This window comes from Ruditapes philippinarum, unplaced genomic scaffold, assembly GCF_026571515.1.
Source record: "Ruditapes philippinarum isolate M1 unplaced genomic scaffold, ASM2657151v2 ctg238_1_1_1_1, whole genome shotgun sequence".
In the NCBI taxonomy this organism is placed as follows: Eukaryota; Metazoa; Mollusca; class Bivalvia; order Venerida; family Veneridae; genus Ruditapes; species Ruditapes philippinarum.
In genome coordinates, this window is record NW_026852535.1 from 63,618 (window position 1) to 135,706 (window position 72,089).

Sequence of the window (72,089 nt, forward strand, 5' to 3'; positions counted from 1 at the left end):
TTTAACAAAAAGGAATGTAAATCCATAAATTTAAAGAAAAGAAAATATGAATCATTTATAAAAACACATAAAAAGGAGTATGTAATAAATGGTTTAAAATCAACTAAAAATAAGTGCTTTATAGGAGATGGTTTTGATTTAATTAAAAGAAACTATTGATGATGAATGTACCCTCCAGCAAAACTAAAACGTTTTATAGAATAAAATATTTTTGTCTCACAAAGAATATCTTTGTCTTTGATTGTGAAAAATAAATGTGAACAGTTCCATCCATACATGCAGACGAACATCAATATTTAACAGTTTCATTGTCCAGTTTGTGTATATAACATTGTCCTGCTTTGAATTTGAAAGTTTTTTTCGGCGCCCCTTTTAAATCTATAAAATTGCGCCTCGCGAGCGTCTGATACGGACTCGCAAGATAAAAAACCTTGAGCTTGGTCAGACAGCGAGGCCTTTTATAATCAGTGCCTGCCTTGCGCCGTGAGCGTTCATACACATGTTTGAATTACTAATTTATAACAAAGATGGTTGCTGCACTATACCGCCTTTAAAAAGCTTGGAACATGGCTTTACTGTAGGAAAAAAAAAGGAAAATCATAAGCATCAGTGACCTTGGGCTTAGCCCAAACAATCTTAAAAGCTATCCGAGGTTGAAGATCTCCAAACCACTCAAACGCATTAAAGACATGTATTTAACATATTTGCAATAAATGAAAATGCTTGAGAAACGAGTGAACAAACCAAGCTCTACCTGAAACATTTTTGGGGGCATCAACAGTCAAAAATCAGCCCAGTTCAATCAAATTCTAAAACTTAAAGAATAAAATTCAACTTTTTGGTAACTAAGTACATGTTTCCTTAGATATCTGAAAGCTTACATCTTATATATTATTTCATGTGAATGGAAAATACGTGTTTGGTCTTTAAAGCTGCATGCCTCCAGATGAGTCAAAATATTTCAAGAAACTTAAACTTGAGAAAAGTGTACTAAGATTTTAAGAAAAGTAAAAATATTTAAGATTTAATTTATCATTAACATGTTATTAGGAATTAAGGACTGATTTTGCAGCATTTATCATCATATAACGCTGTAAGGGCTATTTTTGCATATTTTTGACTATTTTGGTAATTTTCGTGGGTTACAAGTGTTGCATGAAATGTGCAATGTGCAATTACTTTTCTTTGTTCACTTCACAAAATTACACTTTGTAAAAATTCATAAAAATTGGCATGAATATTGAGGCATGCCGCTTCAATTATGTACATATGTTTATTAATATGATAATCATAATCCATATATGGTATTGTAAGACAATTATTTTCATACTACATGTATTAACTTGAATCTACACTGGAAAAGACTATGACTTTAGCAAATTTTCTTTGTTCCCTTCACAATAGTTCACTTTTACATACATTTTTAAAAAATTCATGAAAATCAGCATGAATCTGGAGGCATGCTGCTTTAATTATGTACATGCTTTTATTATGATAATCATAATCCGTATATGGTATTGTAAGATGATTATTTTATACCATTCACTTGACTTGCAAATTGCTATGACTTTAGCAAAAAAACACCTCAAGTAAGTTAGTCATATTTAAACCATTAATTATATTTTAATACAAGAAATGCATCACATGTTTCATAATAAATGTCACATACATTATATGAGATAATATTTGGTCCAGTGATTCTGCACATATACTTTTTTTTAGATTATTTCTTATTTACAGTTTTTCATTTAGACATTTGAACGAAAATATTGCACAAAAAATAAACATTTATATGAATAAAGCTACGATACCATATGAAATGAACGCATGTTAAAGTATATTATAAAAATGAACATTTTCTGAACACAATTTACACGTGCAAAACAATGCATGAATGAAAAATGGTGGATTTTATTCAACATAAGATAAATGCATCAACACATAAGGCAAATTTAAACGTAAAGAAAAATCCTTATCAAAGATTGTCGGTATATATCATTTCAAAACAATTGGGGGTTCATGTAAATTTAAATGGTTTTATGTAATTATGGTGTATTAAAATTTAGGTATTTCCTATTAATCAAATACTGTAACACGTGTTTCAACTCTTCTTGGTTTTGTTTCAATAAAGAATTCCATATTATTTCAAACTTTCACTTCTTCAACGCAATGACCTCCCATGGTTCCGACGAACTCACTTCATCTACGGTTACCACCTCCGGTTTTAGTCTGTCTCCGAATTTAGCTGAGTCTTTTTTATCCAATGATTTTTGAGATTTTTTCCGAACCGGAAGTACATTTATTTCTTCACAGACTGCTTCCGCTCCTTCCGGTTGACCGTCTGCCGGATCTCTCGATTGAGCTCCCCTTTTTGTATTAGTGACCGCGATTTTCTCATGGGGAACGCAAGAATACACTGGTCGGTAAAGAATAACTTCATCGTGGTCTTGGAACTCATCACCCATGTATACTTGACCTAGTTGAAACTCGGAACTTATGTATTTCCCGCCTTCAACGTAATCAGCTGCTATCTCTAGAAAATTGTAAAATTATAAGACTTACATGTATATTCAAAGTCAAAGTAAGAAGTACATATGTAATATATTTAACCTAGCAAGATAACATTTCCGTATATATAAATATATGTTAGGGCATACAACATGAAACACTGAAAATGAAAAGCGTGTAGTTATAAGAGGTTGGAATTTAGCATTTTTACTGTTAAAGTTAATGGAATGAATTTCTAATTCTAATATTTAAAACTCTTTCTGTGTAAACGTACCATACATCATTTGTGGTGAAGGCATACTAGGTATTCGGAATGGAACCGTTCCTATGGTGATTGGGAATTGCACGTGCATCATCTGACCGGAACTCTCCCCAACAACATACAACTGTAATTCAAACAATCTTTGCTTTAAATATGATACAATTTCCGGCTAGCAAATGTGAATTTTTTCAATTAAATGTAAAATTGGGACAGGGTTGTTCGATATGTAATTTGTAATGTACACAATCTTCTGCACCAAGTATTCGACTCAAAAAGACAAATTAACATTACATCCCTTCAAAATATCCTCCGTGAATACATGTACATACTTTAATCTCCGATTCCATTTATAAAATGCGTCACGGTATCCTGAGTTAGGTAGACATCTGAGGTACTGGCTGATGGCTGAGTTAAGGGTCTCTCGGGACTTGTATTGACGACCAGATAAGAACTTTTTAAGTTTCAGAAAAGGAAAACGTCGCATGGGGCTAGATCTGGACAGTATGAATGGTACGCGACAAGACGGTAACCTTCTCCGAAGCTCAGATGTATAATATTGAGCATTATCATGAAGTAGACAAACATATAACATCTCAGTAAAACCAATTATAACACTTTTTCCTTTCAAAGCCGGAAATTTACAGCTATACTATTGCAGAAGATAAATATGCAGTAAAAGACCTTCTTTGTGCTCATGGTCCGTATAGTCATCCCTCGGAAGCATTAAAATCAGCAAAATTCCTGAAAATTTCAGACTCGGTTTGATTGAATCTGTACATGAGGGATAATGAAAAAGGGCAACATCTCCTATGCCCCCAAACACCGGCTTGGGCGGTACACAATCTCCGCTATTTAATGTTCTGGAATCAACACTTGATTTGCTTGAATTAATGATCTCGAAGTAAATGACGTCATTTTGAGTTATATCAACATTGACATCAATACCCCTCATATAGCGGTACCGTCCGCTGTCGTAGGGCGCTTGATTTGAACCATTCTGACTTTTCACAACCAACCTTAGAAATTTTTATCACATGAACCACGCGCCTTAATGAAGGTAAGCTGTGTGTTATATAAATTCAGTTGAACAACGAGCATCAATAAGGGCGAGCTGCGTGTTATATCAATTCAGATGAACCACACGCAATAATGAGGGCAAACTGTGTGTTAGATAAGCTCACCTCGATTGGAAATTAGGTTGAAGCACCATTAAGTGTCAGAGCTGGCGTTATAATGAGAACGGAATTAAAACAGATTAATAATGCATCATTAATAAATCATAAGCGTTTTCAGTAGCTAAAGCCTCTTAATGAATGATTACGGAATGGCGGTGCGTAATTTACTGAGAACATTACATGTGATATAGTGACTGTACATGTATTTACCTTGAGCATATAGTGAATTTGAATGAGACCGCACACGTCAATGAGTGTCGGCGGTACCACTGGCACTTGTAGGTCATCTTGAAGCTTGTCTTGTTTTTGAACATGATTGGATCTCACAGTGTCTGTCTGGTATTCCCACACTGTGTGACTTAATGACTTCATGATACCCAATACACCTTTATCCATGTAATATTCAACATACTGGAGAAAAAATGATAATTTTTAAACTTGAATATTCTTTTACAAGAAACTCGTGCAAATAAGAAATACTCATAAAATGATTTATTTCAATAAGCGTCTTTACCATTACTCCTGATCAAGCAGACGCTTTATATTATCATCCAATGAGACGGGACGTAACAAAAATATCAAGTATCCTAAAGCGAACTTTAATCAAAAGAGTCGGAAGTAAAATGGCACTGACTTTCAGTCAGAAAGTACAAGGTCAGCAATATTCATAGACTTGTTATGACCTTGATCTTAAATTTGATCAATAATGCTAAATTGTTAATAACTATTAACCAATTAGAAGGTAGATACTATGCTCTTTATAGGTCAGCTAGAATCAACCAATCCGAAGCTGGATGAAGTATTAGCTTAGACTACGTCAAGCCAGAATCAGCCAATCAGAAGCTAGAAAAGATTTAGCTCATAAAAGGTCAAGCTAGAATCAACCAATCAAAAGATGGAAAAGATTTGGCTCATAAAAGTCAAGCTAGAATAAACCAATTAAAAGCTAGAATCAACCAATTAAAAGCAAGAAAGGAATTAGCTCGGAAAAGGTCAGTAGAATCAACTAGCCAGAAATTGGATGGAGCTTTAGCTCAGAACAGGTCAAGCTAGAATCAACCATTTAAAAGCTGGAAAGGTTTAACTTAGAATGGGTCAGAATCACAATGAAAAGTGAGTTATATTTTTTTATAATGACATTGATTGACTTTTGTTTATTTCTAATTTTATTTAGAACAGTCGCATTTTACTTGCAACACGTTACTCATATTAAAAGGACTGCACTGCAGATTTTTACATGACTAAAATTATTTTTTGTAGATAAATGCGCCATCAATGCAAATTTTTATTTTCAAATTATTACTGATCATTATATTTCTTTTGCAGATCTTTCTGTTTCAAATAACCAAGCTGATCTATATATGTAGGATATTCAAGATTTATGTTTTAAGCTTTCGGACCTCAGTGGAGTTCCTTTAAAGACGTAAAAATTGAATCTGCGAGAGATATAATAACGTGATATAATAACGTGATGTAATAACGTCATACAATAACGTGATATAATAACGTGATATAATAACGTGTCATATAAACGCCAATAAGAAGACATGTCTACTTAATCTTATAGTTCATGCAAGAAAAAAACACACTAGAATAACGATAATTGTTGTTAAAATTGAAGTTCGAATGACACACTGTAATTAGTAGAGCGTGAGTCCAATTATCTAAACAAGAAAATTGCTCTAGTTTTTCGTAATGACAAACCTCGAAGCACATTTAATAACATTCTAATTCTAACATGAAAGGGAACTTCAAATTGTTATAAGGTTAAAAAGCGTTACAAGTTTTATCAACTGTACAAATTACATTAACTAAAGAATTTAATTTGCGTGATCAAGATTTATTTGTTTTGTTCCCGATGTATAAAAACATTTCAAGCTTTCCATGTATAAAAGCATAGCAATAAAAATAATTAATTTGTTTCTTGGGGTTTGCTATGTTTTAATTGTTTGAGCAATTGAAAATATTTAATGATTAATTTTCAGAGCTAACATGTATGAAAGACTTGAATGTACTAAGAAATGTCCTTAAAATATGATGCTGTTTTGTTGAGTATTTGTTATAAGAGCACAATACCGGCGACTAACGGACAATTACGAATGTTTCCGATGTGTTCGGGTACCTCCTTACGTACAATGATATTGATTCCAGTAAAAGTTATAGGCTCTCAGTTAAAATTATATTTTAGACTAACATTAAAACATTACGAATGTAAAGTTTCACGACAAATGAAACACGCATGTGCTAATGATATTCAACTTTATGGCAAGAATTTTAGGAAAAAACATGGACGATTTAAACATAAAATCATATGTAATATTTGAAGTTTTTAATGATTTTAGAAAAAATATTACCGGAGAGAATTTTACCTTCTTAATAGATGTGTGAAATAAATGCTCCAGAAGTTATTAACTAGTCTTTAACCTTTGATATTGCAACAATATCGTATAAGCAACAGCTTTTATCCTGCCTATTCAAATAAAGGCCTAAACAACAAACCTAAATGATGACCGCAAACCCATGACACGAATGTAACTATGGTTCGCAGAATCCACAACAAGTGGAACAACGGAAATATCAAGACCTTTCAGGAAATTCCGATTTTACAAGCACGCAGTTTAACTGCAAGAAACTGCATTCTTTTGAACAACTTTAAAAGATCAAACGGTCATATTGACATGAATGGCATATAAATGCGCAGAGTAAGCTTTCATCTAGATATTACATAAATTGAGTAGACTGATTGGGAAAATGTTTTAGTGCTTACACATCAAAGCTTGTACAAAATAAATTTTCCCAATTGTCGGGACAATAACAGCGTTATTATTAGCCTGCATCGCCATTTTGGGTATTTGTTGTTTTTTTGTTGTTGTTGTTGTTGTTTTTCTTCCTAAATTCTTGCGCGCAGTTTGCAGTCTGGTACCAGTCGTTTAATCTTCATTGTCCTGTCCATGTACATTCCAATGTATTTATTTTCAAAATAGATCAGTTACTAGATCTAACACGAATTTTAAAAATTTTAAGGACAAGACCGCCGAAAGAAAGAATCAAACATTGTGAACAAAATATTAATTTAAAAATATTTAAAAATATGTCAATTTTTGAATGCGAATCAAAAACGCGCTTAAGAGCATTTTACAATACCGTTTTACAGAAATTATTGTAAAATCAATCCGTTAAAATATGATAACACAAACAATAACAACATTCGTAGCAAAAAAATAGTTCCGGTATATCAAAAGTAGTTCCACTCTTACCTGTACAAATTTACAGAGTAGATATACTGGTTCGTCATTTCCGTTTTGTATTTCTGCTTTGACCCGGATATGTTCTCCACAACAATAGGCACTTCGTTCAAGCGTCGCTTGAATGCGAACCAGTCCTCGAACGCAACAGAAGCAACATGTCCGATATTTGTCGTCTGCGTACTTCGGTGACTAAAATAGAATAAAGGTGCGTGTATGTTTTGTCATGACTAACTGCAGTGATTCAGACTGGTGTCGGCCGATAAAAAAAATCAAATGGCCGAAAATATTTAAGACATTTAAAATGTTAACAGGTAGTTTGAACGTTAAATAATGCATTTTCTGACAGAAAATACGTTATTTAAGGGAGATATGACACTTTATAGCTAGTTAAATTGTCTCAAATACGAAAGAAAAACATTCAGCCAGTGATTTTATTCGATACGTTGGTGGTGAACTTATAATGTTTAACAAATATACACTTTTACAAGAAAAAACCGGATTAATTATCAGGCGCTTTTGACAACAGCTAGTAGACAATAATTATCAAAATTGTCTTAACTGAATCCAGCCGGATTGGTGTCATTTTAGACTTTAATAATATTACTTTTGTGGAAATTGGCGAAAGCTTGCATGTTAATTGTTAGAAAATACACGAGAAAACATGCAATACCTTTGGGAAAAAAACAGCAAAACAGAAGAATTTAGTATTCAAGTAATTCAGATCTTCATAACAGAGTCAATGAAAGGTCAAGCGAATAATATAATGTTGAAGAATTGAATTCCGAGGCATAAACTTAATTTGAGCGAAATAAATACATCACTTGTTACAATCATCGTGTTTCTCTAGATGGTATATTTTTCCGGTCATTTGCTCTAATCATCGAGAAACCTCATTAGAAAATCGTACTTAATGAATCTAATGATCCAAAAAGTGGCGGCAAAAAGGGGTCGTTAGAAATCAAAACAATAACAACCATAGGTTAATGAATGTCGACAATACAATCAGAAACTCATCTTGCATGATAAAAGCAATTTGGTCATAAACGTAGTTGTCGTCACAAACTAGTCAAAATATTGATAAACGTTTATGGTATTGAAATGTAACTGTTACTATAATCATCATAATCGTCCAAGAACGCCATAGTAATAAACATCAATCCTATCTTCCTGGTCATCATCATCATCATCATCATCATCATCATTATTATTATTATCATCATCATCATCATCGTCGTCATCATCATCATCATTATTATCATTATCTGCGTCATCACCATCTTGATCATCATCAATTTGATTGACAGACATTTTAAATATCGAGCGAATACATGCAGTTCAATACTACAGTATATGACAGCGAAGTTGTTTTTGAAAGACTCAAAACATATGACCAAAGCTGTCAAAACCTCATAAAAAACCGGGAACCAACTCATCATTCCCGTCAATACACGCTGTTTCTCTTGATCGAAACATTTCTTTTTCTGCCTCGCGGACCATGTTGTCATTAATATAGCCCGGATCTTGTTATTTACTTCACGGAATTTTCCTGAATATTAGGCAATTTCTTGATTAACTTCGAACTTTCATTATCTTAACCTAATTGATTCCAAAGAATATAGCGCCCCCTATTACTCATCAATTATTAAATGGACCCTGCTATGAGGCAAAAAAATGAGACGTTCCGGATGAGATTATTTCATTATTTTACACTTTGGGGTAATTAGAAGATAATAGCTTTTGGAATTGTTTTCACGCGTCCTTCCTTCTCACTATTTATAGCTGAAGATGTCCTATATGTAAAAAATACATTTTACATTTACATAATATAGATCGATTTTTAAGACTTGCCAGTTTCTTGTTTCCGGTGAAAGAAAAATCACATCCGCCATACTGGTAGTATTGATATACAGTATCAATAAGGGGGCAGGGGACATATTCGAATGATTGACCCGGTCAATTTTTTTAATAACTCAGACATGGTGTTTTGAAGGTACTGAAAACTTCTGATATTTCTCTGTCATTGTAATTCTTTCTTGTTTGTGTGTAGGAAACGAGCAGTATTTTTGTTGTTTTTTTACCCGAAACTAAGCATTTTGGTAGCTTTGTATGTATTTGTGACTCTCCGAATGGAGGTGAAAAAGTTAAAAATCAAGCTTTGACAGTTGGCGCCAAACAAGTAAGAAATTCCGGATAAATTTTGTGAAAAATCTAAACGCATGACAGACACTTTATTGGTCATTTTTGAAAATGCCATAGCTTGCACTGCGTGTTAGTGATATTTTTAAAGGAATCGGGCGGATTCTGGAGTATGCTGCACCTTCATGAAGATTGCCCATATTGGTATATTTTAGGTGTGATTTTGGCTGGGTGGGGGTAAATATAAATTGCTGTCAGTCATTTTTTTAAGGAGCAATGCATGCAAACTATTATTTTCTTCAATGTATGTCATATATCATTGAATAATGCTGTGCAACTGGTTATCTGCCTGTGAAACAGATTTTGAAATATTTGGAATTGTGTTTCTGGCCACACTGAAATACAAAATTGTTCATTTTTAGGTCCCCTGCCCCCTAACAGAAACACTTCAGACATGGAGTATAGCCTATGCGCATGCGCGTACTTGCAAAGTAAAACGTTACAGTATTCGTAGTAAATAGTCATACGACTAGTTTTTACTAAACTTTTTTTTATTTATACCATTTACAGTTCCCGTCCAATATCTGAATATCTGACTTGCTCTGCTTAAATCTTGACACCAGTCCATCCTGGTCAAATACCGGTATAAATAGGCATCAACTTAAAGACATATAAGCTAAAACATTTCATGCATTTTTCAAAGTCAAGTCATACTTTTTAACCCTCATCACGCTAAAAATAACTTCAAAGAAAATGTCCGTCTTTGCGTGAGGGATGTTGCACGTATGCATTATCTCTCATGTACAGACTCAATCAAACCGAGTCTACAATTCTCTTGTTATTTTGTTTGTTGTGATTAATGCTTCCGAGGGACCGCTATGTTTCCAGATTTCAGTCCAAACATAACCATTCGTCATCATCGGGGTAATTTTTACTTTATGAGTAAAGGTCAAGGTCTGTCTAGTTTACTTGAAGGACTATTATAGAAGATTAATATGTACATGTTTGAAGACAATCCATTAAAAATAACAAAGTTATAGCCACTAACAACAAAAATCAGTTTTAATCAAGCAGCATTTAGACATTCAGCCTTGAAAGTCTAGGTCATTTATGAATGAAGGTCAATTTTAGTCTTGTCTACTTGAAGGTCTTTTCCAGAGAGTTGTTGTAGCCAAGTATGAAGACAATACACTAAGACCTTTAAAAGTTATGATCAAGGTTTAAGTTTGCGGACGGCAACGGCAATCACAACGGCATTCACTTAACAATACCTCTATTATTACAATCATTACTTGTTTTATTTAAGAAAAAAAATCTAGCTAATAAAATGAATTGATAAAATATGATATGATAATATATGATATGATATGATATGATGTTATATCAAGAAAATGTTTAAACATACTAGATATTTGTCTTCCATGCAGTCAATATGAGGTCCTATGATGGTAAAATACTTGATGCCTTGTGGAGGGGATGCGTACGGTATATCCATGACAACACGTAAGTAGTAACGAACATGTCCTATTTTACTTTCAAATGAGCAAGGCAACGCAGTTTCTGGTAGTTTGAACTCAAAACTGTAGGTATGCTGACCCCGTGGTAAAATCGGAGTAATAGCAATATCTTCATTTTTATCTAAAAAGTAAAAAATATATAATAAATTGAAACAAATATTAAATGAATGCCCGTTTCGTATCAAATTAAAACTTTTTAAAAACAAATTTATATAGAAACACTGTTTGCGTGTAATAAAACATTTTCTCTAATAGTATTCTGAATTGGTTTTTTCTTTCTTTTAAAAGTCGATAAATCGCTCTCAAACGTAATCATTTCCTCTTGTATGGGCCCAAAAATTACAACAACTGAGTTCTGTGCCATCTAAGTATGTATTCGTAAAAGTCATTTACAATATATTGGTTACTAATATAATACATCTTCGTTATAATGGGAAAATGAAAACAGTTAAATCTCCAATAGTTTCTTTCTGGTGATAAGGTTTTATTAACTACGTACCTTCCTCAAATAAATACTGTTTTTGCCAAACAAACCTCAGAGCACATTACCCCTTACCCGTACACATAATATTTAATCAACAAAATATAAGCGTTTTCATATGGAACGCCACAGCTGTCTTTATGGTAGTTAGACAAGTCAACATGTCATTTAACACATTAATACGATGTTATGAGAAGTTCACATGTTCTTTTAACATAATAAAGCGTTATTTTAACAATATCACATGGCACATTGACATATTCAGATGTTATTTAGACAAGTCAACATTATGTCTTGACATGTAAACACGCTGAAAAGAGAAGTTCACATGTCCCAATGACAAGTTACCACGAATTGCGTGAACAACGTTCCACAAAATGAGCATATTTGCAACCCCGTAAATTTTCATTTTTAAATTTATACACGTTACTTGAGACCCTGTCAACTCCTTAAAGAATTATACGATTACCGAGACCAATAAGCTTAAGCAGCCAAATTAAACTTCATAACAATCTACCTTCTCCTCAAAGCACCCTTTTAGCTTTTTTCTTTAACCATTATTAGCGACCCCATATTTTACACGCATTAGAATCTTTTTTTTTTCCACAAAGCACAATTTTGTTGTTTTCTTCACATTAATTATTTCCGACGCCATAAACTACATGAATTGAAAACATTATTTAGGGTCTAATATTTCCCCCAATCACACTTTTGTCGTTTTCTTTCCATTAACTATTTGAGACGCAATAAATTACATTAATTGAAAATATTTCTTTGCGACTCACCTTTCCTCAAAGCACTCTTATGTCTTTTCCCCCAATTATTATGTGTAACCCAATTAAAAACATTATTAGGCGACATACGTTTTTTCCCAAACACCCTTTTGTCGTTTTATTTCCAATTATTATTTGCGACCCCATAAATTACATGCATTACAAACATTATTAAGCGACTCACCTTTTCCCCAAAGCACCCTTTTGTCGTCTATATAATACTCGTCATCTTTTAACGTTCGAGTTTCCCCAGCTTTATTTATTTTCCATTCCGTATGTGCCTTCCCTCGAAGTGTTAATCTAATACCTGGAACAAAAACTTCATTAACAGTTCTTCGTCGAAATAACATGGTAATTAAAACTGATTGCGGAAGTTTAAATTTTCGGTAAAAAATTCGATTATGTATTAGAAAAAGCAAAACAATACAGAACAATAAGCCATTACTGGAAAAGAATCGTAATCTGAAATAATCCTCTTTTTTTAACGATAGAAATATCAAACACATAAAGAAACATAGATAGTTAACAAGAGGAAACCATTAATGAGTTGACTAGGGTTAAGATACATCTACTAAAGTTAAAAGTGATTTATTACATAGCTCAGCAATGTCCCAATAGTATAATAATAAAATATATTTAAGTCAAGTAAATTCAATTTTTGATTATTTATCATTGTCAACATTTTCCTTATATAGAAAGGAAAGAAACAATTACAACGGGATCATGGAATTTTTCAATGGAAATGTCAAGTAAATTGATATATGACGAAATCTGGATCGAGCTCCAATTTATGGAAATGTTATGTTAACATTTGTCCGTTAAAGAACTAGATTTGTAATTAATACCACAATAAATGGTGCTGAAATACATGTAACATGAAACAGAGATGACGAAAACTGACAAAAGCAGACGAGAACACACGAGAACACACGAGAGCAAATGAGAACAGGCGAACAGGCGCGAACTGATGATTTTCTAAGATAGATTTATGATATTGTCATTTTTTGCTTTATGTCATTTGATAACAAACATGTGCTCATATAAAACATGAGAAATGTTGAGCAATACCTTTCTGAAGCATTTGAAACATCTTTATATGATATCACCAGGATAGGTACCCGGATAATGTCGGCTCTGTTTCGCGACACTAGTGTTAACATTGCGGATATATACGAAGATACAACTTTTCTTTTCTATATAAATTTGATACATGAAGGTAATATTGCAATTGTTATATCCGTCTTCTTTGATCAAGAGAATATTTGTGTAAAAATTTATCATGTAAGCTATTGAACATGATAACTGACTTTTTCCGGTAAAATTTAACGATCAAGGCAAAAATATTTAATTTAATGAAAAATGATTCACATTATCTAACCGGGGAATAAGGGGTGGAGTGTCACGTAATTAGCATAGTTTATACAAGGTTAGCTTTTAAAAAAGCTAGTAGCGACTCGCTTCGTAATTTTTTTCAAGGGGTGTGTTTAAATGTAAAAATGACAGTTCTGTTAGCTGAAGAGACTTCAGCGAACATCAAAATAAAAGTGAAGTCAACACTGGCCCGGTGCCCGATGGCCAGTGTATATAAGTTCAGGCCAGTGTAAATTTAAGAAAATTTTGTTAATTATTTAGTAGAATAAATTCAAAACTGGAATTCGGGCCAGTAAATTCAAAATCTTAAACTCATTGACTGAAAGTGACATATAAAGTTCTCTCAGTTTAACCAAGATGAGTATGAGTATATATGAAGGTGCATGTAAACAGATAGAATGAAGAACCTATGTCTATGCACATTTACTATATGGCCTGTTGACCTTGACCACAAAATGTTAGATAGGTAGATTTCATAAAGATGTCTCTTTATACAAAATTAAGTTGTAATACATGTATGTTATTTAGTATTGGAATGAGAGGCACAAGTCCTAAAGTAAACACAAGTTGTCAATCAATTCAGCCAGAAAAACCGGGATCCTATTAAAAAATATAGGGATCCCGGAAATTGACCAGTCTAAGAAGATGTTTTTCAGATAAGCCGGGATCCTATTAAATCATATAGGGATCCCGGGAATTGACCAGTTCAAGAATATAGTTTTCAGAAAAGCCTGGATCGTATTAAAATGTAAATAGATCTCACGGATTGGCCAGTTCAAGTATATAGTTTTCAGAAAAGCTGGGATCGTTTTAAAACATATAGGGATCCCGGGATTTGACCAATTCAAGAAAATAGTCTTTGATTTTTCCAATTAATTAGGCATATAATTATAAGTATTGTGATTTCCGCATTTTAAGTTTGTTAATAAATAGCTCTAAATATATCTATATTCTAAGTTAAATTAATTTAACGTTCATTATATACAATATAAAAAAATAACGTTTAATGGCCTTTCATTACGACAAACATCAACACAAATATAGTTCATTAGGTTTTTCCTCCATATCTTATACGATCCCGGATCCCGGGCGTTCCGGATCCCGGCCAGTAAATACATACACTAAATACTGGAAAGGATAAAATGACCGGAAAAAAGGAAAAATAAAAAATGCACAGAACCAGATGTACACTTATGTTAATTAACCAAACGAAAACTTACTACAGAGAAAACAGGTGAAATCGCTAAATCAGAAGTCAGTGTAAATATGATTTATTGAAAAGAATTCATAAAGTCAAACATTTTAATCATCATTATATCTTTGCGCTCAAAACAAAACTTGCTGATTTTTAAAAATGGCGTGAAAATTGAAGGTTTTTTGACGCTATGTAAGATTAAATTTGATTGGCTAAATAATTTTGGATCCTAGCCCTGATAGATAAATTTTGTAGAAAGCTGGAAGCCAAGCTTCGATTAAATTTTTGGATAGCTTCGGAGTTTTAGGTTGTTTCTCAGTAAAATCCTACCGTAATACCGGCTCGCCGTGGCGAGCCGGCATAATGGTTTAACATGTTAAGATTTGTTTTTGTAAGTAATTAATTCATTTCAAAATTTAAAGTTCGTGCATATCCAGCACTTTTCTCTTATTTGCCAGGAATAATCCGAACCAACCTTATATTCAATGTAGTTTTATAGTTACGAAAATGAATTCCAAACGACCTTAAATCATGGAAAAGAGCCTGGGATTATTCATGTATATGGTGTGATCACATGATTAATAATATACTAGTATTCTTGTAAGTTCGGGCTGTCGACCTACCTTTCACCTTGATATTCTCTGTTGTTATGACAATCACGCGCCCAGATACCAATTCTCCCGCGTAATATATCTCCTTGTCTAACTCAATGTCGAACTTCTGCACGTAGTCCATCGTCATCAACCATGCTCTGTAAACATAGCAACAAACTTATTTTGATTATGACAAACGATAGCTGTTTGGGGGGGTCTTAGAAAGAAAGAAAGAAAGAAAGAAAGAAAGAAAGAAAGAAAGAAAAAAAAGAAAGAAAGAAATAGCGTAATAGATGATAAAACGTACAAAAAAACCTAAACAGTTGAACCTGCCATGAAGAATACCTGCTACTCCTAGAAGATTAAAACTGTAATAGTAATTCCAACGTTTATAGACCATTAGTAAATGTATGTACTACCAAATACCGTTTTATGGGATTTTGAGACGATCTGTGTTGAAGGAATGCTTGAAGAAATTAAATCGTCTGTATAAAGCAAGACCATTATCTCCTTCCTCAAGGGATGGTAATTACAGACAAACTTGACCATACAAAACACACAGCTCAGACTTTACAATAGTTATGTTTTAAGAAGATAAAAAACATACCACACTACCTTACACGTATTTTGCAACAACTCTTTGAATTCATGTAGCCAATAGAGTATAAAGTATATACATATTTAATAATATTAACGGATTAAAACTCTTGTTTATTAAAAGGGTCTCCTCTTTCATTCGATTTGTTTTTTTTTATCTTTTACGACATCCAACTAATCGGAGAAAAGGACAATTACCTCTATGCTCTTCCCATTACAACAGATTCATTAACGTAAGTTACGTAACTAAATACCGTTCTAAAGGAGTGATTTTAACCTGAATACATCTCTTTGTAAAATAGAAGGATATTGTCATATGGATAGACTGACAAACAGCGTTAATTAGAAACTTCTTATGCCAAGGTATCAAATCTCTAAAAGCTTGGTCGTAAGTGAACTAATATATCATATTGCAATATGTCATATCCGCGCATAAAAAAATTTCCTCTTTGCATATTAATGATACTGTAGAAATATAGTTCTGAAAGGTTTTTATTGCATTTATGACATTGATATTTCGTGCCAGATGGGTTACTTAAAATATCGTTTTTTTATCTAGTGTTGTTTCTCCTTCTTAATGCTCTCTCTAATATTACAGTAGTGATTAGCAGTTTAAATCAGGCCAGCCGGCACATCCGGGTTATATAACGTGAGGGACTCATTATTTTAGAATTTTGATATTTATATGTTTGAAAGGTGAAGCGCAGTCACTGGCATTATAAACCTTTAATATTGAAGTTTTATGCCGATATAAAGTGGTATTAAATCAACAACAGTAAACTCGCATGTTTCTGTAATAAACGCATTTTATAGCATCGTAAATTCAATTCTATCATAGATATATTTTATAATCAAAAATATAAAGATTCAGCCCGTATTTTTTTAACAGTTTCAAGTTACAAATCGTGAACTTACAAGACATTTACATTTATTCATGTAACAATTATTATATAAAACAAATCACACCACGCTTGTAAAATAACACGCAATAGAAATAATTATCTCTCGACTCTCCTATATTTAAGAATAGGTTCGTTGGCGTTAAATGACATTGTACCATTTTCTATATCTTTGTACCAAATGTAGAACTCTAATAAAACTCTCTATCTAAATATTACACCGACCAAGGCATTGCCTTATCATACAATTGTGCACGACCTCTGTCAATAGATCAAGAATACACGATAACTGATCATATTCCAACACCTGAGGACAAAGTAACAAAACGTAATTTCTGATAATATTGAACAAATAACTGTCCGGCAAGTACCGGTGAAAAGAATGGGCATTAGCCCGTTAGTTTACGGAAGTCATGTTAAATACAAAGAACCTGCGGCCGAAAATGGTATCAAAATATCATTATCTGACAAACACATCCCTTTACAATATTCAACATCTAAACGATCTGCTTATTACTTGTTACCACCTCGTCTATAATAGAATAAAAAAAAACCTAAAGAAAGCCACAAAATTGCAACACTGAAAATGTTACAGGATCGGTTTGATTGAGCCTGTTCATGGACTGTAGTAGTTAAATGCCATCAAGCGCCAACTGTTTGTAAAAAGTCGTAATCAGGCCATGAACAGGCTAGATCAAATCAGGCCTGCAACATTTTCAATTGTGCCGTTTTGGGCGTTCTTTAGGGATTCCGTTTTTCTCTAATAGTTTTGAGAAGAATTTTCTCTAACGAATGTCAACTTATCATGATAGGTGCATTAACACATACAAACTCTAGGTTTTATATATTACACCAGAGAATCGTTGATTTTTTTTCTGACAGTGAATATTAATGTTATCAAGGGACCGGACTGTATATTTTGATTAATTCCGGGATATATATCTCGTCATTCCATCACTGCATGATTAGAATTATACTCTAAATCAAGCACCACTCCTCTAAGGACAGGACAAACATGTATAACCAGAGGACAGTGTAGAATAAGAATAAAAATAAACAGACATGTAGTGTATAAAAAGTTTATTTTTCCGCTGAAATCTGAGAACATTGATCAACACGGGATAGCAACGTGCACACCAAGCCCTCGGCAATATCCGGCAATACTTGACTCGTGGAAAGGTACACAGTGGGGCTCTGAACGAGAACAGCAGTTTACATACTTGAACATATAAAATGAAACACCAACAAAGGACAGCCGCAGCACCCAACAAAACCCAGCAAAACAGGATGACCGGCCTGGACAATGACAAAGAAGAATAGTACTATTGATTAAGTAATATCTCGTAAAAAATTCGTCATTAGAGAAAAATTAAAACCTTGCAAAAGCCAAATACAAGCGGCAACAGCAATATTCAACACTTAGATATGCAAATAATTAAATTTAAAATAGGAAAAAGTCTAGCAAAATGTCTTTTCTATTCATATTTTATATTATTAGTTAATTCGTCAGTAAATTGTTTGTAGAAACTAACAAGTTGTTTTTCCCCAAGAAATTCATAAACTTAGTCAAGTATAACAGTTTAACTTGAAGATGTTGAATGATGCAAGTTATTTATAGATATAAAGAAGTTGCAATTTTAGCAATTAATAAATCAATAGTGTTGTGACTCATAACATTACAAATTCCAAGAAAAAATTGATCACCGAAGTTATGATAATTATTCTACAGAAAATATTTTCTTAAAGTTTAAAGAAGATATGAACACATGTTTAAAAATTCAAAATGTCACCAGTTCATGTTGAATTCTGCTTAAGCCGGTGCTAGGGGGCGTAAACGGTAGCTTACAAATACCACTACCGTCCATGAACAGGCTCAATCAAAACCGAGCCTGCAACATTTTCAATTTTGCCGTTTTGGGCTTTTCTTTAGGTATTCTGTTTTTCTCTATTTTACTTCAATATAACTAAGTACTGATTAATTGTTCTTCCAGGCATAATAGCATTGAGGATGTTTTTCATGTTTTATTAATGTATTTTTGCAAGTAAATTCAGCAACATCAGAGAGCTGGCATGAATTTTCTGGGTCATAAATAACTCGTTATTCTCCTTGAGAGATTATTCCTGATGAGATGACCAGGAAAAATCGATACAAATTGCAATACTGCATTAGCTGCTTTTCTCTTTATTAATGAATGACGTTTCAAATCTTCTGTAATTTTCTGAACATAATTTTATGATATTTAAGTTACTTGTATATACAATGCATGTTCTCTTAACATTGCTACAATAATAAATATACACAGATGAATCTAATTTTTGCAAAGACATGTTTAAGTACACAGAAATTCTTAAAATTCTTTAAAAAAGTTTTATACGAAAGCACATAATAGCCATGTCCTTATTTATTATCTCGTGACCACAATATAAAAAAGATCTTGCCTAATTTTTCAATCATTTCCTTCTGTACAAACTTGATAACTCTCTGCTACTTCAGCGCTACACTATCATATAAACAAGTAAAAGTTTAGTAAAACTTTATAAACTCTTTAAAGTTTTACATATGTATTATAGAGCTAAATGAATTGGCTCTTTGGCCATCACATTATTCAAAAGATTAATGACACACCTATGTACCAGATAGCATAAGACTCGTACATACATCTATGCGGGAAGGCCACATACTATACACCTCGGCTTATCAATTTTAGATTATGGTAGGCAAGGTCATTAATTGACCATATGTGGTCATTAATTGACCATACGTAGAGGTTATTAAATAAATTGAATAATTTGTACCAAACAATATCAATAATATTCATAGATTTTGTTTTTGCTGTCACTCTTTCTAACAGTTATTTTTCTCTTTAATTTTACTTGTGTTTTTAATTTTGTAGGTCATTGAAGTAAACAAAATGAAATCTTTCTTTCTTTCTTTTGAAGAAGTCATGTCATAGACAACTTTCTTATTCCGGAACGAACCAGATTTAAAATTCCTTATTCGTGACAGACCAATGGCGAACATTTCGTGTAGGCTTAACTATAAACATAGACAGCGATAATTACATCCATTGTCGCGAATTACCATTATTTCAGTTTCAGTTTTCATTCTGCAAAATGGCATATATAATGCCTTTGGCTAATTCAGTATACATGTAATTAGTGATTTAATTTGCTCTGACATGACATGTGTTTCCCTGGTTACCTAGATATATTTTTTTCGCAAATAAAAAATGGTAATCAGATTCAACTACATTTTCATGACAAACTTTACAAATACAATCTTTGCAAATGTCTTTTTTGTATCATTGTTCGAAACGAACCATAAATGTCTCGTATGACAATATCAATATTTTCACTACATAAGAGCGAACTAAGATGGTGAACAAGTTGCTTAATAAAACACTTTGATATATAACTTATATATAAATTCTAGCTGATGAAAAAGGCAAAGTTCATTACTGTCTTATTAAATATCTTACGTCATAAATATGATATAAACTAAAGACTAAAGTATTAAATAATACTCGAGTATTTAGAATTTAACATGTAATTTTAGATGTTTTGTCACGTTACTGTCACACTTATTACATGTCACATTTTTTCACTTTGTTTATAGTTAGTACAATACCAAATTTGGTGGCTTTTTTTTAATACTCCATATCATTTTTACGGTCAACTTTGTTTTTGAGCATCTAATCATTGTTCGTTTAATTTTACAAGAAATATTACACGATGAATTTCCTGCTGTCTTACTTAACTTATGTACGATCTCTGCCTATTTGCCGTTTGGGAAATCAAAATTTAATTTTTCTAAATAATTACAAAAACTTCAATCAATTCTATTCGTTTTATCTATCCGGTTTTACTATCCATCTATATGAGAAAAAATATCAATTAATTTCTAATTACCATAATGTGATATCCTTAAAACAATTCATGGTATAAAATTTAAGAAGATTTTTTTTTTTAAAAAAAACGTGTTACAGATGTACCGGCTATCTACTAGTATTCATGTGTCTTCTTCTCAACACACGACTCCTGTACTCGTTGAGACTGGATATTGTATAAGGTAACTAAAATAGTTAAACAAAATATCCATCTTGAAAGGTAATTAGCTGGTCAGGGTTATAATAAGCTAAACATGTGGTCAATTATCTGAAAAGGGTTTTAATCAGCTGATCAGTGTTTCAATAAAGATATCATACATTGACAATAAAAATGATAAAATACATAATACTGATTATTCTCCATCCTACTTCAATTTGACAATTGGGGATTGGTGTCTTCTTCGCGTAGTTATTCTTAAATGTTTTTACAACGGAACCGTTGAAATATTCCAAAGTTAACGTATTAAATAGTAAATGAAAACCTGATAATATTTTAAGCTTAATATGTGTATGAAAATGTTAAGGAAATACTTCCGATGCATGCTTAAAAATGTGTTTTGTAGCTGTAGTCTTGGTAACACTGATCAAAGATAACGGCAGGGTTTAAAAAAAATATCTTAAGAAAGATTGTCAAACAATCTCAAAACGATTTTAAAAACATACGCTTGTACATTGTATTTGTAATGATTTATCTTGTACTTGTAATGATTTATCTTGTATTTGTAATGGTTTAGCTTGTATTTGTAATGATTTATCTTGTACTTGTAATGATTTATCTTGTATTTGTTAGTTTTTATCTTGTATTTGTAATGATTTATCTTGTACTTGTAATGATTTATATTGTATTTGTAATGATTTATATTGTATTTGTAATGGTTTATCTTGTATTTGTAATGTTTTAGCTTGTATTTGTAATGATTTATCTTGTACTTGTAATGATTTATCTTGTATTTGTAATGTTTTAGCTTGTATTTGTAACGTTTTATCTTGAATTGTCAAGCAGCTTTATGGATATTAAATGTTTTAATTATCCGTAAAATGTTATATTTTGTTGTATAAATTTGGCTACATTGTATATACATTTTGCAGTAATACGCTCTTTAAACTTGGTATTTATAACGTTTTACGCTATTGGATAAAAAAAGAAAAAGGGAATAAAGTTATAACTATGTTCACAAGATCAAACAAACACATTTTTGTAATTGAAAAGAGTTATAGTAACTTAAGATGTTGTTTAAGTTAAACTTTGATGTACGTATGACCATCATGCTTTGCTACAAAATTCTGATTAGTTAGACGAGTTTGTTTTAATGATAAATAAACTATTTACAGATTAAAGTGAATTGGTTCATAATGGCAGGTCTGCAATAGCACGAATAACTATTTTGATGGTATTAAGTATCATATGTGATAACAAACCAGGAAATAATAATACATGTATCTGATAAGTCTTGTTAAGTGTGAGATACATTATCAAATATAACATGTCTGGGTTTCTATATATAGCAGATAATAAACTGTTCTAGAACAAAAATATCATTATTTATGATATAATGTTTACTTCTAATCACTCAGAACACTTTCGACATTTTTTTTCAAGAAATGATTTATTAGAAATAAACAGATAATATATTTCTATTGTTATATTCAGTATTTGAAAATGTGCCCATTGTTATTAATACAATGAAGTAATTATATACAATGAATAATTTACACGAAATAAAAGTACACATCAATCACTCCAGCTAAATATACCGATGCATGGAATAATTTATATCTATAACTACTTTAGATCGTTTGTAAACAATATTCATCACCTAAGCATTAATTTTACGATAATTAAACCTGCTGCTAACTACTAAATAAATCCATTATTAAAGACATTTTCTACAGTTTTATGAAAAATTAATCGTTTCATAGAATTTTCTAAATTTTTTGTATGATGAGTAAAATCTAATGACGAATTTAAAATTAAAAAGAAAAATATATGTTGACGTGTTGGATTTCGTGTAAAATGGCAGTTTCCATGGTAACCCTATATCTAAAAACTGTCAAAATAGCCTAACTGTGTTATAACGAATAGAAAATGTATAAGATAGCTTAAAACACACAACGAGCATTGTTTTATGCAAAGATAACCTAATCTAATAATTCTAATGATGTATGAAACAAATGATAATCTGAACATATTTCTTTAAAAAATGAGTTTTCCATGTTCCTCAACCGAACAAAAAATGAGAAAAATGAACATGAACATGAACATGAATTCTAAGAATAATTAGAGATATTGAAAAAAGTGTTTCATAGGATTTTCTAATTTTTTTGTATGTTGTGTAAAATTTAATGACAAATTCAAAAAGAAAAAGAAAAATATATGTTGGCGTGCTGGATTTTTTGAAAAATGGCAGTTTCCATGGTAACCGTATATCTCAAAATTGTCAAAATAGCCAAACTGTGTTATAAGAATGTATAAAATAGCTTATTACACTCACAATAAACATAATTTTATACAAAGCTTGCTTTATCTTAGGGTTCTGTATAAAACAAAGCGATAATTTGAACATATTCTTTAAAAAAATGAGTTTTCATGCTTTTTAACTAAACAAAAAAATGAGAAAAAATAAACATGAATTCTGTAAAAAATTAAAGCTATCAAGAAATTTCTTTTATAGAATTTTCTACATTATTGATATATCAAGTAACATTTGATGGTGGATTCAAAAATAGACATAAAATAATATACTTGTTGGCGTTGTTAGTTTTTTGTAAACGGCAGTTTCCATGGGTTACCCGCATATGCAACAGTCAAAATTTACCCGCGCTTTTTTAAGAAATATTTCAGTGTTATACTAAATGTAGTTGTCAAATATACAACAAAAACATGTTTGCATAAAAATTTCTTTTTCTTTTGATGTTATATTAAGTAGAATGATACTGAATATTTTTTTAAAAAACATATCTAGGCAATATTATTTTTTTTCACTCGACTAACATACCCGAACAGCAAGCAAGTATTCAGAAATTTAACAAGAAAAATGAAATTCGGAACATTTCTTGGGATATTAATTTTGTTTTTTTATTCGCAAACACTTTTAAAAATAATATCATTTAAATTTCTTTGCCAGTTTTTTTTTTTTTTCATTTATTCTATTTTCAAAAAACATATAAACACAATCTATTCACATTTACATAGAAACTCCACACAGAAAAAAAGTAAAAACAAAACTTCAAAAAATTCAGAAAGAAAAAAGAATAAATCTACTTAAAAAAACTATCATTCTTACACTAAACAAAACACACCACACACACAACACACACACAACAACACAAGACAGGGGAAATAAAAGACAAGTGAATCAGTTTCATTTAATTTTATACGTCTTATGGTTTATACGTTTAATTTACATAATATTATTTTTTAGTCATCAGTATTGTTTGTTAAAGTGTTAGATAATTTACTCCATTTTTGTTTGTACGATTCAATTTTTAATCATTTGACAGTGCAATTGCTTCTTCAATCTGTATCCTTAACAGCAAAAAAGTTTTTAAAAAATATCAAAAGTGGGGCTTTCTTCCTTGATATTTCATTTTTTAAAATGTAAATATTTCATTAGAATAATGATATAATTTACTACATTACTATTTATATTGGTTGTAAGCTCTCCAAAAAACACTGTTTCTTTACTGTATGAAAAATGAAGATTAATGGATAAGAGAAAGGAATGCAAGTTTGACCATAAATTTTGCACAATATTACATTCCCCAAAAAAGATGATGAAGTGTTTCTAAACTACTGCAGCAAAAATCACACAAATTTGAATTGCATAGATTATATTTTGAAAAGCATAGTGTTTGTTGCAGTAAGTCTATGGATGAACTTAATACTGAAAATTTCTTAATGTCACATCTATAGTACATTGTAGCTGTATAGTATATTATCTTAAATCCAATTCAATTCTATATCTATTTCTTTTTCCCATTGCTCTTCATTTTTATTTTTTTTCCTTCTCATCATTTTCAAGTTGGATATTATATAAAAGTTTATTTATGTTTTTGGATTTTTGAATTTTATTGAGAAGCGTATCTTGTTCTTCCATATAAGTTGTGTTATTTTTTAGTTTCTCAAGGTATTGTTTTGGTATATTGTTTATAGCATTAAAGTATCTTAAATAATCAGTTTTCCCTATTCCCGTAAAATTTCTTTAAAAATTTCATCATATTTATAAAAAGGCTTTTTCTCCTATTAATCATAAAAATTTTTTCTATTATAAAGTATGCCTTTATCATGCATGATTTATAAAAAACCATTTTGGGTTGTCAATTTTTAATGCTGGGAATTTTTCCATACTAGGGGTCTTTAACATTATTTTTGGTTTTTATTTTGCTCTTTGCGGGAATTGAAACCAAGACGTCATATTTTGTGGTTTAAAAATTAGCAGTTTTTAAAGTATCTTATTTTGTTTTAAATAATCAGAACTCTCTTTTTCTTTGTTTATATCCCTTTTTTACCCAGCTTGCTTTTACAAAAATTTAAAGATAATTGAATGTCTATCTTTTTTAAAGCCCAAAACCATTTTTTATATTAATTTTAAAATTTTTTGCTTTTTAAAATTTTTTCGGGTTTTTTCCTCCCCATAAAAAAGTGAAACATCGCTTGGTTTTTTTCCCCCTTTCTTTCTTTTTCTTTGGATGGGTTTGTTTTAAAAACTAAAAAAAGGGATATATTAATTTTGGCAATGCCAAAAGTTTTTATCACTATTACGTGTTTTCCATTAACGTATAAAGCTTTCTGTGTTGCCAAACTGCTTTAAGGGGCAATTGAAAAAATCTTGAAGTTTAGGTTCTAAATTTTATGTTTGTATTATTTTGTAAATCCTGATTCGAAAATAAAAAGCCTAATTTTTTTCCCCCTTGAATCAGATAGTTCCACTTAAAAAATTTTTTCTATTTTACAATATTCTATGTTAGTATCTTTTTAAAATGACCCGAACTCGTAATATTGGTTGATTTCTTTGAAATTAAGGTTTAAACCGGAAATTTTACTAAATTCTGATATCACATAGACAAGGTTTTTCGAAAGACTTAACTGAAACATCGTTTACGAAAGTTGCATCATCATAGAGACCAAAGAAGGATTGTTTTATTTCTTTGTCCTCAACTTTTTATTCCTTTTATTTCACTATCTTTTTCTATGTTAATTGGATAAAATTTCTTAAAACAGGACGATAAATTTAATGAGGGATGAAAAAAGGACATCCTTTTTCAAACACCCCTTTCTATGGTAAAAGGTTCTGAGAAATGACCATTATTTCAATAATATTTTAAAAATTCAGTGAAAAAAAATTTTGACCCATTGTTTTAAAATCTTTACCAAAATTGAACTTTTAAAAGAGTTTTTAAAAAGATAAACTGTTTATTTAAAACTATAAAATGTTTTTTTCTTTAACGGCAAAAGAATAAAAAACCCCTGGTTTTTTTTTTTCCTTTTTAAAAGATATTCAATTATTTCAAAAAACCCCATCCTTACGTTTTCCCCAAAATGAAAATTTTTTTCATGAAAACCTGTTTGGGGTTGAAACTAATTTGTTGAAAAATTTTTTTTGATGCGATTAAAAATATTTTTGGGGGGAAAATTTAAAATCCTTTCTTAAGAAAAATTTAAATTTGGTCTCCAGTTTGATAATATCTGAAGATTTTTTCTGGCTTTGGGTATAAGGGATATAATTCCTTGTCTTTGAAGAGTTACGTAGTTTTGATATTTGAAAAGAGTAATTAATTGAATCAAGGGGAAAATATGTTTTTGATGCTATTTCCAAAAACTTGTCTTATTAAACTCGAACCGGTTTTAAACCATCAGATCCTGGACTTTTTGTGTTTTTCATTTTCTGATAAAACTATTTTACATTCATACTCCATTTAATATTCCCTTTTCACATATGCACTTTTCTTCGTTCATTTTAATCGAATTTAATGTCTGTATTAAAAAATTTAGATTTGATTTTTGCTGGGGCTCTGTATTTGTTAAATTTTCAAAAAAATTGATTTTTCTTTCTTTTAATATTTGTTTTGCGTCTTAATTTCATTATTTTCTATTTTTAACTTGTGTAAAAATTTTTTTTCTCCGCATTGCCTTCTTTCTAAGTTAGAAAAGTATTTATACTATTTTTTTTCATTTTTGTTCTATTGTGAATTAGCACGTGCTCTCTAAAATCAAGCCAAATTTACACGGTATTCATAATTTGTTCAAGTTCTTGCTTTTTAGATTTATCATTTTCTTTATGTAATTATAATTTTCATTGTTTTGTTCATTATTGCTAGTATTAGTATTTTTTCTTCTAATTGTTTTATTTCTTTCAATCAAATTTAAACTTCATTTTCTTTTTCTTTTTTTTTTCTTTTTGACTTGCATATATCGAATTGTTTATCATTTCTTATTGCTCCCTTTTAAATAACCTCCCATAGAGTATTTTTGGATTCATGCTATTATTATTTTCTGCTATTGAGATTATGGGTTGCTTTTATTTGACTTTGGTACTTTTCATCTAGTAATAAAAGAAATTGGGTTTTCAATTTTTAAAATAGCCAGGCCCTTTTGTCTTTTGCATTATCTTTTTAAAATTGTTAAATTTAAAAAAGGAGTGATCTTTTTTTCCCCCGTGTGAAATTTTTATTTTTTAAAATGAGTTACATAGCACGTCAGATACAAAAAAAATATCAATGGGGCAATATTTTAACGGGGTTTTCCATTAAAATGCCATTTTTAAATTGTCTCTTTTTTAGGGTTTTTTTATGCGCCAAAATATCACATAAGCTAATGTTTCTAAATACTTTTTATTTTATCTCGACATTTTCTACTTGTTTTAGGTTTTCCATTTTTTTTATCGATTTTTTGTATTTTTTCCAAATTTTATTTAAAATCGCCAAACCCATTATAAAATTTTTTTCATCGTTTTTAAAAAAAAAATCTTCGAGGCATTTGAAAAAAGCCCTGTTAAAAATCATCATTTTGGGCCCAAAAATGTTTTAACCCTGGTAAAAGCTTTTTTTTATTTTTTGTTAAATTCAAGTTTCTATTAAATCTTCCCCTATTAAATTTGTTTTTTTTTATTCAGAATTTTTAAAATTTACAATTTTTTTTTAAAGAAAAAGCCAAAAACCTTCTTTGTTTTTATTTAAATTTCCCCTTTAAGAAAGACATACCTTTTTTCCCTTCATTTTTTTTTTGAATTTTGATTGATTTTGTTAATGAGTTTTTTTGTAACCATAAAAAATAGAATAAGGTTGTAAATCAAGCCATTTTAAAAATTTTTTCGTTTTCCCATTTTTTTCCCAACCCCCCTAACATTAATTTTAGTATTGTAATTTCCATATTGAAAAAACAGGCCCTTACAAGTATGAGTAAAACCCCCATAAAAACCCTTAAAAATTTAAAAATGAGTCACTTAGGAAAATTCACATTAAAAAAAAAGAAAAAAAAATGACAACTATGATTTCATTTAACAAAGGAGTGTAGATTTTTGATCCAATGTATTTTTTATATTTTCAGTATGAATTTACGTTTCCCTGTAGACTTTATATAACAAATAACAAAATTTTTATGTTAAGTATAGCGATTAGATTTCAGATTGTGATTTATGAATGTTTGATCTTTGCATATTTTTTCATAAATACATATTTGCATGCATGCACCACACGTACGCACGCCACACACGGCGGCACACCCATCCTATAACAAATCCCCCATAAATTACATACTACAGCATGCAATGCATACATGCAAATATACCATACATACATACATAACAAATATTTAAAATTACAAATCATATAAAAAAAAATGCTTCTTAAAGCAATTTGAACATTAAACCTCTTTCAAAATTTTCTAAAAAAGTACTTGTTTAATTATTTTGGGAATTCAGTATTATGTTGTTTATCTTTTCAAATTTTTCAATGACAAATAAAATAATAAAAATAAAAAAAAAAAAACAATCAAGAATTGTTCTTATACTTTAAAATCTAACGTAGATTTTCCTCTTTTATCTTTGTTTATTTATATTTTTACTGTGATATGGGGACTAAAAAGTAATAAGAAACAACACTTATTTGGAAGTCTAATAATCCTTAGTTTTAAAAAAATCTGTAAGATTTAGATAAAAACCACAAACAGAAAAAGTATCACTCTCCTTCTAAAGTGTGTCCCTTTTAAGGATAAAAAAGTTCGAAAACCTCAAAGACATACAAAAGGAAAAAATCATTTTGTCATTTTATTAAAAAAAACATTTAAGGTATGTCTAAAACAAAAAAAGGAAAGAAAAACAAACAAAAAAAACAAATAAAAAAACAGTTCTGAAAACGGGGTGAAAAAACTTTTTTGGGGGGGGAAAAAAAAGTTTCCTTTTTTATGGAAAGACCCTTAAAACAACATCCATAGTTTTTGGGAAAATAGGGGTGAAAAGGAAAATTAATTATTTAAAACACTAAGTAAGCCGATAACTTTTTTTACAAAGGTTTTTTTCTCAATTGAAAAAATAAACACCATTTTTTTAATTCATACAAAGCCCAAAAATATCTAAAAAACTATTGAAAAAAAAAATTAAATTTAATTTCCTGAAAAAGTTTCCAAAATTTGGGGGAAAAAAAATTAAACACAATACATTGGGTGTTTTCTTTTTAATATACTTTATAAGTGTTCTATGTATATAGGAAACAAATAGTTTCTTGTAATTTAAAAAAAAAATTTTCCTAAACATACTGAAAAACAAATGACATTTAACATTTTCATTTATTGCAAACTGTTACCATGTATAAACAAAATTTGTAAAACAATTAAAATATATATTATTCTATACATATACATACATACACACATATACACAGACATACCACATACATATATATTACATATATACATACACATATATATATATATACATATATATAACATATATATAACATACACATACATATAGAAGTTTAAAGATGGCAGTTATAACAATTGGTTTCAGTTCTTATATATTCGTATTCTTTTTATGATTCTAGCAAACATGTTTAATGACTTTTATTTAACAATCTATTAAACAGTATAACTCCAAAAACTATAGTAACTTAAAAAAGTTTCATGTATATGTGAAAAAAGATCTAAATAGTAGGCCTGAAGATTATATAAAACCACGTAAAAACATGTGAGAAAAGGTCCCAGTTTTAACTCATGTTATAATTCTTCTAACATTAAAAAAATGAAAAAAAAAAAAAAACAAGACACAAAAAAAAAAAAACAACAACTAATCTTTGGGAAAAAAAAACTATCAAAAAATGTACAAAAATTATGAAATTGTGTATTTACTATATTTTAAATTACAATAAAAAGTGTCTTTATAAAAAATGATATTTCTCCACACTTTTTTACACACCAAAAATCATGAAGTTGTGTATTAACTGTTAGAAGTGGCCTGCTGTAAATGATTTTTCCACACGGGACTTGATTTTTCTGATAATGTATTTCTTATATGTTTCACTTTTATTTATATTGTTTTCATCTATTCGACGTTATTCCACGAAATATTAAGCCACTTATGATATTCTTGATAGGGCACAAGATCACATTTCCACTGCTGCTTTTTATAGAAAATTTTTCCCATTTTTTTGACCAGGCATTTATAAACCTTTGTTGGATCACTCTTTTTGATTACACATCAAAACATGCATATTAACACGCGTTAAATCTTCACTTACAAATATATTGCTTCCTTTTAAATACTTCCTATTTCTCAGTAGTTTATCTCTTTTCATTCTTGATACAAATCTCACAATAATTTGTCTATGACTAATAACTTCTTCATTTTTTCCGTTTTCTTCAATTTTTCGGCCATAGTTTCACTGCTTTCCTTTTTTCTTTTTTGTTTCATCTTTTTTCATATCATTCATTTTGCTTCCAATGCCTTCATTTATACGTGTATGATTTTCATGTACAGTCCTTTCTATACTTTTCCCAGCATAATTTATTGATTCACTTTCATCATCTACTGAAATTATTTCTATGCCTATTTGATTAAAAGGGTTGGTTTCCCAATTTCGATGTGCTATATCTTATGTCACTTACCATAAGATTTAAGCCAGGAATTTTTGCCTTTTTAATTTCTCAACCACTTTTTGTGCTGTTTGTTTAGCTGTTTCACCATTTGTTTCTGGGATACCATTTATTCGTACATTAAAAATTTATTACGGCTATAATTCGAGCATGTTCGTTTTGTTGTTCTGCATGGGACCTTTGCTAACTCTCTCAATCATAATTAATCTTATCTGTTTGAAAACACTTCCTTTGGCTTCAATTTTCTTTTCAGAATTCAGCCAATTTGGGATTTTAAGATAAGGCATTTCTTTCAAATAATCAAACATTTGTGATTCCATAACTTCTAATTTCTTTTCAATGGAACGAACATATTTCAGGGAAAGCATCTTAAAGGATGACATTTTTTATCAAAATTTTTAAAAAAAATTGGCCCCTTTTGTTAAAAAACATTTTTCCCAATTTTTTGGGGTTTAAAAATTTCTTAAATTTACTGCAAAAAATCACCTTTTTTTACTTTCAGCCCTTTTTTCAAATTTAAAACTAAGATTCTTTTGAATGTAAATTTTTCTTCTGTTTTTTTAGTAAAATTTTTTCTTTGTATCTAAAGGGCACTTTTTACTAAATGTTGCCCTTTATCTGGGGGCTTTCTCTTTTACTTTTGAATTTTTTTTTTCCCCTTTCAAAAAAACAAATTTAAAGGTAAGACAAACTCCTGTGGTATTTGTATTTTCACATGGTCAGGGGGGTTTATAAAAATTTTTATTTTCCTTTGTTCAAAAGGCAACCCAAACCGGTTTTTCTCAAATTTTTTATAAAATTTCAATTTTCAATATTGCTTTTTCCCGCTACATTTTGTTTAAATTATGGACCATACTTTTTAAAAAAACTATGTTAAAATCATTTTTATTTTTTTTTTTGAAAAACAGCAAAAGACTTAAATTTGGGGTTTTCCCACAAAATTTTTTTAAATCCTCCTCAATTTTCTTTTTAAGAAGTCCCAAAAAAAAACACAAATAAAAACCAAAATTTTTTCAAGAGAGACAAAAAACACCACACATTTAAAAGGGGCAAACCCTTTAATGTGAGTTCTTTGCCAGTTGGGGCTTTCCAGTAATCAAGTCGGGGACGCACTTTCCTCACTTACACAAAAATGGGTTTGGGTTTTAAAAGCGCGCAGAATTATCACAATGCTGTTCGACTAATGCTTGGAGAAATTTCCCTTTTTGTTTAGGTTGTCTAAACGCCCCTCTTATTCTTTTTAACCCTCCCTTTTGAACATTTTGAAATATCTTTTTCTTAAATTTTTTTACTCATTTTTCCTTAATTTTCCGAAATTTAAACACTTATTCCAATACTTTTTTCAATTGGGCCTTCAATTTTTAAAAAGTAAAATTTTCCGTGATTATCTTTCTTCGATACACATAGTTACGTCCAGCAATTATCACCCTGTAATGCTTTAATACTTCCCTAGGTTCCAATTACATATTTTGAAGTTCCCTAGGATCTATGTACTTACTTTGAACTTCCCTAAGATACAATTACAAATTTCAGACTTCCCTAGGTTCCAACTACATACTCCAGACTTCCCTTAAATACAATTACATACTTTGAACTTCTCTTGGATCCATTTCCATACTCCTGGCGTCCCTTAGATCCAGTGACATATTTTGAGCATCCCTCACTAGGACTCAGTTACATATTCAAGAAGAATAATTACTCATACCTTATTTCATTTCAATACATTCAAATATGTTTATACTTCAATCATGTGATTGGCAAAAGATTGCTAAATGATAAATTAGCAGATTGTCAATAAATTACAGTACACTACTTTTAGATAAAAAATGTTTTTTACAATTTCCAATTAAAGTACCATATTCAAGTTACTTGATGTGCCACAAATATCATCAGAAACTGCTATTAAATTAACCTCAGAGATTCGTTATGACATAAAAAGTCAGTTGTATACTATAAGCTATAACTCAATATATTTTTAGATTTAAAGTTATGTTCGAATTTAAGCATTCAAAATACAAGCAAAATGATGTTAAACTAAATGGCATACACTAATATTCACATAACATTCGAGTAATATACATTTAATATAAAATAGAGAAAAAGCAGAAACCATTGAACATGTTTCAGGCTCGGTTTGATTTAGCCTGTTTGTTCATGAACGGTAGTGCTAACTGCAAGCTACCGTTCACGTCCCATAGCTTCGGCTTAACCAGAATTCAACATTGAAGGAAAACGTGTATTATTTTGGAATTTTGTTGATGGAAATTTGCATATATTATGTAAAACTTAAGATACATTTCCTCAATGCCAAAGAAAAATTTAATTATCAAACGATTTGACACTTAACTCCCTAGCACCGGTTTAAATGCAACTCAACGTGCAATAAAGTCTAGAAATCAAGATTTTAATACTACAAATGTAGTAACATGCTCGGGTGTGTTCATATGTCATTTACCATTGAACCTTAATGTGATAGTTTCATACCGCCATTCCACTAACAACGACGTTTGGTTCCCAAATGTAAGAATTTTGTGCGCCAAATTTGCAAACTAAAAATAACGGGAAATAAAGAGGAGAAAGTAAAAGGTTATGAATCATTGTTGTCTAAAGTCAGACGTAATATCCTTGAACTCTTTTAGAATAGTGACATCAGCAAATATCCACACTATCTTCAGACCAGATCAGTTAATTAAGCAAGGTAATATGATGAAAACAGAATATTTACAATACCTTCATAATATGCTTTGTCACAAAAACATGTATAAGCTAACACCACTTTTCAACAAAACACATAAACATACATGACTTAGCAGTTTTATTCACGATTCTAATGTTTCTTAATAAATCAATGATTGGCGTTATATGTACATTTATATGACCACTGTGTAATACAACGTTTTTTTTTAGAATTACAATAAAAGTCCGGAAACAAAGTGATCCCTCAAATCACAACAAAATTACATGAAATTTGAAGACTCGGTTTGATTGAGTCTGTACATGAGGGATAATGAATAAGAGCAACATCCATCACGCCCCCCTAGCACCGGCTTTAGCGGTATTCAATTCTTAAGAGCGGTACTCAATTCTCAACACTTAATAGTTCTGGCATCTATGATCCCGAAGGACCAGAAAAATATAACAACACTGAAGTGAAGTACGGGCAATTGTGTACAGCTGCCACACAGCGCTTGACACTTGCTGTTGTGAAGTATAAAAATCTGGTAACAAAGTTATCCCTCGGAAGCATTAATCACAACAAAATAACATGAAAATTGCAGGCTCGGTTTAATTGATTCTGTACATGAGGGATAATAAATAAGTGCAACAACCCTCACCTCCCTAGCACCGGCTTGAGCGGTACTCAATTTTCAACTGATAAAACTGATAAAATAATAATAATTTTATTAAAGTTGTTTAAATAATAATGATAACTTTAATAAAACTTGATAAAGCTTTTATAAACATACCCTGTACGTTTACATGTTTACAGACGAATAGTCAGGCATGTCTTAACGATTTTTTTTTCAATTATCTACATTTTCATCAAATGATTATATTATGCTGCTTAGAAGTTTTTCGAGACAATACTGAGGAAATGAACCGACTTAAATTACAATGACGTAATTGCTAGGAATCTTGCTGCATGGTTTTACATTTAATTTGAGAAAGAGAAACCCTATAATTTCAATTCAAACAAATCACTAGTATCTTCTATTCAATTTTCAGTGCAAAGAGACATTTTAATTGTCAACGAATTTTACTGCAAAGTGTTTTCATTTTTAAATCAAGTTGTTTGTAAAATTCATAGATGTGAAGTCATCCATTTTTAAAACTTTGTCATTTTTTGGAAAAAAATGATTGCTATGTATCAATATAAACATATACAAAACTTTATTTCTAAATTGCCAACCGGTACATTTTCAGTTTTGATACACTAAACTCGTATCAGTTTAGATCGAATATTGCAAAATACTGTCGAACCTCGTACACTCGAACTCGCAGGGCCCGGGCAAATTTGATCGAGAGACCGGTCGTTCGAGTCAAACGAGGCGAAAGTATTATAATTTACGTGCATGCAAACAGATTGCACGGGTCAAATTCTTCTTGTACATTATAAAATCTCACATATTTCAAAAATAGCCCACGTGATATAAAACTAATTCATATGCATATATAACATCAAAACATATAAAACAATTTTTTTTATAATGCTGATAAATTATAAATGATCTAAATAAATCAATGTTACTAGTCTTTCAAAGCCAACATATCTAATTTCAGCTGAAAGTAAAAATATAAACCGATTTAGAATTTTTCATCATTTTTTTGCTTATCAAATTAGCTGACCGGTATTGATTAACGCTAGGCAAAAGGTAGAGAAATTACTAAACCTTGGGCAAATTACTTTCCAATAAATTAATCATTATAGCATAATTGATGTGTGCCTGTTTCAAACTATTTTCGCAAATTATCACTCAATATTCTAGCTGACAGTCTATAGCTGACAGTCTTATTTCCCTCAGGGTACAATTAAAGCCTCCATATGCCCTCGAGTCATAGGTTTGCCTCCAGCTCAAAGAAAATTGTTCTTTTCTTGTTCAAAGTAGTAACTATGTTAATTATAAATCAGATTTACAGAAAGTTTTATATATTTTAACAGCAGATTGACTTTGATTTATCTATTCTACGCCTTATATTATAGCTCTCTGAAGTCGTGTCATCCAATTTAGAATTAAGTTTAAATGATTAACCGAGGTAACTAGTCATTAATTTATCACAAATTACTTAAATTGACGATGGGAATATCTACGCCGTCTGAATTCAGTACTTTTATGATTAAATGTTGAATTCAGCTTAAGCCGGTGCTAGGAGGCGTGAGCGATAACTTGCAATAAGCCCTACCCTCAATCAAACCGAGCCTACAACATTTTTATTTTTGATGTTTTATTGTTCTCTAGGAAATTCAGCTTCAAAACAAAAGCCCTTCTCCTAATACACCACCTTTATCATGTTACTTTTATTTTTATTCATGTACAATATTTTGAAAGACATTCCCAATACATATGAATATAAAATATAAAAGTAAAAAGAAATATACTTTTTTCTTTCTTTATTGTTTTAAAATAATTTCTGTTACCAGATTGTTCTAGAAACAGGTCGCTTTTTCGAACGATAGGGTTGTTTTACAATAACATATATACACGTTCTTGATTTATCTAATATTTAAAACCAATTAAAAATTTAAAAATATATTTATAATACAGTCTCCACACTAAATAGTGTTCATATTTGACAAGAATAATCGATGATTTTTTATATAATCACATAGTCGTAGAAATATCGATACACAAATTGTTTTAAATTATAATGTTACATATGATATACGCTGTAGATATATAAATGTTGAATTCTTCATACATTACGTTATATTTACTTTACAGTGACTGTGAAGTAAGTCAATACAATCATGCATGGTACTTCTGACTTAAAACGATGTCAGCTATATGTTTTCTTCTTCTTTTGTTCTTCTTTTTTTCTTGAGGGGGCAAGTAATATACATGTATAAAAACGTCTTCTTTCAATTGACAACTTTTATATTATGTTTTAACAATGTTCTTATTATGATCTTATTATTAAATATGCAGTATATTAGATAAAAATGTAAAAAAGGGGGGAAGTATTTCGACACACTATATAGCAATGTAATAATGACTGTGTTTGCTGTATAACAATTCCATAATTTGTCATAATATGTCGAAAATATTTATATAAATTAAATAAATTATATATACATATTTACGATAAATGAGATATACTTAGTAATAAAAGACAGTGTGCACTTATTTATAGGAATTTTCTGTATACTTATTTATATGCTCTATAGTGACATGTTTGGTATAAAGATTTGCAGAAATGTGTATTAATTAACATACCACGATCTCTATAGGAATCTTCAGTATAATATACAAAAACTATTATTTTGAACTTATACATTGCTTGAATAAAACTCTCTTTTGTCAAATAAATTCATATATGATATAAAAGTGTCAGTTTTACTCTCTTGTAAAGGCAAACTAGAATAAAATTGTCTGCGAATTTACTAGCCACTATCGATCAGGTGGTTTATGAATGGTTCTAAAACATACAAGTTCTCTCCCAATAATATAATCATTGCAACATAAATATTGTCTGGCATAATCTACAATTATCCAATATTTTTACTAAATATTGCCCCAAAATATAAAAGTATCAATCAAATGTTTTCCTAAAAATAATAACTAACAATGTCAAGAGTCGGCAAAGATTCCATTTTTAACCTTTGTTTTAATGGTTAATTTTTACCTTTGTTGTTACGGTAAACCTATCTCTTGTAATGGTTTGTCTTTGTTTTAATAGTTAACCTTTGTGTTATCGTTTGCCTTTGTTGTTATGGTTTACCTTTGTTTTCATAGCTAACCATTGTTGTAAAGATTAACCTTTGCATTAATGGTTAACCTTTGTTGTAATATTTTACCCTTGTTGTAATGGTTTATATTTATTGTAAAGGTTGATCTTTGTACTAATGATTGACCTTTGTTGTAATGGTTGACCTATGTTTGTAACGGTGTACCCTTGTTGTAATATTTTAACCGTGTTGAAATCGTTTATATTTGAAGTAATAAAGGTTAACCTATGTATAAATTGATAACCTTTTGGTGCAATGATTAGTTTTTGATTGATTGGTTTACCTTGTTGTAAAGGTTTACCTTTGTTGTTATGATTTACCTTTGTTGTAAAAGTTAGCTTTGGTAATATTGGTTAACCTTTGTTGTCAAGGTTTTCCTTTGTTATAATGGTTAACCTTTTTTTGTAAATATTTTGTACACCTTTTGTTGTAAAGGTTCATTGTTGCTGTACATGTAATGGTCTCCTTTCTTGTGGCGGTTTACCTGTGTCATAGCGGTTTGTCCTCGTTGTATAATTGCCCTTATAATAATGGTTAACCCTTCTTGAAATGTTCTACCCTCGGTAGAATGATTTATCCTTGTTGACAGAGACAAAAGGATAAATGACAGACTTGTCAACATATATTTCAAATCCCGACTCAACATATAGCAGTCTAAATATCAAAGTTCTACTGACATTACTTATATGCTGTTAAAATATCGCAAAATTGTTTCCATACTGAGTCATTTGAACTTGAAGCATGTTAAAAGCTATAACTACAATCAGACAGATTTACACGAAACAGTAAAACTGGAATCACACTTTTAGAGGGATGTTTTAATAAAATATTTACAAGAGCAATACGGTGGTCGATGATGTTTGGAAATTTAGATCCAAACATATACATTAAAGTATCTCCACTCAGATCCAAGAGCCTAAAAAACATAAAGTTTGAATTTCTTACATAGATCAGCCCGGACATTTAAAATATAAAAATATGCAATAAGTTAATTCTTTGTTATTCATAGTCCATTTTCAGTTCAAAGCGCTGCAACACTTTTCAGTTTTGGGCCGTTTCACAATTACAATAATTATTCTGTATAAGAACGGAGTAAGCGATTGATCTGAACTTTTGCATACAAGTTACTGGCCTATACCTTCATCAAATAGACACATTAATCCCGCAAAATTATTTCCAATCCGGAGTTCAATTGTCTTAATACCTCGGGACCTTCTGCATTCACTGTGGTAAAACCCTCGTTTGAATAACCTTTACGATGACAACCTTACCTAGACAAGTTACTGGTCTATACCTTCATCAAATAGAGCATTAACCCCGCAAAATTATTTCCAGTCCGGAGTTCAATTGTTTTATGACCTCAGAACATCATGTTCACAGTCTTCTACATTAACTGCGGTAAAACCCTCGTTTGAATTACCTTTACGATGACAACCTTACCTTACATATTTTTTTTCAGTCTCGAATTGCAGAACTAAAATCAAATCATTACGATAATCATATCTTTTATACTCATTTCCTTTTTCCTTTTCACATCATTTGCACAAGTCATGTTATATAACATGCTTATCACATATCAGCTGTAAATTGATTTAAAGCCAACGACAATAAAAGCTACAAGTCTGAGCCAATAAAATACCAATTTCAGCAAACTCACCATTAGAATTGTTATAAACATCCAACAAAATATTTCAGACAAAACTCATGAGCACTTAATCACTGCATCACTAACAAAGTAGGAAACGCTAATAACACAGAAAGCATAATTTTGTTGAATGATGATTATGGTGCAACAGTAATCAATATGAAAATATTTGGCCAGCAATATTTTTACTCATCATACAGCTTTTAGGATCAATATTACTGTTCCCATCTAACATAATCATAATTATGAGAATTAGCCTTAATATTAAATCCCTTACTTCTCGGTGTTAACTTTCTAAGCCTACATAAAATTAGTTATAAGCACCCTCACTTACATATTTTTAAGAAAATAATTGAACATTAGCGTTGAGAAACAGTTATCAATATACATTGTTCAACGATTTACATACATATATCTTGGGATTTGAAACATGACACACAACAAATCTCTGACAATGTTGTTGTTTTTTTTTCTACAGATACATCACATACTCATGAGTTATATATAATGGTTAGTTTTACCAGCGATGATAAATCTGTCTGCGGTTCCATTGACCACCATCGATCAGAAGTTGTATGAATGGTTTTACAGTGCGGAATTTCTCCCAAATAACCTCATTATCACAACACAAACATCGTATGGATATATCTATCAATATTCTAATTTTCTTACTGTATATTTACCCGATTATACAAAAATGACCAAAACATGCCCTTACAAAAATGTCATAATAGCTGGCAAAGTTATATGCCGGTAGAGGTTTTTATAATATAGTGCAAAAATGTCTTGAGTTTGTCGTTATTGTTGATTTGTTTTGTTTTGTTGTTGTTTGTGGTGGTGTTATTCTTATTGTTGTTGTTAATGTGGCTATTTTTCAGAAGACTGATGATAGTATGTAACAACAAGGCATTTATTTTTGGTTTTTGAAAATTAAATCGCACAGAATCAACAAGAACGACTACATATTAAATCATTTTAGTGGTAAAGGAGCTGAGGTGTTTAGTCTTTAGAAATCGAAAGTTCTTATAAGTTGCCTTTATTGCTGTCTGTTTTTGATTGTTGATTTTTCATTTCGCCCCATATGTTAAAGACAATTTATGTCTCTGAAATCAATATATTTTTTAATTCTTTAGAAATGTCAAACATGTGTTAAATAAAGCTGTAATAATGGATTAAGAGCATGTTAGATGCTAAACAACTGAAGAAAGTAGCTTAAACGTGCAGTACCGTATAGTGAAAGTAGCAAAATGTAAGCAAAGTGCTATTCTGATTCTATATGAAATACTAAATCACTATAATTATACCAATTGCTAAAAGAGAAAAAGAGGCAAAAGTTAATCCATCTATATGGCCAATGAATAACTTTTTTGAATCAGTAACAATATACCAAGAATAAAAAGGTTTTGAGAAATAGGCATAAATATTTGAATATCGCTTAGACCGGTGCTGGGGTGGGACGAGAAATATTTTAACGTTACATTTTCTGTCATGAACAGAATCAATAAATTCGTCTTTAATTATTTATTTTGATTTTTATTGCTCTAAGAAGATTTCCCCCTTTTAACATTTCTGACATATTTTGTATCTGCATTATTAATAACATTACTATCAATCATTCTTATCTAATTTAGCAGAGTTACAAAGCTTTAAGTGACATTGTAAGATTTTTTGAAATAGAATTAAAGTACATGTAGATTAAAACGAATTCTTTTAAATTAAATTATGCATCGAAACTTAACAGTACATAAAGTAATTTTCATTTTTATTTTTCTGTACCAGAACTTTATTTGATTTGTGCATTTATTGGATAGAAATAGTTGACCTTTCTTAACTGTAGAACATTTTGTTATTAATGTGAGTACTTTAATATGAACATCTTAAACAAGCAGGCAAGCGATCGGGGGTTATAGAGCTTCACCAGGCTTCAAGCACGAACAAATTACCCTGGCTGTGTACGGATGAAATAGACCAAGAGCATTCAAAACATTTATCTATTAAACCGTTTATTGACATCACGCGTTAAACACAATGACAACCCTAATCCACCCCGTACACACAAATAAGCAATTAAAATGCCAAGGTGAACAATCACACATGATTGTCTACACCATTTTATGGTGCACATCATCATTTTCAGTTCCTGTTTAATTGTACAGGTTCATTTGAAGCCATAGCGTTTGCTATTTTCATCACAATATAATAATTACCATGTTTAAAATACGAATAACATGTTCAAATCAATAAAAAAGATATAAAAGTTGCATGCAAGAGTGAAACATTAAATCTCCAACTCACCCGTGAAAGTATATTTAACATCCAATATCGAAATGCAGACAATTATCACAATCACTAAATATACTTCTCTAACATTGTCGGAAACGTTTTGTTGATTATATTGAAAACCGTAATCAATATGAAAATATTTGGCTGGCAACATATTTACTCTTCACGATAACAGCTTTTCATAGATCAATAATATCGGAGTCGTCCATTAGACGTATACCCTTGAATATTCATATTACAGCATCAGTCAGTAGTTAAACAAGTCCTTGTTTACAGAACATATTCATCATTCGAATATCATGGCGCGAGAATGTTTCTCTGAGTATCACTGATTATCATTTAGTTTTCATTATGTTCTTGTTTAACTTATTAAACCTTGCACATTATTAATTAATTAATTAATTATTTTTAACGGTTAAATATAAAACATATCTATTATATATAGTATGTCCTTAAAAATATTCATTTTGTTATATATTGTGACACTTGCAATTTTAACGCCAAATAATTTATACGGTTAGATCTAGAGTGTCCTAGAATGTCCTTTTACAATATTCACTTTGTTATATCTTCTGACATTTGCAATAAAATTGCATATCTACTAATTACACTACTAATTGTGTTTCATTTAATGACAAATGCAAATTATTGCCAGTTGATTTCAACGGTTTAATATATTGCATATCTACAAGTAATATTTTTTGTGTATGATACAGGAAAATTATTGCCAACTAATTTCCATGGTTAAATATAGTGCATATCTATGTGAATTTACAGTTTACATTGTTTTTTTATAGAATGCTACATGCAATGTCTACAATTTTCATTGTGTATTCCATGACACTTGCAAATCAAATTATTGTAGAGAAATCGCCAGATTTATTTTTTGTTAGTAAATGAATATATTGCATATTCATTATAGAATATTAATCAAATTAGATTTCTACTGACTATGCATTTTTTTTTAAAAATATTTGATTTTTCTAACCAGTTAGCACAGTGTCATAATTGATGTCAATATTTTATACCCCATGTTTAATCAAGATATTGCCCACATCAATTAGAGATATGGAATCAGAGATTTAATGGTGTATAAATGCTGGAACTGGGAGCAATAAATGCTGTACATCAAATGTTTATTACAAGTTCATTCTAATTATGTTTATGTGAGGGAATGGAAACTGCAACTCAGCAAATATTCAAATATAAAGCTTTACAAAAAAGGCAATAAAATATGACCATTGAGAATATGTTATTCCTTCGCACATATATTTAAGCAAGAAAATCATTGAATTTTATACTAAAAATCCATCAAGAAATTAATCAAAAAAGAAAAAAATGAAGTAATGAAGAAAAAGAAAGGAAAGAAGCGTAGCTATATTTTGCAAATTAGGTTACTAGTATCCATTTTACCATTAATGATATAGTTAGACGTCACTTAATGATAAAGTTTGACGTCATTTAGTGGTATAGATTATATAATACCCTTGCCACTTTTGCGACTCCCGTAAAAGCGGTAATGCACGGACATTCATATATTTTAATGAGACGTCAAACATAAAGTAGAAATATGCTTTCTTTAGCGTTATAATATACTTAAAGCGCGTCAATGAAAAAATGATTATATTTGACTGTAAACATTTCTTATTCCAGATATGATAAATAGAGCATTATGTTTGTGCAGCTTTATTGCTGACGTTATTGAATTTTTTGAATAAAATAATATATTAGGTATCCTCTATCTAGACGTCATTTAATGATGTAGTATGGACGTTATTAAATGATATGGATCGAGGTCACTTATTGCTTGATAAGTAGAAGTACGGATCTTTTTTATCTCAACCACGTTTAACACTTCTCTAGAAGTACGTACATAACATACAAAATGTCATCTAATTAAGAAACTAATTATTCATCTCAAACAATTATTAGAAATAACAAGGTGTCTATGTATTTCCATTGTAAATTTACAATAACATACATATACTACATATAAACGTATCGTTCATTTTGTAGTTAATTTTAATGATGACATGTAGAAATTAACAGACAACGAGATGGTCCTTATTGCTTCAACGTAGATCTTTTTTCCCCAAAGCTATCTTAAACAGTCGAGAAAAGTCTTTGTATAATATATAATTCTTTTGTAGACTATTGCCTACTTATAATACAGGTTTCTGCTAAATACTTTACTTATATCTTATGCTATCTTAGTTTCGATTTCATGAGATCCTAATCTACATAAGTACAAACCTGTTAGATATATTATATTACACCGAAGTCACGTTGTAAATAATGCTGTATACTAAGTGCACGAGTAAACCTGTAGCCGAAACCGTGCTTTAGCAGACGACATATAAATCACTACGATCATTGATATTATCTATTGGGTCTCGTCAGTTTAACCTAATGACCTGGTGACAGTTACTATATAAATGGTCCCCAAGAGTGTAAGGTCTTATTAAACTATATGTGTTTATTAATAAGTCTGCTCGAGAAACAATATTAACTTGGTCATATGAGCAAATTATTTGCGGTGTTCACGTGGAAATATGTTGTATCTAATAACAAATAATATAACAGTAGATAAAAACGTTCCTAATGCTGACAGAACTTGTGGATCAACCATTTAACTAAAGGATACCCGTTGAGACAAGTTGATGATCCTATAAGTTAACTACTGATGTGCCATCGTGCACATAGCAATGTGCGTAAGACTTAAAATGACATTAATATATGAATGACATTCTGAGGTCCATGTCACAATATCTTACCTTGGCGTTTAATTTGGTAGCCGGGAGTCAATCAGTAACAAATGGAGAAATCGGGGGTATCCGCATAAAGACGATGTGTTAATTAACATAAGTTGTCTTAATTCTACTAGTTTGGTAAATATCCGTGTTAATGATTCACACAATCCACATAATTATCATTTATTAAAATAACCAGCGCAAAAAGCGACAGGAAAGTCACACACGAATAGCAACTGTACCAAAAACAGTCATTTATATCCAAGCTATGGTCAATTGATATTAGAATCAAAACTAAATCTACTTCCCTAACGATGTTAGAAACGCTTAAAACATAGTTTTGTTGATCGTGGTGAAACAGTAATCAATATGAAAATATTTGGCTTGCAGCATATATATCCATCACGATAACAGCTTTTCATAAATCAATAATATCGGAAGAAAACGTTTACCATTAGCCGCATATCCTTGAATATTCCTATTGCGTTACAGCATCAATAGTCTAAACATGTCCTAGTTAACAGAAAAATATTAATCATAACTTGTTTAACCATTGGCGTTTTATCTAGCGAGAATTTTCCTCGAGCACTGTGATATTTACATTGTTCTTTATTGCAATATAACCAATAAAATAATGCAGTGATGATATCTGAAAGTCAAGGGAAATTGTATGATATATTCAACATCATTATTAACACTCCTTTGTAAAAAAGGACTCGTTTTGTATTTAAGAATAAAAATAGAGAAATAACGGCTTATATCTGCTTAATAGAAGTATTGTGAATGAAACTCTTCTACCTGAGAAAAAACGTGCTAGGCCAAGAGTCAAACGAGACTTAAAATGACCAAATAAAATTCAATCTGGCAAAGATAACAGTGAAATCCGGATACACGATAATTATCAAAGTTATCTTTCAACAACCCTTTCCTTGTGAATGGCCTAATATTTTAACAACGTATTCCATTATTACGCAATTAAATTAGTGCCAACAGCTTTGTACAATATTATATTAATGAGTAAGAAATACAGATGTTCCTTTAGGCCAGTTCTAATTTGTAATGCATGCGATATACATGTGGTATTATGATATCAAACGGCATAATAAATGTGAATGACACGTGTATTTTTAAGTGTACTAATGATCATTCCATTACAAACATATCAAACAACAAATGAAAATATCAAATGTAAATTGCTTTTTAAGAGAACGTATTATCATATATTGTAGAATAATTCATCATCGGATGCATATACTATTTGTTAGATGAACTAAATGAACTTATTGCAAATGAAAAGATAGAAAAGAAAAAAATGTAAAAGTATCATTATCGAGCAATAGTCATATATTACTTAAAAACCTGTCCTTTTTACCCGTCAAGTAAGTTCGTTATCGTTACAAGGTGATTTATTCGTTACATATTCAGTATTGATGTCAATTTGTAAATACCATCAGATCGAATAAGTTTTATCGTTACAAAGTCATTTTATAATCAGACAAAAAGGAAAAGCATATTAGATATAGACTACTTTAGGCATAAAAACAACGCCACTCAAAATAACCTTTTTCAATTTTAAAAACTGATTTGCATAAATTCCTTTGTTGATAGAAAAAAATAACCCTCAGCAAGTGCAAAAGTGCTCTATCTTAATATCACAGATATCGTTAAACGCCGCCTTAGGGAATTTAAGATTAGTGTATTATACCAAACAGAATATACTTGGCGTTAAAACTTGTTAAAGAAATTCTTCAGCGTAATAATCTGCCACGATCTTTTTTTAAATACAATTCTGGTCAAAATAGCATTTGCATTCGGCTTTTTAGCTATCCATGTTTAAAGACACATTAAATTGCCTAATAAGTGTTGTTAAAATATGTTTGAATTATTAAAATTATTAAAAGGTTATCACAAAGGTTTAGAAACAAACAAAAATATTCACTTCACTCTGCATGATAGCAAATTTAAAACAGACACATTTGAATTGTGACAATCATGCAAACGTCTCTACAAAAAAATGAGAGACTAAAATGTGTAGAATTCTATTACAATAAGTAAAAACATTGTATACAATTAACAATACAATTCTCCAAAGCTTCAATGAATCATTTTCATTATACACATTATATACATATTTGACTTTCAATTTTATAATTTTATATCAGTTATCAAATTATGACCATAAAAATCAAATGGCAGCATTTCACCAATTCAACAGCATGACACAAATTCAGCTGGCTTAAAGTTAAACGCACAAAAAGGCACTTATTTCCATTTTTTTGTATTTCAAATAATAGTTGATTTATTACATTATTTAAGTCACGCATTGGATCAGCTGTCTTGATGTAAAAAAGTTTGCTTGTTGCGGGGAATACATGTATATATATGACAAGTCATAAATACTGTTTCAAAAAAGCACTTTGACAAAAAAATATGTCCTTTGCGCACTGTTTGAAGAAATTTATAGGTTATTTTCTTAAAATCAAATGTCATTTTGGTTTGAACTTCTTCCTACACTAAACCACATTTAACTTAAAGTTCAATAAGAGAAAAAGATTTTAAATTAAAATAATTAGTGAGGATTCTATTTCTTCTGCTAATAAAATAAATAAATATTAAAACATACACCGTCATACCAAAGAAAATAATTAAGGCTTCATATACTTTTTAATAAGGTCTCGAAATATGAACTTTGAATTATTGAAATTGACATATGAAATGCCCTTAAAAGCGTAAAGCTAAAGCTACTATTGAAATCTAGTGTACGAGTATGTAAAGTTTATTAATGTTCGCATATGTTCTTGTACATATTTTACATTTATGGTGGATAATTAAAATATATTCTTTTTTACACTTAAATCATGAGATGTGATTTTTGAGTACAAACCACATGTGTGTTTTGACAATGTGTGTGAAAACATGTAGAAAACACTGTGTGAAATAAAGATTTTTTAAAGATAAATTTATTGATTATTGTGTCGTTAACCTGTACATCTTTAAGATTTTTTACAAAAAAAAATATGTACTTTACTAAAGAACAAGAAAGAGAATAATATTTGAACAGATTGATGAGCATCGCTGCCATTAAATAAGCCGTGTCACAACAAAATCAACATAGTGCGTTTGCGACCAGCATGGAACCAGACCAGCCTGCGCATCCGCGCAGTCTGATTAGGATACATGCTGTTCGCTTACAAACCGTATAACAAGTAGAGAAACTGATAGCGAACAGCATGGATCCTGATCAGACTGCGCGGATGCGCAGGCTGGTCTGGATCCATGCTGGTCGCAAACCCATTATATTGGTTTCGTCGTGACGCGGCTCATTTAATGGCAGCGATGCTCATCAATTTAAATTTGCCTCCTACATCTTTGGCTTAATTTAACATTATTGCTCGAGTAGGAACGGTGGGAGTCAATCACATTGTGTAGGAAAAGTTAGTTTAATTGGAACAGGATGATGAATGATTTTTTTATTCTGAAAGATAAACAAATTGTCATCATTTTTTACAAAATTACAATGACTAAAATTTGCCTAACAAATGTAGAAGATACATTGTGGGAAATCAATAAAAAAATGAAAGTTTTTTTTGATGATTTTGTGGCTTTTATTTTCATCAGCTGCACGGCGGACAGAATGTATACAGAAAACATAATTGTAGTCATTTGCACTTATCAATGTGCCATATTATTCTTATTCATATACCAACGACCGCTTATGCAAATATGACATTTTCCTAATTTTGATATTTTGAAATATTAATGCTATTTGATTCGTGCTTATTCATTGTAAATATCACTTGATGGAATGTATGCAATCGTTATGCATTGAGTACGTGTCCCGCTGAATTAGTTTATTAGAAGGTATCTTTCAATCGTAATAAATAGCAGTAAACAGCTTACAGCTATGTCGGCATTGCTTACAGGCTTGGCTCTTTGACTTTATTCTTAAGAAAGATTAAATTTGAAAGTAAATTTCATGTCAGCAAGTGTACCTTCCTGTTTGGTATGTTAGTATTACTTTCTAAGTGACATTATGCTCATTTTTTCATGGTCAAGTTGAACTGAAAGTACTATATATTTCAAAAGTGTGGCTGCTATAATGGTGATTGTGTTCCAACTGTTGATATTGGACTATGTTTAGGATAAAAAAAAAAAATACCTTAAATATAAAAAGCCTGTCACACCTTTGTTATAAATTGAACATGTCAGGTAAATTCCCATGAATATTTACAGATGTAACTTATCGTTTATGCAAAGTAATTTATAAATTTGAAAGGAATCATTGCAAAATGTAAACTTATTTTGACCTTCACCTATTCTGTCACTGTTTACCATTTGATGGGCATAAAATCACTTTAGATTCAAGTGTTTAAGTTTGTTGAGAGCAATGTTTCCAGTTATATCAAGTTCACCATGAAGACAATGATATTAACGGTAAGGAGGTGAGGGTTGATGTTAAATAATAGATAGTCTCAATATATTAGAATGCGAGTTGTGTTTATTGTTTGTCTTGTGATTGTTCTCCATGTGCCTTTCTAATTCAGAATGTTGTTGTCAAAGAAAACACAGAGATGTCAAAATGCCTGCTACAACATATGATGTTCCAAATTAAATCAAAACAAATTAAATCATTATTTCTTTACTTGTTGGATTTGAAACAATTTTGTACAAGACGTAGTCAAATTTATCAATCAAATCGTTGCTTCAATATCTGAGAGGAAATGAATTAAGATCAATGAAATAAAGATTTAAAAAGTTATTATTTCCGCTTTAATGACACATTCCGTTTGGCGAATGTCTTAAGTACATTTAAGGTGCCAACAAAAATTCTACAAATTATACAGTTTCTGGTGAACTTGGTGTTTATCCGTTCTTTTAATGTATAATTACTTAAACAATACAACAATTTTAAAGAATCACGAGCTTCAATAATAATGTCGACAGTTGTAAAGTGCATGAAAATAAAAAAGTCAGTTTTGTTTCTTCATGTTTAGTTCATACTTAAGTATCTAAACATGCCATCTACTCCATTTTTTCGAAAACACTTAATTCTCCCATTACTCTGAATTAGTCTATAATGGAAGGCCTGTTATACAATGTATAATTATGTTGATAGTATGTAGCTTTAGACATAGCAACAAATCACCTAAGAATTATAAATGGATGTTGTTGACAAGTGTCAGAAATATGATCCGATATTACATATATTTATATAGCAGACGATAAAATATTCTAGAATAAAATATCATTATTAGTCATATAAATGTTCATACTAAATTATTTAGAGAATTTTCATCATGTTTTCAAGCATTATTTTATAATAAAAAAATATCCAAATGATACATTTTTATTGTTTTTATTAATATTTGAAATACTTATGGAAAATGTGCGCATTGAAGACAATCCTCTTTTAAATAATTTATGGTGATATTAATGTCAATAGAAAGAAAGACTCATTAAATGTAAAACTAAAAACTTTAGAAAAACTTTGGACATAAGCATTGTTTGTAAACATTTTCTATAGAGCGATAACTATCTTGATGTCACAGATGCTGGGAATTTTAGATAATGTTTTGTAAAATTCAAAATTTGTACTCATGAATTAGAAATTGAGATCGATAGATACAAACAAAACTCTAGTAATTGATACATTATGTAAATATTGTGGTTCTTGATAGAGGACGAAATGCATTTTCTGTTACTTTCTTCAAAATACGATAATGAAAAACATTCATTAATCAAGAAAATATTATTTTAATATAAGAACTTTTCATCTTTATTCAATAGTAATAAACTTATTTTTTCTATTAAGTAAAGATAATGCTTCAGTAATCATCTCTTATTGAAAATCTCTTATTATAAATGTAATGTCTTATGGTATAAAAATGCTGTGTCGTAAAATCATAGAAGTATACGTATTTTATCATGTGTCTTTTGTTAAAATTGTTGTAAAATAGATGTTTTTCCTTTATTCATTGTTATCGTTTCAAATGCCTAGTTTCTTAATTATGTCCCTATAAAATATTAAACAGATAAAGTTGAAAGTATCAATATCACATTTTGATTGAGCATGTTCAGGAAAAGATAATCATGACGGTCAATGGACATTTAAATTCCTCTTATAATAAGTACACTAGCACCGGCTGGAAAATGTATTGTTATTAATGATTAAACATTAATCTCGCCGAATTGCTAGAAAATTTATAGATAGGCCTACTGTGGGGAAGAAACTGTAATTCCTAAGTAATTAAGACATCCCTCTGGAACTACATATTCTGCGTAGATAACTCTTATAGAGTTTAATGAACTTATTTATAAAGTTCGGACTGACAAAACTCTCCCTCAAGTCGCCTTGACGACTTATAATGTATATGTATAAATGGAAATTGCCTGTCAGCGACTCCATTAAATATTGATGTGATCAAATGAAACATAAATTGCTTAAGCTGGTCACGTGGCAATGCCAGATATAGACAAGTGCTTGTCCGGTGTGCGTTTGCCTATTTCAATATTTGAATAGCAATAAAAATTGCATGCTATAAAAGATAAACGCACCAATGTCATGTACACTGATATGTTGATAATAAAGTACATGTAATGTGAAAACATGATAACATAAGGACTTGCTTGTTTTTTCTGATGGAAATCAATGGCTGTGTATGTAATATATAGTAATTTAGTATTTTTATATCGATATTTACATATACTTATACTTCTTTAAATATATAGTTCAAGCTTTTTTTCAAAACTTTATGTCTTAGAAAAAAGACACATCATTTTAAAGATAAACATGCTTAAAACGATAGAGGTAACCTTCACATTCATCAACTTAAATCACATTACAGTTATCAGACGCTTACATAAATCTAAGCGTTTTTGTCGACAAGTTCAGAACAACTTAATTTCAGCTCCACGCTCTTTCACTCTTTCAAGCCCACATGAAATGGTTTTGCAATTGCGTTTTCCTCTTATTTTACGCCTGTCACTAAATCGAAACAAAACAAAACAACAACAACAACAAAATTACCAACATCAATAACGTGTGCTAATCTATAATTTACATTTTTTCTCCAATTATAAAATGAAAAGGTTTTTTCTCTCCTTTTTTTCTTCAAATACTGAATTTTGTTTGTAAACTTGCGTATTGTATATCTGTCATATTGCACGTAATTATATACGTAATGAATTTAAAACCAAATATAAATCCCGTTCAAAGTAAGCTTAGATAAATTCTTAACAAGGTAAAAATAAAAAAATAAACAGGGACAGACTATATTTTACATACATCATATATTAGTGAAATATTGTATGGAACGAGTGAAACATACGTTTTTATACCACTATTTAACGATAATTAACTCAAATTTAGGACTGAATTTATTCCCGACGCCATCTTTGGTATCAACGCGAAACACCACGAGTTGAATAGCATTCGGACGAGCACCTGCAACAACGATGTTTCGCACCGAGCGCTGACGTTGTTGAACGTGCCTCAGTATTTTAGCACCAATGTTTGTCGTTCTGTTATAAATAAACGAATTCGATAGCCATAAATGTCAGGGTCGTAGGCTCATTTTTAAACATGAGAAAAGTCATTATTTTTATTAGTAAAGTTGAAATTTACGAAATATTGTAATATGTACAGGAAATTAGAAAGTCGAGTTTGTTAATCTAAAATCAGTTCTAGAGTTAACTTACAAATACTTACTTTATCTGTTAACAACAAATTCAAATTAAAATGAATTAAAATTTCAAGCGGATTGAATTCGGAAACAACATCATCGGAGTTCGGTTCGAAGACCTTCTATCCAGCAATGACATAAAGTCGGTTTTGGTAAAAAAACAACTTTAAATGAGCAATAAAATATTCAGTAAAAGTTGTTGCTGTATTTGAGAGGCCATCAGTGTTGAAGGTTACTGTTTGCAGAATACATTTAAATTTCTCAACAAATTGAAGTTAATGCAAATTATTAAAGTTTAAGACCTGTAAAATCGGTCTATAAAAAGTGTCATGCGCATGCTCCGCTTCAAATTATTATTTAATTAATTCGATTTTACATTTCGTTGATAAGTAATAGTTATACTGTTATGTAGAAATATCATGGCATAACTGTCTCATCGCTTTAACATAACTATTACTTATCTCTGGCAACGTGTTTTATCTCTTTGACTGGCTCAAAGGTTCTTATATTGAGAACGTGCCCGCCGTTAAGCTGTCGCGTGATTTGCTACATTAAAATAATAATGCTTTGCATTAAAGTAATATGTTTAAGTACATGCGTGTGATTTCACATTATTATTAGTACATTCTACTGAAGGTCAGAGTCAGCTTATAATAAGCTATTATGTCAATTTTTAACAAAAGCTCCTCTTAAACCCCAAATTTGCACGAACGATCCTACAGCAATATGATATATAGTAAATTTAATCAAGCAGACCAATAACAATGTTTTTTTTTTCTTCAAAAAATGGATAATTTTTCGTAGCCAATCGGGTAAGGTTAATTAATTTATTACGTTGGTACAGCAAAAACTCTGAAAACTATATTGTTCAAACGTTTTATAGTGGGCATGTTTTTATATTTATTTGGTAATTTACGTGGACAGAAAGAGCCCTTTGCAATGTGTAAATTTACTTAATTACTTTCCTTGATCACTTGAAAATATTTTACTTTTGAACAATTTTTCAAAATTTTCATGAAAATTAGCATAAATATGGAATAAAGTAGTAATACTTCATTAAAGAATTTGTTGCAATTTTGAAATTCTGTATGTTAAAGCTTTCATATTAGCCCCCTATGTATTTTTTATCTTCCCTTTGCAAAAAGACATGGTTTTTAATCCAATATGATTAGATTAGTACATTGATAATAATAATAATAGTAGTAATAATAATAATAATAATACAATGTAGTAATAATAGTAATAGTAATAATAATAATAATGATAAGTAATAATAATGATGATGATAATGATAATAATAGTTCTACAAAAACTGGTTCTATTTCATTTATTTATTTATTTATTTTTATTTATTTATTTATTTATTTATTTATTTATTTATTTATTTATTTATTTATTTATTTATTTATTGTTATTTATATTATTCATTTTGTACCAACACCATAATTATGTAAATATAATCACATAGACCTTAACCAGATTACTCATTTAAAAGTATCTTTGCCAGTCATTTCTTTTAATAAATGCGTAACAAAATTACTTTTTACTACATTGTATATATTAAAGGAACTCCACTGAGGTCAGAAAGACTAAAAATATAAAATTTGAAATTTTTGCATAGATCAAATGAAGTACTTAAAATGGAAAAATCTAAGAAGGATTATAAAGAAAGTTGATTAAAAATCAATTTTTTATGTGATTCTTTGCCCAATCTGATTTTTGGTATTTTTGCAAAGAATTTACTGGAAAACGGGGTGAGAGAATGGTCTGAAAATTTGTACACAAGTTATTTGTTCAGACCTTCATCAAATGGTTTACAAAAATGTTTCTAGTCCATTCCATCATTCCAAAACACCTCAGTGGAGTCCCTTTAAACATTTTAGTCACTGTCGCAGCTAAAAGACCTCTCGTAGGCTTCTTTTCAAAGACACATACTTTTAAAACACAGAATTTCTTTTTTCTATTTATGTCTTTTCTATTTAAGGTTCCCATATCGCCTTTACACGTGTATAAACTGACTCGACTGGAATATACATCACGAATTTATTAAACGAAATAAATCGGGCGTCTGTCTGCTTTTAAATCAGCTCGTGACAAGAAAAAGAACGCGATTGCGTGACTAAGTGAATTGAACGGCATGCACTTTCTTTAAGAAATTAAATAGCTCAAAGGTATGTCTGGAACTAATAAACAATGTGTCTGTGGGATTATTTAAGTATAAAAGACGGTTTTAAGGGCGTAAATTACTTTTACATTTGACGTGTTTCGCATGGATCACAACTGATCAAAGATAAAAAAAAAGTTCAATATTGTCTTAAGAATTTGAGATAAATGAAAGTCACGTGATTTATGTGAAGCTACAAATAGCATCCTAACGTTGTTCAGACTGTCAGATAAATATGTTGCCAATTCTAGAAAATCCTTTGACATTTCCTTTGATGTGGATTTCTACTGTAGACAGTTTAGATAAATCATTGTTGGACGATATTTATTTATTTATTTTTTGTGCGGCAATCTGCTTTAGTTATATTTTGAGATTCTAGAGTTACAGAAAATGACCAAATCACCAACTCTGATTTACTGCTGCGCAGTACATATATAGTCCTCAAAAATGTAAGCCAAAATCACTAACAATGTGCAGATTTTCATGATTACATCTTATGAACGTTAAAGTGATTGGTATATTGTAAAGAAGATTTTAAGAGTACACATTCCATTGGTTAAATATATTAATTAGCTTGTGCATTTACAAGTTTGTATGCCAGTACGCATGTTGCCTTGCAAATTGCAACTTACGAATCAACCTTGTGGTCCGAATAGTTGCTTTGCTCGTTAATATTAACAGTTCGATTCTGCGTGCCAACAAGACTTTTAATTGTCTAAACTGTGAATTTATCATGGTCAATCGTAGAATTCTTTGAACGCTACTATTGCAGTGTGTGAAAGCTAAGGGGAAAACAGTGTATTCACGTAGGTCAGTCCAAGTACCCAAAGCAGACCAACTGCAGAAATTCTTACACATCCATTCATTATACGTTATACTGATTAAACATATATGAACAAATTGAGATTTTTACTTATTTCTATATCTACTTTATTTAATTATAAGTCAAAAATAAAATATTTTGCTTGTAAGAGTGAAAATAGATGATTCCAGTCGGTACTCAATAGTTTCGTACTCTTTCGTACTCATAATTACTATCGCTCAGTAGGTCAAAACAAGAACATATTGGGTAAATAGAGCAAAACAAGAATATGTGAGGACATTATCTATAAGGGTAAAAAGTTATATTTAATGAAATATTTTATAACAATTATTAACAGTAATATATTAAAGTTTCCATAATCTTTTGGTCGATATACAAGTATTGCAACATAGAATGTCTCTGTTATTTAACACTCACGAATATTGTATGAAAACAGAATAAAATGTTCCGGAACAAAATGTTATGCTGTTATTTTAAGTTATTTTAAGTGGGGTTTTAACCATTTAGCATTTATTGTGTGCATGCAGCATTCACTTTTAACGAAATTTACTGACATATTTCTTTAATACATGCATTTTGATTTTTTTTCCAGACTTAAAAAAATACATTTTGCTGCAGAAATAAAGATTTATACACATTATGAGCAAAATTGACATGGCATGTTGACCATATTAAACTCACGCTTGTATTTGCGCAATGTTAAATAAACTTTTTACCACCATCAATGTATTCAGTATTTATCAAAAATATTTCACGGCAATCATACAACTCACATTTTAAATTGTGTGTTACTAGTATTTAGATACGTATTATGTTATACACTTTGTTTTTCCCCATGTCCACTTTGTCTATACAACTCTACACATGGAACGGAACATTAAAAAAAACTTAGTTGTTATCATCTGTGAAACAAGAAGAAAGACTGGTCGCACAATTTTCCCCCATAATATATTCAGAAAGCTATTTTTCAAGCATAAAAGAAGTGTTTGTAGTAATCTTTAGAGACTCAATAGACCTTTAAAAATCTCATTTACAAAATAAGAGATTTATACTTTCATTTCTCTTCCAATTCTCGCTATAATATATTGATACATAATAGATGTTATGTTATTTCCTCACGATCGTTATACTGTATTAATGATACCATTAGCAACCTTTAAAGTGGCCTTCTGATCTCATGTTTGTCTTGAAAAAAGAGACTGTGTTGTCCTTTAAAGAGGCCTTCTGCTTTCATGTTTGGTTGAAAAAAAAACAGACTGTGTTGTTCTTTTAGGTGGCCTTCTGCTTTATTTTTTGGTTGAAAAAAAGAGACCGTGCTGTTTCAAACTAAGTATTTCAGTAATTTTATCTTGAAAAAGTGCATGATATCACTGTTTATTAGGCCTTCATCGAAACGGCGCCACGAGAGCTATTTATAGCGCGTCAATGACGTTCGGTTCTAAAAATAGAAGATCGGGAAACGAATCGTTTATATATAGCGGACCGGTTTATTAGAGGTATCAAGGGCTTTCCTAAATTTTCCTTATTGTTTAATGTATATTTCTTTTCCATCTTAATTCTGTGATTTGACAATTATATGAAACGATTTATTTAGGAATAATATATTTAACCTTTAGAAAAGCTGAAGGCCGCTTTAAATGTACGGAAATATAACTATTGTGAAGGATTGTGATTCTATATATTTCCAATGAAATAATTTTGAACAATTTTTGTTTCCAATGAAATAATTTTGAACAATTTTATGTCTTTCTGTTAAATCTAATCATAGTTAAAATGAGATATTAGCTATCATATACATTTTAATTCAAATTAACCTCCTCAAAATAGACATATTCGGCGAAGATTTATTTCGACAAAAGACTCGCATGTGTTTGATTGTGGTTGTTGCATATTAACCGAATGTCAATTACGCAAAATAGCAATAATGAAAAAAGAAACGGTAAGAAGGTACTGTGTGTCTCATGGAAATTTTAAATTTAAAAAAGGCACATTATGCTTTAAAAAGGAATGATTTTTTCCCGTTTATAGAAATGGCAACATGAGTTTTGTAACATTTAAATAATGGTTTTAGAGCATGTTAAATGCTTATCACCTGAAGAAAGTAGCACTGAATCTGAAATTATTTGTCATGAAAGTATCAAAATGAAAACAGCGTAGTATTTTGACTTCCATACAAAATACTAAATCACTTTAACTATAATAAATTCCAAAAAGACAACAGAAGCAGAAAATGGTTCAAGTAATTGGCCAATCGGTAATTATTTGGAACTGTAGCATGACACCAAAAATGAAAAATCTTTTGAGAAATAAAAATTCATTTTAGAGCATTTTGGGGGCATAATGGGGCCTTAATTATTCAACTTACTTGTGTTTACTCTCAGGGTCCACCTGAAATCCCTCAAAGCCGATCACAACATCGTTGGCGTTATTTTCTTGTATTGCCGACATCGGTTCTGAAGTGTGCCAGACTTCACATCCATCCGCCGGTGGTCGGGCAATTGTAGGAGAATTAGGATGTCTTTCCATCGCCCGATTCTGTTTGGGCGACAGATCCATCGCGAACTCACTATCCGCAAAACAATTTCTTATCGAAGCTGATTCTTCAACGGGGGATCTTTTACGAGGTAATTCCGGTAATGATTGTTTTGCTGATAACGGTTGTTTTGCTGGTAATGGTTGTTTTGTAATCGTCGACAAAGGTTGCTGGTTAATTTCTAACAGGGGCACTCCGTTTGTTTCATGCGAAGGTTTCTCGATGATAACTCGCAATGGTATATCGGTAGGTACCCGGGGTTGTTTCTTTTCATCAATAACTTCCAGTGGTTTCTCGGCACCAACTTGCAGTGCTCCGTCGTCGGTTGTTCGTAAAGTTTTGCCGTTAGCGGTTGGCGGAGACGGTTCGCTATTATCGGGCAATGGAATATCTTCAACCGCGTGCATTGGCTGCTCAGCAACTGTTTCAAGATGTAACATTTGTCCTGTTTTCTGGTGTCAATCTCAAATCTGCATAATGAAAAAGAACACATCAATTCAGTTAAAGATGCGACTAATGTTATCAATGTAAATGTGACACATAGCAATAGTAAACAGATGGAATCAGTCCACAGTTATTTGCCTTTCGTTGACCACAATAAGGAAGTAAATCCGCATAAAAGAGTGCCTGTGTTTAATGCCAGATATAAATGAATAATTGAATGAAAGAGATAAAAAAAGGCCATTTCCTGACAGAATTCATTTCAAATAGTTGGTAAATGCCAATTTTGATCCAGATTTTATGCGAGTAAGTATTTTTTTAGTGTTTTTCTACATGACAGAATTTACATGGTTCCGGCTAATTACTGAAAACTGTCAGACTGATGTATTTTGAACTGAAATGCTGTGAAAAAATGATGAATGACCCCTAGTTTGCTATAGCTAGAATTATTTATCTTGGATGGTACTGTAAGCACAAGTGACTTTGATTTGATTGGAGAGTTAGTAAAATTGCCACAGGGTTTAATGTTTATATAGAACATATAGTGAAATTAATTGTGGTCTGAGGCCAGATATAATATAATTGTTTAATAGAACGGTGAAAAGGTAATATTGGCACTAAGACACGAGAGCAAAGGTATAATCTATAAATGATATACATGTAAAAATAAATATAATCATAGTGAAAGAAACCACTGATTAAATCAATACGTTTAAAATGACATCAAAATATATGTTAAGAATGACATTATGGCATTCAAGTACCTAAATGAAACAGTTCAAATACGAAGCAAGTTTTATTACATTCATTTTTCGGTGTTATTTAATTAATACCAAATGTAACAGTTTATTTTAGTTGCAAGCAAGTATCAAATGAAAAGTTCATTTTCTTTGCAACCATATAACTGTTATAGTTCAGTTCCGATTAGTACAAAAGTTTATTTTCCTTACAGTCATGTAACAAATGTTAAAGTTCGTTTTCGGTGCAATCACGGAACATAGGTAAATGCAACCAAATACTAAATTCAAATGTTCATTTTCGGTGCATGTAAGTATTAAAATAAATTCAAATGTCCATTTTCGGTTCAATCAAGTGTTTTTTTAAAGGCAGTAAAATTTCGTTTTCGTTGCTCAAATACCAAATTCAAATTTTTTTTTGGTGCAATCAAATATAAAATAATGTAAAATTTCATTTTCGGTGCAATCAAGTAACACATTTTTGATTCTCATAATAGCTCATTTTCGGTGCAATAAAGTATCAAGTATTTTTTCATTTCAGTGCCACAAAGTAACATAAGTAATCAAGTGACAAATTGCAAATTTCATTTTTGGTGCCTCGTAACAGCCCATTTTCGGTACAATCAAGAGACAATTTCGATGAAGCCAAGTACCAAATTAAAAGTTCATTTTCCGGTGCTATCACGTAAATGTAAAAGTTCATTTTCCGATGCAGTCACGTACCAAATGTAAAAAGGTCAATTTCACTGTGAAGGAACGATTTCGTTATATAATTATTTATGTAAATATGTGGAAATAACTGCTATAATTAATGTCTGAATGGTATATTATAAATAATATACAACGGAACCATGGTGAATAGAAAAATGACAGATATCTAACGCCAAGTAGAGTTGAATAAAATCTGGCCATTTCTATTCTTCGAAAAATTTGATCGGCATTTTCCGAGATTCATTAACATTTGAATGTGCATTGTATTTTCTCGCAAATGACATTTCAAAGATCAGATTATGAATGATAAAACAAAAACCAGTCACCCGAAGAAAATAAAAACACGTAAAATGTGTTTGAAAAAGGTTTATTTGTTATAAAAAGTAGAGAAATCTAACGTATCTTATAAAAATGTCTATAAAATAAAATAACCAAAAACAGATTTAAGAAACAGTTTATTAAAAAATAATATACAATTTACTTACTTTTAAAATAAATAATATCCGTTTTATATAGCTCAGAAAATGAAATTATCAGAGTCTTCAAAGGCTGATATTCAGCAGTCATTTGTATATAACAAATAATGTTTGACATTAAGATTCTCTTTAATGAGTATTGACACATCCGGCGTTCCATAGTACATTAAATTTAATGTCATATTTGCGATTAATTCCTTTTATCTTTTTGGGGAGGGAAGGTTTTATGCAAATGTGAAATTACGAAATGAATACGGCATTTGCAAATTACTAATAATTGTTGCAATATGCAAATGACGGCATATCCATTTGTTTTGGTTTTCCTGAATGAATCAGTCAATGAATGAAACAAAACATTGTTTTGAATGATAAGACGGGATTTGTCTTATGAATTCGCCAGTACACACATTTTCCTCATGATCAATACAATGTAATGGTTATTGCTATGGAAGTTGACATCTTAAACTTTCTCCTTTATGTTTAGACAGATAAATTATCGTCAGAAAACTTATTGCAGACGACTCTTGTCAATGTTTCAGGCTTCATTTGGTTTCTCGAGTTTTCCATCTGATTATATTTTAATGTTGTTTCTGTTTGTTGTTTCTGTTGTTATTGTAATTTTCACGTGAATATAGCGTGCTTATACCAATAACTAGCATATGCTTAAAAGCACATAAATTTATCTTATTTCATAGGTCAAAAAGAAAACTCCAATTGATTTTGTTCTGAAATACCATAATAATAGTTTTATATGACTGACTATACCAATAACTTTTTTCTAGTTTTACAGTTGGACCGAAATTTATTTAGCGAAATAGGTTGTTACTTCTCTGTGTTATTTATTTGTCAATAAAATAGTCATATGAAATAATAAGGGACATGACGTACGTGATATCAAGAATACAAATACATGTATATATAAATAATAATAATAAATAATATTTAAATATATATTGTTTATATAGTACAGTGTGTGAAACTCTCAAAAAGTTATATGGACTTACCTCGAATTCAACTTCCGAAAACACTTCACATATTCCTCACGTATATTGACACACTTATTATCCTCGGCTATTTACATAACTCCCTGTAAACATGTGAATTATCCAGACATCTACTCCAGTAACTACAGTATTACTGTCCATAGAAATTTCATAAAAACCACCTGTTTCAGAAAACGTATACAGCACGTTTCCATAGAAACAATGACACCGCGATATTTTAATTTCGCCGGTATAATAGACTCTTCGGGAATTATCGATCAAAGCAGAAGAACTCAAAGAACAACAAAATCACAAAAGCCGATATAAGGCGCGAACTTTTAATTATCATCTTGAAGCCTTAGTTGATCTGATTTTAACAGGATCATTTGAGACTGTTAATTCGTTAATTCTTATTTTGTTTAAATTGGCGAATGTTTGACAATTGGTTTGGAACTGGTTCCCAGACCTAACAGACTTAATCAAGGCGACGGCATGAATAATGAATTAGGCCAGTGAACAACAATTTAATTTCTATCTACTTTTGGTCACATTCTAAGTTGGTTCAAGCTGGAAGAACAAATTCAATTAACACCAGTTCGATAAATAATTTGACACATTTCTCAACTTGTTATTTCTACTTGCTTCTTTTCTTTCAATTATAAGTGTTTTTTTCTCTTTCGTTTTCACGTAGCCAAGACAAAAACAAATTAACCATGCATATCTTTTTATTTAAACGTATAAGAAAAAAGGGAGACATAAAGCCCAAGCAAATTTTGATAATAAAAAAATGAAACTTACATATGAGGTTCTGTTACTCACTGAAGAAGTAGATCAATGATCAATGTTTCCATGAACAACATCAAAATCAATTTTTAAAAAAAAATGGCAGTAAAGGTGCAAGTCCTAAAGACATGTGGGGTAACTTTATGAATAAAAAGTAATAAAAAATAATTTTATCAAACTCCTGTAGCACTTTTTAAAGCTAGCGTTATAATTCGAAATTTCAGTCCTTTAGCTTCCAGGTGAAAGCAGGAAATAAATAATTTAAACAGAACAAAACAAAAAACAATTAAATAAAAAACTAACAAACAAACGATAAATAAGCTAGAACACCGAATAAAAAGTGTTTATTAATTTGACTCCTGACGCACGGCAAAACGCAGAGGGAAAAAAGGCATTCGGTCGATACTGAACTATATAATTAAAACTATTACAATACTGATAAGTTCGTAGAACTACGTCATGTTTCGTCTTACATTACCTAAACTTCCACATGACAATGAGCAACAAAAAACCCATGTCATTCGGAACACCTTGGCGTTATCTATTTGAATTTTTTCAGAAAGGGCCGAAAAATAACGAAACACGAGAAATGGCGACGAGGGTGGAATGGAATTTATAACGACATTGATTGGTGGAATCTGGAAACGAAACAACAAAACAAAACAACAAGTAAACTAGAGACTGATTTGAATTATTCGAAGAGGAGCATTACATTAAAATATAATTGAATATTCATGAACACGAAGAATACATTATAACCATGTTCTTTCAAAAGTTCTGTCAATGAATGACTTCACTGTTATAAATTCAAATAAAGCCTGCATCAATCTATGAATTTAAAACAATAACATATGTGCGTCACGAAAAAAAAATATTTCACCAATTCTGTATCTATAGTACATGTATATTTTTTCTGGCATTTTCTTCAGCTGTAGTCAGCTAAAACCGATTTGATTTATTCACGTAATTTTCATGTTCACTTCCTTTTTTCTATAATTTACAGCTCGTTTTTGTTTACGTGACAAATGTTGTGAAAGAAAGCGGCAGGTGTTTATACTGTTTATGCTAAGGTTAATTAGGTTGGTATTAGTATTCGAAAGATTTTAGATGAACCGGAAAATATTCTTTAAAATTATTCATTTTCTCAATTTAGGTGAAACTATTTCTTTCGCACAAATTTAGGCATTGAATTAATAACAGGCACTGAAAGAGTGTAAATTTAGAGAGTAAATATTTAAGATGTACGTCAGATATTCTTTAAAATCATTCATTTCCTCAATTTAGGTGGAACTATTTCTTTCGCACACATTTATGGATTGATGTAATAATAGGTACCGAAAATGTTTAAATGAAGAGAGAATACGTGTTATTTACGAAGACAAACTAGATGAAAATTAAATGTTCTACAATGCCAACAGCTACATGGGAGAGATTGCTCCATTGTTTTACCATATTGCACTGGCCTAATGGATCTTTCTTATATATTAAAGGCCCATTATGCCTCAGCAATGCTATCATCTTTTTTTTTCTTTTTTTGAAATATTTTGTATCTTGTTGCAGTTTCTAAAAAATACTCATTTGCCATAGTGATGAATTACCTTTGCTTCTTTTGCTCTTTTTGGCAACTGGTACAATTATAGTGAATTAGAATTTTGTATGGAAGTCAAAATACTAAATTGTTTACATTTTGCTATTTTTACGGCACATTACCGCACAAGTGCTACTTTCTTCACTTGTTTAACATCTAACATAGTTCACTCTAATAAATGCATTATCCATTTTTAAAGAATTTCAAATAAAAAGGATTTCTGAGGTATAATGTGCCTTTATCTTTTTTGTATACATATTTAATTAAATTTTACCAGAGAAGTTTTCTATGTCTCTGATTTTATATTACAATATCCACTTGGAGATACATCATAAGCTCGTGTAAGTTCGTGTAAGTTCGGCATATTTCGTATATTTCCGTGATATATGAAGACAACGTATATCTTGTCAGCGCACAGCTTTTAATAATTACAGGAATGGCGAAGTTGGCAAAATTCACACAAAGTAGTAACTGCATGGAATAAATGTATTTGCTTGAACAAAATACTCCACTAAATCAATTTTGAGAGGTGAAAAAATGTCACCCAAAAAGCGTGAATTTGTAGCGCCTATACATATATTTCAATTCTATCTAGTTTAAACAGAATGTAAGTAATGAACTTTTCCATGTAAATAGTACAAAACGTATTTCTTTTAGAAGTATTGGTTTTTCTACACAAGATGTCTTCTGTAACATCACAGATTTTACTGTAAGTGTAATAATGTGAAACAATTTATTTTAATTATTATTTATTGGAATTTATCTCAGAACAATATTTAGAGTCACAACTTCGTTACTGGCATCAAATTATGGCGCTTACACGCTTACATCTAAATTTGATTCCATCTGCCAGCAAAGGATTTGCTGTTGCGTAAAAAATAATTGGTTTTCATTTAGCAGCCCACATATAACTACAGACTACAATATAGCCTAGTCACACGAGGAAAGATTCAATTGAAATTCAGTCATATATAGATCAGTAGGCCTATTTTTATTGTGTGTCTGCCCTTTACCAACAGTTGTTTGCGTATTTTGATTTGTTAAAATCAGATCCCAGTTTTCAGAAGTTAAGTAAATGCAGAAACCTAATTTTAGATTTTCTTATTTTTTTCTTTTTCCCCACTTTCATTCATTTATTTATTCATTTTATTAGTTTATATTATTCGGTGGGGTTATAAGTAGCACCAACACAGTATAGGTCATATGACGACTTTAACGCTTTAGTGGCGGAGGAAGACGTGGCCTTCCGTGCATTATTTCAGGCTCGAACGGGCACTCGATTAGAACACCAACGTTCTGTAACCTAACCGGATGTCTACTTTGTTACTTTTATTGACAGTAGTTTTTAAATTCTCAATATGAATCCTCTAGATATTAAGCGAAAATGTAACAATGCGAATAAGGTAAAAATTTAATACCCGAAAACACAATAATATGACAATAAGAGGCGAAAACACAACACATTTGATCCGTCATATTTTTGCTGATTTTGTAGTCCTATCGCTTTTTGTATTGAGAAAGTGAAGACAAAAAGGTACGACAAAGTTGCAAAAGAGCAAAATACGACATGGTGTAAACCAGCCACTATAGAATTACGTCATGTCGTATTTTCGCTTGTAGTTGGCTGCGCTGTTCTTGACCAATCAACATTGCTCTGAGGGCCGTTCTTTATAGGCTTGTACAATGGACGACTATCTAATTATATAGTATATACGCAGAAAAACGCGTATAAAATACAACGAAATAATATACAAATCGGTATGATAAGTTTTTTTATGGTAAGGCTCGACGTCTTTATCTCAAACAAAATGTGTTTTTTTTCACTTAATCAATCTTTGCTTTATTGCCCATTAGCCTGACAGCCCCCGCTGTATCATATATAGCTATATTTTACCAATTTGAAAGATACAAACTTCTTAAATCACATTTACGCTTTGAACTGAAGAGAGCATCGGAAATCATGTCACGCACTATGTAACATGATATACCTATAGCATGGTTGCCATGGTAATGGTCTGTCACATATAAGAAGAAATATAAAGTGAAACTGAATAAACGCTGACAGGTCAATGTTTTTTTATCTTTTTTTCATTTGATTAATGTAAAGCATCAACTTCAGCAAATAGTTTCTGCTAATGGCAACAAAGCCTTTTGGCAAAAGTAAATCTAAATCGCTGTTGTTCTTTTGGTGTCTTAAAATAATTCTCTCAATATATCATATGTACAAACTAAATTGAAGTTCTTCAATAATACGGCTGTACAAATCGGTTCGATTTTATCAGCATTTTTCTTTGATACAAACTGCGATATTGTATTTGCTATTGCATGGAAGCAATTCTTTTTGTAGAAGTGGAACACGTGCAGTCTTAAAGCCATACTCATCTTTGCAGTCGACAGAACCTTCGGCGTATTGACCAACGCCTGGTCATGCTTCACAACATCTTGCATGACCAGGTGGCTATCCCTTTCCCAAAGTATATCATCCCTCTTACAATATCATCTAGAACTTCCCATCTCTGCATTCCAGCAAGTCCAAACTAAAACTGATTACTATAAATATTCATTTTTCCCAAATGCTTTACCACTGATATCATAAACTTGTCTGGCCCCGAGTTCAGTCTGGCTGTAAGCTGGATTGAACATACGTCTACCTAAAATACCTATTCTGTTTTAACCTGTTTTTAACAATATACTCATTTCCATTACTTTTATATTCTTTTATTTCAGCTCTTTTACTAACATTCTTGTCAGTTGACGCGCGTGAAGTCTAGGTCCCCAGCAGGGGTTTGACTCCAAGGAAGATAGATAGAACATGCAAGGGGCGTTGGGTATTTAAATTGTGTTGATATCACACACAAAACACAAAACCATGTTGTGGTTCCATTGCTGCAACCATGACTCTGACAGCAACATCGCGCACTCCTAGGCATTCTGATAGTACAGTTTAACCTACCTACCTACTGGAATACTAGCTAGCCCATAGCTGGTAAAAGGCATCCAAGTGAAAGTCAGCGTCCATTCAAACATTAACCATTTGTTGGCTGAAATACCACATCAGAATAATTTCTTGTTAGAAACCACTACACTCCTAAACTCAAATGTCATGTGATGAACTCAAATATCACCCAGTCAGACAAGTCTCCGACAATATGTCAAAGGTTTTACTTCCATTCTAAAACAAGAGCTGTCACAGGAGAAAGCGAAGCTCGACTAATAAAATACTGGACACAGTAAGAAAGACAAAACTATGAAAGAAAAATCAATTATGTATAATGTGGTTGATGATAAGGAACATATATTTGAATTATGAAGTTGATCCCTTAAGAAATGAAAAAGTTATAGTGAAAAATATTTTACTGCACCAAAACTTTAATCTGAAATCTGGACGCGGACGTCGATGCCAGGGCAAGTAGGACAGCTCTCCATATACTTCGTATAGTCGAGCTAAACATTGACAATAAATTAACAACCATGTTTGAAGCATGTAGACTTTATTATGATAAAATCTTGAGTAATTACATTAATTATGCAACAAACATAACAGAGACCTGAAATCAAATCTGTAATCCCCATAAATGTATCTGTTTTTACAGGATAAGCAGTTTTACCATTTCACGAACATGATAGAACATGATTCAAGTGTTCAAGAATGCCCAGATTATGAAAGTAACTTACATAGCACAAATATGTCTGTGTATATACACATAAGCAATGTTTTCCTGTATTCTCGAGTAAATGTAAAAATTAATGACTTTGTGTGTATACACATGCATTTTTATACACATAAGCAATGTTTTCCTGTATTGTCCTGTAAATGTAAAAATTAATGAATTTGTGTGTATACACATGCAGTAAACACATATATTTATAGATACAATATTGTGTGCATTAAGGTAGACCATGGGTAATGGGCACCATAAAGAACTGTAAAATTGACAACATAGGACAGTTATATGTCTCCAAGGTCACCTGTATGCAAAATTTGAATAACATTTACCGTGTGGTTTATGAGTTATGGATATTTCTAAGCCAAGACTTTGCCATTAGAATGGCTTATTTTCAGAAATGAAGAAACTCCAAATAATCTGTAATATCATCATAACAAAAAATGTTTTTCTATTGCCCATTGTTAAGAAACAAATAATCACATTCAGGTAACAAATTTCACAAGCAAAATGTTTGTTTCTAAACAAAATGTCCTTAATATGTATAAAAATGTTACCCTACCCCACCCCTTTTAAACACTAATTTTACCATTTCCCTATCAAAAATGCCTTATTCAAAATATTCCTAAAATTTACCATAATGAGGGGCTGTTTTCAAAGTTTGCCTAAAATTTTCTTAAAGGTATATTGGTTGATCATGCGAAATATAAAATACTTTTTACCGTGTAGTTTTTATTTTATTAAACTTTGAAAATATCTGGTATCATATTTACTATAAATTTTGGCATTATTTAGCAAATAAATACCTACAATAATTATATAATTTAAATCAAACCCTTTTTTCTTCCATAAGGGATCAGAGAGATACATAAACAAGAGGGCCATGATGGCCCTAGATCGCTCACCTGAATTATCAAACTCATCCAAACAATTACCTAGACAAGCATTCTGACCAAGTCTCATGACAGGCGAGTCAAAAATGTGACCACTACAGTGTTAACAAGGATTATCCATATTTGAGCAGTGCGACCTAGTTTTTTACCCAGGTGACACATATTCAAACTTGACCTAGAAATCATCAAAACAAACTTTCAGACCAATTTCCAGGATACTTGGATCAAAACAGTAGCAACTAGAGTGTTAACAAGATTTTTCTATTTTTAGCTCCGGTGACCTAGTTTCACATGCGATTTCGAACTCATCCAAGCAATTACCTAGACAAACATCCTGACCAAGTTTGATGATAATTGAGTCGAAAATGTGACCACTAGAATGTTAACAAGGTTTTTCCATATTTGGGCGGTGTGACCTAGTTTTTCATCCAAGATGACCCATGTTCGATCTTGACTTAGAAATCATCAAAACAAACTTTCAGACCAATTAACAGAATATTTGGATCACAACAGTAGCCACTAGAGTGTTAACAAGATTTTTTCTATTTTTAGCTCCTGTGACCTAGTTTTTCATTCGAAATGTCCCATGTTCGATTTATTCCCAGCAATGACCTAGACAAGTTTCCTGACCAAGTTTGATGACAATTGAGTCAAAATTGTGACCACTAGAGTGTTAACAAGGTTTTTCTATTTTTAGCTCCTGTGACCTAGTTTTTCATCCGAGATGACCCATGTTCGAACTCATCCGAGCTATCACCTAGACAAGCATCTTGATCAAGTTTGATGATGATTGATGCAAAAATGTGACCGCTAGAGTGTTAACAAGGTTTTTCTATTTTTAGCACCGGTGACCTACTTTTTCATCCGAGATGACCCATGTTCGAACTCATCCAAGCTATCAACTAGATAAGCATCCTGACCAAGTTTGATGATGATTGATGCAAAAATATGACCGCTAGAGTGTTAACAAGGTTTTCTATTTTTAGCTCCTGTGACCTAGTTTTTCATCTGAGATAACCCATGTTCGAACTCATTTGACAAACATCCTGACCAAGTTTGATGATGATTGGGTCAAAAATGTGACCTCTGGAGTGTTCACAAGGTTTTTTCTATTTTTAGCTCCTGTGTGACCTAGTTTTTCATCAGAGATGACCCATGTTCGAACTCATCCAAGCAATTGACTAGACAAGCATTCTGACCAAGTTTGATGATGATTGGTTCAAAAATGTGACCACTAGAGTGTTCACAAGGTTTTTCTATTTATAGCTCCTGTGACCTACTTTTTCATCCGAGATGACCCATGTTCGAACTCATCCAAGCTATCACCTAGACAAACATCCTGACCAAGTTTGATGATGATTGGGTCAAAAATATGACCTCTAGAGTGTTCACAAGGTTTTTCTATTTTTAGCTCTTGTGACCTAGTTTTTCATCCGAGATGACCCATGTTCGAACTCATCCGAGCTTTCAACTAGATAAGCATCCTGACCAAGTTTGATGATGATTGAGGCAAAAATGCGACCGCTAGAGTGTTCACAAGTAATTGTGGACGGCCAGACGGACGACGGACGACGGACGACGGACATTCACCGATCCTAAAAGCTCACCCTGAGCAAGCTCAGGTGAGCTAAAAATGTTAAAAAGAAAAAAAGAAAGAAAAAAAAGTTGCCCCCTCTGGGGCTTGAACCCACGCCCCTCAATTTCAGTGTAGTTTGCAAGCGATTCTAGCCTATTTGAATACTCTTCAAAGTGGAGGTAATGCATTACCCATGGTCTACCTTAACATAAAAACATCCATATCTTTTTACATAAACAAATACAGACCAGACATTATATCACCTACTTTGACCTTGACCTTTAAACGACAGTAAAGCTCTTGTGAATTTAATATATGTAAATTATATATATGTAGATCAAAAGATTTCTATTAAAAGTATTCCCAAACTTTCGAAATTATATACCATTTTTATAATTCAGATAAAATTATCTTCATTTGCTTGACAAATGACCTTTAAATGTGACCTTGACCTATAAATTTAAGTAACATACCTTCCTCATGAGGTTTTGAAATCTACACTACTGAGTAATTAAGAAGTTCACAAAATTCAACTTTTGACTTATATAATAGTTCAGTTAAACTTGACACTTTTAGTTTACTTGTATCTTACAAAATTTATCTAATCCAGTTCAAACACCAAGTATCAATTTACTTTAACTGATAAAATAGTACCCTTGATTTGGAAGACAAATACACATTCTTACATCACACTATCATATTTAAAGCAACATGCACCCAGATTTTGTAAATATTTTATAAACTAGAAATGTGTCCATAGGACACGGATGCCCCCACACGCCACTGTTCTGTCAATCTTATGACTCTAGGTCAAATATTTTTTGGACTACATGTGCCACAAGTTGAAAACTAAAAATCAAGAAAGGGCCATAATTCTTTTAAATTTGGTCGCAGCAAAAATTCCTTCCTTTACTACCATCTACACATTAAGGTTGTTAATCCCTGGAAGTTTAAGCAAAATCTGCCATCCGGTTTAAGAGGAGTTGCATTCACAAAATTTCAACATAGTATATAATGAAACAAGAGGGCCATGATGGCCCTAGATCGCTCACCTGAATTATCAAACTCATCCAAACAATTACCTAGACAAGCATTCTGACCAAGTCTCATGACAGGTGAGTCAAAAATGTGACAACTACAGTGTTAACAAGGATTATCCATATTTGAGCAGTGCGACCTAGTTTTTTACCCAGGTGACACATATTCAAACTAAACCTAGAAATCATCAAAACAAACTTTCAGACCAATTTCCAGGATACTTGGATCAAAACAGTAGCAACTAGAGTGTTAACAAGATTTTTCTATTTTTAGCTCCGGTGACCTAGTTTCACATGCGATTTCGAACTCATCCAAGCAATTACCTAGACAAGCATTCTGACCAAGTTTGATGATAATGGAGTCGAAAATGTGACCACTAGAATGTTAACAAGGTTTTTCCATATTTGGGCGGTGTGACCTAGTTTTTCATCCAAGATGACCCATGTTCGATCTTGACTTAGAAATCATCAAAACAAACTTTCAGACCAATTAACAGAATATTTGGATCACAACAGTAGCCACTAGAGTGTTAACAAGATTTTTCTATTTTTAGCTCCTGTGACCTAGTTTTTCATCCAAGATGTCCCATGTTCGATTTATTCCCAGCAATGACCTAGACAAGTTTCCTGAACAAGTTTGATGACAATTGAGTCAAAATTGTGACCACTAGAGTGTTAACAAGGTTTTTCTATTTTTAGCTCCTGTGACCTAGTTTTTCATCCGAGATGACCCATGTTCGAACTCATCCGAGTTATTACCTAGACAAGCATCTTGATCAAGTTTGATGATGATTGATGCAAAAAATGTGACCGCTAAAGTGTTAACAAGGTTTTTCTATTTTTAGCTCCGGTGACCTACTTTTTCATCCGAGATGACCCATGTTGAACTCATCCAAGCTATCAACTAGATAAGCATCCTGACCAAGTTTGATGATGATTGATGCAAAAATGTGACCGCTAGAGTGTTTAACAAGGTTTTTCTATTTATAGCTCCGGTGACCTAGTTTTTCATCCGAGATGACCCATATTCGAACTCATCCGAGCTATTATCTAAACAAGCATCCTGACAAAGTTTGATGATGATTGGGTCAAAAATGTGACCACTAGAGTGGTCACAAGGTTTTTCTATTTTTAGCTCCTGTGACCTAGTTTTTCATCAGAGATGACCCATGTTCGAACTCATCCAAGCAATTGACTAGACAAGCATTCTGACCAAGTTTGATGATGATTGGTTCAAAAATGTGACCACTAGAGTGTTCACAAGGTTTTTCTATTTAAAGCTCCTGTGACCTACTTTTTCATCCGAGATGACCCATGTTCGAACTCATCCGAGCTATCACCTAGACAAACATCCTGACCAAGTTTGATGAAGATTGGGTCAAAAATGTGACCTCTAGAGTGTTCACAAGGTTTTTCTATTTTTTAGCTCTTGTGACCTAGTTTTTCATCTGAGATGACCCATGTTCGAACTCATCCGAGCTTTCAACTAGATAAGCATCCTGACCAAGTTTGATGATGATTGAGGCAAAAATGCGACCGCTAGAGTGTTCACAAGCAATTGTGGACGGCCGGACGGACGACGGACGACGGACATTCATCGATCCTAAAAGCTCACCCTGAGCAAGCTCAGGTGAGCTAAAAAGGGCCATAATTCTGTTAAATTTGGTTGCAGCAAAAATTCCTTTCTTTTTTACCATCTACACATTAAGGTTGTTCATTCCTTGAAGTTTAAGCAAAATCTGCTATCCGGTTTAAGAGGAGTTGCATTCACAAAATTTCTACATAGTATATAGTGAAAAAATCAACAAAGGGCCATAAATCTGTAAACATTGGTCGCAGCGAAAATTCCTTCCTTTACTACCATCTACACCTGAAGGTTGTTCATCCCTGTAAGTTTAAGCAAAATCTGCCATCCGGTTTAAGAGGAGTTGCGTTCACAAAATTTCTACATAGTATATAGTGAAAAAATCAACAAAGGGCCATAATTCTGTTAAATTTGGTCGCAGCAAAAAATCCTTCCTTTACTACCATCTACACATAAAGGTTGTTCATCCCTTAAAGTTTAAGCAAATTCTGCCATCCAGTTTAAGAGGAGTTGCGTTCACAAAATTTCTACATAGTATCTAGTGAAGAAATCAACAAAGG

At 31.0% G+C, this 72,089-nt stretch overlaps 1 protein-coding gene across 1 annotated transcript; it reads right to left on the reverse strand.

The window, feature by feature from the left end:
* Positions 1-588: 588 nt before the first annotated feature.
* On the reverse strand, positions 589-60,654 carry LOC132716388 (uncharacterized). Its single transcript, XM_060699654.1, has 9 exons — positions 60,424-60,654; positions 56,887-57,524; positions 15,290-15,417; positions 12,285-12,407; positions 10,735-10,967; positions 7,203-7,382; positions 4,156-4,356; positions 2,783-2,894; positions 589-2,533 (listed from the first exon to the last, which is right to left on the reverse strand). The coding sequence occupies exons 2-9, from the start codon at positions 57,492-57,494 to the stop codon at positions 2,154-2,156; spliced, it is 1,965 nt and encodes a 654-aa protein (XP_060555637.1). The 5' UTR covers positions 57,495-57,524; positions 60,424-60,654; the 3' UTR covers positions 589-2,153.
* Between the last annotated feature and the right edge of the window lie 11,435 nt (positions 60,655-72,089).

Coding starts and splice junctions, on each gene's coding strand:
- LOC132716388 (XM_060699654.1), bottom strand. CDS start 57,494: ATGTTACATCTTGAAACAGTTGCTGAGCAGCCAATGCACGCGGTTGAA. Junction 4,357..7,202: donor TACTCTGTAAATTTGTACAG/GTAAGAGTGGAA, acceptor TTTTTTCTCCAG/TATGTTGAATATTACATGGA. Junction 2,534..2,782: donor TTCACCACAAATGATGTATG/GTACGTTTACAC, acceptor ACAATTTTCTAG/AGATAGCAGCTGATTACGTT.